This window comes from Dermacentor silvarum, chromosome 10 (genome assembly GCF_013339745.2).
Source record: "Dermacentor silvarum isolate Dsil-2018 chromosome 10, BIME_Dsil_1.4, whole genome shotgun sequence".
NCBI classification, from domain to species: domain Eukaryota; kingdom Metazoa; phylum Arthropoda; class Arachnida; order Ixodida; family Ixodidae; genus Dermacentor; species Dermacentor silvarum.
This window is the reverse complement of record NC_051163.1, coordinates 41530861-41596476: the sequence shown is the minus strand read 5'-3', so window position 1 is coordinate 41596476 and position 65616 is coordinate 41530861. Positions and strand designations below refer to the sequence as shown.

At 45.3% G+C, this 65616-nt stretch overlaps 1 protein-coding gene across 1 annotated transcript; it reads right to left on the bottom strand.

The window, feature by feature from the left end:
* Positions 1-8475: 8475 nt before the first annotated feature.
* LOC119466449 (glycine receptor subunit alpha-3) lies at positions 8476-30506 on the bottom strand. Its single transcript, XM_037726966.2, has 8 exons — positions 30404-30506; positions 27243-27322; positions 25109-25176; positions 20238-20464; positions 14748-14830; positions 12201-12335; positions 11118-11500; positions 8476-9260 (listed from the first exon to the last, which is right to left on the bottom strand). The coding sequence occupies exons 1-8, from the start codon at positions 30463-30465 to the stop codon at positions 9093-9095; spliced, it is 1206 nt and encodes a 401-aa protein (XP_037582894.1). The 5' UTR covers positions 30466-30506; the 3' UTR covers positions 8476-9092.
* Between the last annotated feature and the right edge of the window lie 35110 nt (positions 30507-65616).

Genomic DNA, 65616 nt, shown 5'->3' with positions numbered 1-65616 from the left:
TAATAGAAAGTGAGAACGCTGCTCCTTCGCAAAGTTCGCGATACGCGTCGGTACGTTTTAACATGGAAAGTTGCACTTACTATTACTAAAGGTAAACTTGTTAGTATTATCTGAGAATATGGAGCAGAATCCCTGCAAACGCTGACGCAGACGTTGAGTGCTGGGTCAGCGTTGATTGACAATATATGTTGACCAGGAAGCTTCAGCACTCGATAGCGCTGGAACGCTGAGTCATATAAAATGCACTATGGCGAAAGCGGCAGCGACGTTATAGCCGCCTGTGCCAGCAGCACATTGCGCGGGATGAAAGAGAGACGCTATAAATAGCGCCTGGTCCCAGGGACTCAAATGCCGAAGTGCCTCGTGCAAAAAGTTACGCAACACCATCCCTTCCTTTTGTTCGACTCGTCGGCTCCACGTGACCTTGCCAGCTTATGGAGCCAGAACACTACCCACGTCTTATTTCCCAGTCAATTCTGGGAATTTACTGCTGGCTATAACGCGGCATTTCTGGATGATTGCCTCACTTCTCGGAAGCGGACTATATAGGCAGGGTTCCTCACGCACACGCTCACGCTCACAACACTCGAAACTGAGCCAGGCACGCTGAAGATTATTGCACGAATTCACTCGTAATTCTGAGAAAGTTTGTACGCGAAGGAAAGCTTCAAGAAACTTGCAAAGCTGCAAATGACAAGAAGATTGGTTGAAAGCATCGGCGGCAGCGCGCCCGTCGAATCACTTTTTCTCACGTCTCGACCTAATTGCTTTTTATCAAAGATACTTAGAGTTCCCCTAAGCATTCTGTTTTAGGATCTATTTAGAAGAAAAAAAAAGAAGGAAAGCGAAAAAAATCAGGCTGCAGACAGGAGGGTGAAAGACGGGAGATCGGAGAAAGCTCTTCATTTTACTCTTTTTTATCCCAACGCACGTTTCTGAGATCGGGCGTCAGATAGCTGGCAGAGAAACTATTCAGCGCTATCACGTACTAATGGTCAGTATAAGGAAAGTTGTTTTGCTTTTGCATGATACCTCTGGATAAGTATAATTGAATTACTCTCAGTAGCGACTCATATAAATGAAAAAAGTGGTGTAACGTGTAGTTAGGCTGATGTGACGGTAGATTTGGTACCGTATTTTTTGTAAACGATGACTGCATGAGTGTGAAAGAAGACGTCTAGTGCTTCAGTGCATACAGGCGCAGGTCTTCTCAGAGCTAATCTCAACTTCTAAATTCGTTCCGCCCATTTTAACTTCACTATCCGACTAACACAACTTAAGAATGAAAATGGGAGCACAGTGTGCCTGTACATGAATTTCAAGATGCTCGAAGTCAGGCTGTCACTTAGTACTTCTCGACTAATTGCCGCGATTACTTGCTTTTACGTTAAGCGAAGTTTGTTACGCTTAACGCTCACGCCTTCGTTACGTTAGGCGAAGTTTTCTTTGTCTATTCCTTCAACTTTCCAGCGCAGCTGCTTCTCCTGCTGCTGTCACTCTCTTGGACACCGCGTTAGGAGGTGGCTGAGAGCACATGGTAACAGTGCGCGAGAAGAAGCGATTGCAAAAAAGCATGCCTCGTTTGGGGAGAGCGTGGTCAGAATGTCCTCTGAAGCTCCCGGGAAGTCACCACAGTGTCCACTCCTCGCAAAAGCGTTGCAGAAGCTGCAGCTCTTGTCTTTGTGCTCCCGCGCAACAGTGCGGAGAGCGAACAGAGAGGCAGATAAAGAAAAGAACCGGATGCCCTACCTATTCCGTCATTGACGTAGTCGCGAAACGAGTGAGCAACTTTACCACTGTGTTGGTTGTGACAGCTCGCCTACACAGCGTGGGAGAGAGGCAATGCCACGTCAGAGAGCATGCGTTGCTTCGGGTTTCTTCAATAAAGAAAAGGTTACTGCTACACGTGGCAACAGATGAGGAACAGGTGAGGACTAAGTGGTAAAAATGTAATTCAAGGTACGGCACCTGAAAAATAAACGTAGTGCAAATTTGTCCTGCAGCCAACGCAGGGCGTGCAGACGCAGAGCCGCAGAAAGCACCGCAGCGTCAATTAAAGACTACACTATACAAGCTGTTTCAGCGCACACTTTGAAAATTTATTTAAGGTTGCCTTTGGCAGATAGCCCAATTCTAGTGAATAAGCTGGTCTACTCGGAGAGGCGGACATTGCTTGCACAAAAACTTCAAATGCCTAATCGACTAGTCAACAAAAATTCACTAATTAAATTTTTAACTAGTTACCTGATGGCCCGTATTGCAATTTACAAATTGTAGCCGTGGAGTTCGCAAGGCGGATCCACTTTGAAATAATTCTCACGATGACACCAGTTTCGAGATATTGATTTCCGAACTTTCCGGAGAAATGCATTGGCGTTCTGGTTAATTTTGTGCTTCAATGCATAAAGCGACGCATTGTTAAGAAACTAGGGGTTTTGTTGCTTCTAGAGTGTCAAAATTAATGTGGAGTCCCCCACTACGCCATGCCTGATAATCCGATTATGGTTGTGGCACATAAAGTACCATATGCTAACCAAAGTTTCATGCTTCTGCCAGGATACGATGCGCCATGTCAAGCAACGACGGTGCTAACTAATCTTTTCGCAACCTATGAACAATGACTCACAGCAACGCCTCAAGCAAACGCGCCTCCCTGTGTGCTCTGTGTACTACGTGCAATAAACGCAAGTGGTGCACGCGAGGGGAACTTCGCCTCACCACTCTCGTATTACACCAAGCGCTCAATAACTTAAACATTCACCGTCAACATCACTGCCCATTACCACCAGCTAACGCTAGTTAACGTCCAATAACGCAAACACTACAGAGAGTTATGCTTTAGAAGATTCCCACAAGACGTGGGATCTGCATATTACATTTTTTTGTGCTTCCCTTGTCTTTCTTTGACTTAATTAATAGTTGCGACGTGTTGGCGCAATTGCGCCGGACAAGCGACCACGAGGGACCTTGGCACTGATGGAGTCCACAGAGGAGGAAGTGCGTGTGGTGGTGCACTGCGGCAAGGCGCGCGAGGAGGGCGAGCGACGATGTTCGATCGGAGGCAAATGAGACGCAATGGGTTCGGACACAAGCCTGGTACCTTCTCGGTCCTGCGGCTCACCATGGACGGCTACCGGTCCGCTAGGGTGCCCGTACCTGCTCCTTGAGGTCGGACCTACACTGGTGTGCGCGGGTGGTTACCTATAGTTCACTTGGTGCCAGCCTGCGTGTTGCAGTCCCAGCCCGGTCCTGCGGGCGAGCGTGGTCGGCTGCCTCGTCCGCCCAGCCGCCTTTTCCGGGGGCGTCAGACGGGACAAATTGACGACTTCGGGCGGCTATACTTGTTGCGCTGGGCCACCAGCTGAAACTCCTGGCGAGGCTCTGCAGGCGAGGGTGGCCGGTTTCACGTGACCACCGGCCATCGGACATCAAACCAACAGCGCTTCACTGCTGTCTTCGCGGTGACGGCGTGACAGCGCCACCTTCCGATTTTTCTTTTGCTGTTTGTGTTACCTAATGCGAAACACCAACCTGCTACTTCTAACTTTTCAAACGTCTCGGTACTTGGATTTTTGTATACGTCTTCTGGTAAAGAGGCAGCCTGTCCATTGACTGCTTTATGCTCCCATACAAGTCACCACCTAGAGAGCAGGAGCGATTCCTTCGAGCTCTAGAGGTTAATACATTCCCTACCCAACCAAAAATCACCTCACAGCCCCTACAGAATTCTCTCCGCAATGCCGCTTCTGCGCAGACCCCGGGTCTTTCAGGCACATAGTAAGGGGGGTTGTAGACAGGCACCACTAAATGGTCCGAACCCTTATCACACCAACGAGCTTTGGGAGAGAGCCTTGTCCAGCTGCGACCTCGAGGATCAGCAACGGCTGATTGCGAGGGCCCAAGACGCGACCTGAGCTCAAGGCATTCTGGAGTAAGCACGCCTCTCCAAAGCTTCATTTACGTAATAAAAATGTTTATTCTTTCTCTCTCTCTCCATTCTCTTAGATCATGTGCAATATTTGTCTAGAATGTAGACCATGTGCTGGGAATTTATATTCCCGCTGACAATTCAATAAATTGTCAGTAATTATAACAAAAAACAGAACTTCAAGTGAACAGGAGACAAAATTAGTTGAAGAGGCATTTATTAGCTCTTTTTACAAGGAAATGTTTTGTACTGAAAAAAAATAACGCAACAGACATATCTAAGATGAAAGTTTATGTTCATTGAAGGAATGCTAACTTCAGTCCTACATCAAGATTGTGCTTCTCATAAAAATAGAGATATTCTTATTGTGCGCTTGGTTCATATCATGAATGAATACCTCAGCAGCGCACAATCGTACACTCTGTTTCAATTGTCTAAGGTATTGCTGGTACCACTAAATACATATTTATGCGCAAAGCCATTTCTACGTAGTGCGTCGATTAATAGGAGATTTTAAAGTGAAGAAGCTGAAAGGAGTATGTCTGAGACTTAAGGCATGTTTAGATTGATGAGATTGAAGGGAGATAAGCCAAATTGTAACCTGCAGGGAAAAAGAATAAAGACAACTATGGTTCTCTGGATTATGGAGTATGCCATGGAAATCTACTTCGTCAAATTTTGATGCAAGAAATTTATATTAGAAGTTAAACCGGTATAGAAGGACAGTGCTGCCCGCTACGAGATACAGTATTGTTTTACGAAGGAATTGATGCTATTGAACTTAGTCGTGTTCATTTTCGTTTTGAGAATGGCACTAGATATGAACTTGTAGGTGAATTCCCCCTATCATATGATTAGGCATTAGTGAGCGTCGAAGCCACATAAATCCAGTTCCAAGGAAGACTACGGAGTAGCTGAGGCTAGGAAGAAAGAAAAGTGTTGTTCTATCTGCTTTATTTGAAATATTAACGAAATTCCAAAGATTCATTCGGCACGACGGTGAAAGGTGATTTACTATATCATCCTGTAAACTGACTGCATTATCAAGTAAACAGTGGCGTCAACTACTGAGAAATTCAGTGATAATTCTCGGGTATACTGTGCACAATCGAAAAATATTCAATGACCCATAACATACAAGGCACCCCGAAGTATCCGTACCTCCAATGTTTCCTGAAACACCGCTCCCTATACACAACCTCTCGATGCAAATTTTATGGTTGCGCATTAGGCAGTCTACAGATGAACATTCAACTTACAATCTTCACAGCCTTGTAGACAAGCAATGGCCTAACCGCGGTGTATACTGATCTAATTCGCATTTTGAAATAAAAACAGCCACATTGCTCACCCTTTAATGACAAACGTATTCATTTCTCGATCACTGGTTCCTTCCATACCGAAATGTATTTTATTTTCTGTCAGCACCAAGGAACCTACATTATAAAAAGTATTTTGAATTAGCTTGGCCGTGCGCCGTAAGCAAATGAATACTATACATGTATCCTCCTAAGCGCACCAGTGGCGATATGTGCCTTAACAAGTAGCCTCGGGAATACTGTTGCTTGAACTGTAATCCAGTGGCGTCAGAACAACACAGCAGTGAGGTTTGTGAACGTTAACCACCAATATTCGCACATTTGCTTCGTCACTTTTCTGCTGACTCACGGAGATGAAAATCAGTTTGAGGATCTTTCACCACAGGTTTTTCTCGCAAGAAGCACGCTAGAAATCTTGTTTCTTTCAACATAGGGCATACAATGTATGCACGGTATGTGTTTGTTGAAGAAAGAGCAACAGCCTCAGAGCAATTCCGAGTCATGCACCCCGCCAAGCAACTCACTTTTCAAAGCCACACTCTCAGTACGTACTTCAGACGACTCCTTTATCGCATCTATTTCTTCTCGACGCACAAAATAGTACCACAGCCTTGGACTACTAGTTCATTATCTTGCTGACACCCTCATAATTCCAAACACTGACGCATCGCACCTTTCGAGCCAGCCTCAACATTGCGTAAGCTTTGTGAGGCAATTTCGAGACGCACCAGTCCGTTACCTCGCAGCAAGCATGGTACGTTTCAGCTATCTTCAGCGTCGATAAGCTGACGTAACGGACCAGGCTCAGCTTCATCGGGCCCAATTAACTTTCACCTCTTACGAAGAGTCATCACTGCTGTACCAATGACAAGCTGAGCGCGAGTTGAACAACGCCTCATTCAACATAGGCGTCAGTGCCACTGTACGCAACGAACTGCGCACTAGGTCTCCACGCCAGGCAGGCTTGCTCGCTGTGGCGTCGGATGTGAGGTCACTGTCAAGGCGAGTGAGCACCGAAGAGAGTAACTGACTACCAAAATCACTGAGAAGCCGACATGGCTTCGTGCCTTTTACGGTGACTGCTTGTCTGCACATCACACCTTGTCACATCTGCTTATCTGCTATAGCTTACCGGTGACTGCTTATCTGGTTATCTGCTTTACTGCTTATCGCAGTGAACCGGATTGAAGTTTAGCCGTACGAGAACTTCTATATGTCCCCATCTTTTACGCTCGTAGTTATTCCCATACGGGAAAGCCTCATCAACATCGTTAGTTTAGTAATCATTTCGGACATTAAGAATAAAAGGTCAACGGGTTCTCAGAAGCGTCGACAAGCAAAAGCTACAACAGCGTGTGACGGAGTACATTTTCCTGCTTGAAAGAACGGGGCAAAGTTTCTACAGACTAACTACTCGTGAAATGTCTTAATGCGTCCCTGATATCTATACCATCCTTTTCATAAAAAACAATACAGAAACGAGATAGCAAGTTTCTGTCAGGGCTTCACGGTCGTCTTTGATGAAGGCCACCCAAAGGCCATCGCAAAGTACCTTTAAATATGTATGTCAACATACAGCCGCTTCCTAACCACATCTGCATATCCAGCGTATACATGCTTTCCCTACTTGTCAGTTTCTCGGCATCATCTCTATTTATTAGGACGACGAAACCCGAATTTTAGAGGGGCTGACTTCTGTATTGTGCCAGCCGGAGATGTGTGATGTGCGACACAAATGTTCTAGATGTCAGCTGAGCGTATGGAATAACGATGCACGCTGTTAGTCCTCAGCGTTTCCAAAGAAATGGAAAAGTGCCATGTTGACTAGCTTAAAAACCAAAAAAAAAGAGCAGTTTGAAAGCGCTCTGTCCCTAACTGTGCAGCAGTTGAAGAAAGAAATAACCATCAGGTAAAGCAGAAAAATATACAATTGATTGTACCATAAACTTTAAATATTCTGAATAGTGAATTCTCTTTTGACGAGTCTCAATTGCGAAACCTTTATACATTTGCTGCAGCATTGAGTACAACACTGAATGTGTGACGGTCAAGCGAAGCCGCCATGTTCCGTTGTCACCGTAAAGCCCAGACCACACGTACGCTTGCGTACGCGCGCAAGCTCGCGTCCTGCGCGCCCACGCATGCGCAGACAGGTGCGACACGGCTCGTACGCGTCGAAACGCGGCGCGATTTCGGTGATCAGCTCCTCTCTGATATTGCGCGCTTGGGCTGCCTCGCGTCGGCGCGCCTGGCTACGCAGCGACGGCGCGGTACATTCAACTCTCAGTTAAGCAGATTTATACCATGCAATAAAGTGCTTCTTCTTCACTTTTTGGGCTGATCTAACAGCTCCAAAAATATAACAATTACGTTTATAGATATCGAAGCATTTTGAAACACTGTCGATGGCAAAGTACGAAGTGGCGTCTGCCGAGGCGTCAACAAGTGAGGCCAGTGAGCGCGTATTTGTGGATGCAAACCGCTATTCCCCGCTAGGCACGGCAACCACAAGGCGCGTAGACGCGAGCTTGCGCGCGTCCGCAAGCGTACGTGTGGTCTGGGCTTAATGCAATAGAATGAGCGCGGACAACCTGGGTAATTATTTATACGGCAACACGAAAACATAGAGGTAGAAACAAGAGTGCCATAGATTGGTGCTCCTCTCGTGTAAACACAAATGTGGACAGAAATGTGTACAGAAATGTGGACCCAATGGCCCACAATATCTCAAGTAATGGAAAAATTCGTACCCCTGTCCGTAACAAACTGCAGCTGGAGGCCATTCCAAGTTGCATGGTGGACACTAATTGTGTGTGTGTTCTCATACTTACCCAACCAGCGTTTTAGTTGCGCTAGTTTTAAGTGAAACAACATCGCATTTGATTCTTTGCAATACGAGTAACATTCACACACTATTAACAGGTCAGCCAGAGCGCGCAGTTAACTATGCGTTAAAGGACGAAGGACGTGTTGACAACGCTGTACATTCACAAAAGCACCGGATTACGTAAGAGACGCAGCTCTAGACGAACACGAAGGACACAGAAAACTGAAATAAATTACAAGTGATCGTCATCTTCGATGAGTTTTGGCTCTGAGGAGTCATTTAATGATGAGCCAAGGATAGATGTGCTTAAGTTGCTCAAAAACGAGACATGTTTCTTAATGCGGTTACTGCTGGGGGGGGGGGGGGGGATGTTATTTTATGCTGCTTCGTGAGTCTGAGGCTCAAGTTGTTTTGCACTTACTCGACGTCTAACAACAAAACACATCGGTGTACAACGTAAGTGCAGCTTATACCATTCTAAAATGGTACCCCTGACATTGCTGTAGGCCGCCGAATAGTAAGGAATGAATCACCGAACGTACCGGCACATTTTCACATTGGTCTTCCCAGAGATGCAAGAAAATCTGGCTGTCGAAGAGCTTCTTTCCTGAGTAGCGATACAGAAGAAAGACATGTCTTCTCGTTCTCCGAAAACTCCCATCACCCAGTCGTCCACAAGCACCGGGAACAAAGTTTCTCAGTCCTGTAGGCACGCGTATTTAACACTCCCACATCAGCATAAGGCGATTACCGCGTTCACTTTGCTATATACAGTTCGCGGGAAAATATCAACAAGAGAATGGCGAAATACGCTCTGTTGCTGCTGCTGAAAACAGCTACTAACAAGCATGCAGATATCTCGCGGAAATTTCCTGCGAGTGGTTCTTCGGTATCATTCATTATTTCAGCGCGGGCCAACGGCACCGAGATCAGCTTGGGTATCGTTGATTGGTGTCAAGTGATGAATGCCATTGTGAAGTGGCGCGACCACGACAGGTGTGTCGCTGAAGTGCGCTCCTCAGGAGTCGATGTACAGGGACCAATAGACGCAGTTTAACAGGACGAACGATGTCGGGAACACGATGCGACTGATCTTGTCGACAAGCATCGCCCTCTGCCGGCACTCTCCGGCAATCGTTTCGGGCGGCTTGGGAACTTTGGTTCCGTTGGGTAGAGCGTTGTTCTCCTGCAAATGAGAATGCATTCAGTTATATTGTTTACTGACCGTCGCGGTGCGAGGCATTATTCTTGACATTCTAACTCGGGCATCACTAACGCACTCATTGAAATAGTGTTGCGGCCACATCAAGTGTAGCGTTTTGTCAAATTACGATTGGTTGGCTGTCTGACGGGCTTACTGGCGGACAGGATTTCATGTTTAAATGGTACAGTCGGGCTATGAGAAAAAAAAAAACAACAGGACAACATTGACATTAATTCATTACAGACCACGGGTTCCTTAACGTCTGCTGAAATATTATTAAAATTTTGTTGCATTGTGATGTGAGAAGTTCCCAGTAAAACTACTCAAGTTTTTGCAAACGTGCACGGAAAGCCGTTGAATATCGAAGAAAAAAAAATCACAAAGCAAGCCAACAAAATCTCCCCCTCCGTAATATCACGAAATTGACACAATGATGTACCAACAATAAAATTTCAAAAGTCTGTAGCAAAAAACTGAAAGAAGATTTCACAAGCCGGATTGAAGTGAAATGCGTACACTATTGCAAGACAAAGACAGCACAATAAGGGTGTGATTAAAGCACCGCGTAGCGGAATTAGGCAGGTCGATAACATAAAATCAATATAATACGGGTCTTACGCGGTGCATTTTAAATCATCGAGTTCAATTGAGATCGATCGCGAATGGAAGTGTTCGTGTGAAACCTCTATCAAAATTAAAGCCATAAAAGAACCAATGCCTTAAAAACAATTATACAAAAATGTTGCAGTTTCGCCCGAAAGGCGAAGCATCGATTGCGATAGCAAATTAGTAGAGAGTTATTCGGAGTAGGGATAGTGGTTTTATCGGCTGCATAAACTTGGACACATTCGCTTACTAACTGAATTAACAATCGTGGCGTCAGCGCGCACAAGCAAACATGAATAGATCACACTGAATGACCGCAGACAACGACTGTCAAAACGCTGGCAGCAAGCGCAGGTTCGCGCTGTCTATCGCTTCAACGGAAACTGAGCGGCGAATGCACAGCGCATACAAAGGTCAGAGCCGTGTGGAGATAAGAGACGGTGCGGGCGACCAGCACCGCCGGGCAAAGTGCAGAGGAGACGTTGTTGGCAGAGGAGTAGCTGCCCCTCCCTCCCTCCCGCGCTGTTTGCCCGCGTTCATGCTTTCGCGTGGGAGATTGGGTGGCAAGATACGCCTTTGGTGCTGGAGCACAGCACCGCCCCGCCTCCCTCCCTCCCACACCCCCACGGCCTTACCGCGCGACGGTCGCGTTTGCTTTCCGCCGTGCGTTCGCTCTCCCTGATAGCGCGCGGGGGAGCTCGCCCTCCTGATGGCGCGGGTCCCCCGCGCGCTTTCGCTCGTGCATACGGCGCGCGGCGACGATTTTATCGCCCTTGGAATCTATACGGAGCCTCACGGCGATGGCGACGCCGACGGCAGAAATCCGATTGAAGTGTCCATATAATTGCTATCGCAATAATAAAAGCCGGCGCACACTCGCCCCTCCAATGCTGCTACCTTGCCCTTCCATAAGACGATACTGCACAATAGTATCTCACCATGTCTCCATAAGTGCCTATCTTCAGTCAGAGTACAACAACGCTTACCCTACAAGACTAAGATAAACAAAAAGATAAAAGACGGAGACGCAGTCATCGAAAGTGGGCGAACAAGGGATCTCTTGCTCGAGCCAACGTTACGGCAAATAGACTCGTTCTCTTCAGGGCGCCAGCTGAAACACAGGTAACAAAAGCAGTTGCTTGCCCGACTAAGACAAGTTCTCTCCCTCAAACGTTGCGTTGGCTCTAGTCATCAGACAGTTGCGCTCTTTCAACCTCTGTTCATAACGCTCACCGGTATTCGCGGCGAAATGACGACGCTCCGGATGCTCCTGCGACGAGCCCCTTCGTCACCCTCCGTCTCGCCCATCAGGATGTTGACGAGCGCGTACTCCATGAGTGACGCAAACACGAACACTGTACAGGACGACATGAAGATGTCGATGGCCTTTATGTAGGACACCGGCGGAAGGGATTTCTGCGACTGGGCGTGCTGCGTGGACAGCGTGAGCAGGCTGGTGACGCACAGGGTGACCCTGGCCGGCACAGCCTCGGGCTTGATCCAGAAAGAGATCCAGGACATGATGACGATGAGGCAGGTCGGAATGTACGTGTGGAACATGTAGTAACCCAGCCGTCGCTTGAGCGTGAACACCAGCTGGATGCAGGTGAAGTTGCCTGCGAAAGGGGGAAGTACGAGGGGTACGACACAGTGCAAGCATTGTAAATTGAGATCAGTGTGGCGATCCCCTAACACCGCAGGGCAAATAACAAATTAATCAATAAATGCACAATGCAAAGTCCATTCTGGAACTTCATATCAACTAATCAGTACTAGCAATGACCTTTTGACAACAGTCATTGGCGAAAGGTAAAAATTATTTCTTTTGACGTCACTTGTCCCATTCTAACAGTGCCCCTTTGTTGTCTTGACTGCTTGAAATTTCATTGCTCTTAGTGAGATACTGTCGACAACATTTGTTAAAAAATCTTAGCGTTGCGATATACGATTTGATACACACAGATTTAATCATCCTGTATCAAAATATTGTGGTGTATGAACCAATAGAATCTGTTCTCTTCTCCTCGTGTGTGCGAAATCGCTAGAGTACTTCGCACGCGAAGACTGAGATGTTTGGAAGGCATAAAACAAAAACAAAAACCTCTAACTGTAAGCATCAGCAACCAAAAATGTCTGACCAAATAGTCAGGTTCTTCTTACTATTCGAGGATGAATCAATGCACTCACGTGCTATCAAGAAAATGCCACATGCGCTGTCGCTTCGAATTAGCGCGTTATCTACTGCAGGGTGTACGTCTTTGGACAACGCTCCAAACCTAAGTGGATTCGGGACGCTTGACGAGAATGAGAGCATACCGGTCGAGTACAGCTGCGTGCAGTCTCCCATTGTTGTTGAGACCAAGTTATGCTGGGGCAGCTCGATGGATTCGTCCACAACGAGGGGCACTTCGTCCTCCCACGCGAACACCAGGTCGTCTGTCGTGTACGAGACTGCGAAGCGTTGGTGAGCGAGCAAAAAAAAAACATAAGCCACAGAGTTTGAATCGGGCCGCGACATTAATCACTCCACTGTATTTAGCAGCTTCTTCTGTGCTCTCTTCCGTACATAAGGTTCGCTACTCTTAGAACAGCTGCCACGACACAAAACGTTACCGCTTTACCTTTACGAATGACGATACCCGCTGTCGCTGACGACGTATACGCAGAGATTACGATGCGCAGCTGGACGGAAGTGTTATCGGTTATATCAGAACGATGAGGCCGTATGTTGAAATATCATTTGTCAATAAAACAATTGCACAATTTTACCCTTGTATTTTAAAACATTTCCTTACTCGATAGTCTACCTCGACTCAGAAATGTAGATGGCAGCATCGCCTAGCGGCTGAAGTGATCCCTGCGCTTCACTGACACCCGCGCTGGGATTACTGGATGACTCTTCACATCTTTGCTCCTTACGCGCTCCAACAGTGCAGGATTGCTGACAAGAACTATACTTTTGGTTAACCTCCTTGCTTTTGTCAGCATTCTTTCTCTCCCTCCCTGGCAGAAAATGCTGTATCCAGGTGGTATCAGCATTTATACGGGTGCGCTGAAGTGAATGCCTACCCTTGCATCCATTTATAATATTAAATGGATGCAAGGATATGTGGGCGCCTCGTAATGGCGGTGGTTACTCCTCTGCTTCGACGTGTAATAGAAACAGAAACGCGCCGAAAGGACGAAAGCCGTAGGGATAGAGAAAACACTTAAGAACGCGAACAGTCCCGCGAATAGTTCACTCGTCATGAAAGTAGAGCCACAATTCACAATCCCAGTTCGCAAGCTAGAACGCAGGCCCAAAGCAGTCCCTGTGAAAGAAGGGAAGAAAAAAAAAAGGCCAAGAAAAAGGTAAACACGGAGACCACCACAATACGTGGTACACAGGAATATAAGAACGCCCAATAAACAATAAACATACAAGAACGCATCAATATAACTATGAGATCTGTGTTACCCCAGGTGTAGCAAACATAGATGCACCTGTATGAATAGGTGTCAATAAATTTCATAAAAAACGACATCTACCACATTATTTTAAACGTCTAATTTTCTGACTGTCATTTCTTCGATAAGATCTGTCTGTTGGTCCTGCACCCTACAGTTTTTTACTCCAACAGCAGTCTTCCACCAGGGATCTGCAGTTTTCTTGACAGCTTTTCGCGGCAGCCTGAGCGCTTGCCTAAAGTTTAAGAGAAAATGTTCTATATGGTCACCGGGTGCTTCGCAGGACCAAATTGTGCTACTAAACCAGCTTCTCTTTGTTGTAGGAATCACCCTTTTCGATGCGCACTGTCTTTTGGAATCGAGAGGCGGCGCTTTACTTTATTTAGTGATAGGGATAATGTGTAAGTTTCCTATGCAGCAACTCTATTAAGTGAAATCGAAGTGTAGTTTCGAGACTAGTGTCGATTGTGAATACGCGGGTTAGCTTCGCTTCACAGCCGGAACTGCTCGACCCTGGGCGCTTGAGCATTCCTCGTTTTAAGATTGCGCTCCCCAAGCTAGTTTAGTATACGTAATTGCCATGCACTTATAAGAAGGCCCACTGCCGAACTGCAAAAAGAAATCCATCTACGACAATTATTCGTGCAATTATGGAACGGCAATGACATTGTAGTAAACCAGGTATGCTCTGTCGCCATTTCACTGTAATACACCAATGCTCATATGCTAAATGCTCATTCATTTTGTCTGGTCTTACAGGGAGGCTAAACCTCTGCAACCATCCTCCTTATCCAACTAGAAGGGCTAATTCAGAAAGCTTCAGCTAATTAGAGCTTTGATGTCCGAGATACTTCCAGCGCTTCAGGGGAACAAGAAACACCGTTGATGAATAGACAAACGACCGGTCCTCTCTTCTTTTCTGTAGAAGAGTGCTAATTCCAGCTAGTTGGTTGAACATCGACTCACTAGACAAAGGCCGCAGGCAGCAGCACGACGAGAAGACTACTCCGCGGGCGCTTTTCTTTTCTTTGTTGGCCTACTGGGCTTCCTTTTGTTTCTCCCTGGAGCGCTAGAAATGTCTAGGATGGGAAAGGGCTAAGACGGCCGCTTATCAGACTGCCACCGTAAGCTCAGAACCCGCCTGTGTCATACCAACGCCACCACAAGTACGCAAAGCGTGAACAAGCGTACTTAATACTTATTAAACGTACACCGACTAGCCAAAAGAAACGTGTCAAGGGCATCCGGTATATGGCGCTGGCGTGCTGCAAAATGTTCCACTGTGGAAGCTGTAACAACGCTCAAATGCCTGTAGAAGAGCCGTTGACCATTCGGTGGCTGAGCAGCTCAGCATTTGTTGTCTCTTAGCCGCTTGGCCAAACCTTATCACGCTTTAAGCGGTCAACGCATACTTACTGCTCTCAATCTTCATCGAGCATATCTGGGTGTCGTGAGGGTAGGTCTCGAACTTCATTGCACATGACAGCAAAAGGGTCAACCTGCGCAAGTGCAAAGAGGTCTTTGTTGATAAGGAAACAGGCACGCGTGGTGTTTAGTCATTCAAAAATTAATAGGATGAGACGAAGTCAAATGAGTTCAGTTGTGAAATACTGAGATGTCACTGCGACATTACGCGAAGCGATTATGCCGTCGTGGAGGAACAAGTGGAGGAAAGCTCCTTAGATTTCCGAGATGGCAATGAACATTAGTAATACTCGCAGTGAAAAATCAGGGCTCGGATGCGCAAAGCTTTCGTTCGCAAGTGACATTTGCCATTGGCCGAACCGTCAGCATCAGAATTGGCTCAAATTAGGTCTCACGAAGAATTCTAACGTAAGGGTGTTTTTGTGAATACGGCCGCAAGAATATTTTCTTTAGCTGAGGAATATTTATATGTATTACGATTCACTAAGCGCCCTTATGAGCAATATAGAAAAGAGGGTCGAGGATGGGGAGGGGGAGGGGGGGCGTTGAGGGAAGGATGTTTTGTACTACAAGAACCGCGCATAGTGCTGATGCAGCAAATTTCACGGTTATATAAAAAACAAGCTATAACCAACACCGAACAAGTCACAGCAAGGTTATAATGCAACAAATTATTTCAAGTACTTAGGATATAGGGAGACAAAACACAGCACTCAAGAAAAATGCGTTGCAAACGAAGGATACAGTTACGATGAGTTAGGCACGCAGTTTAACTCGGTGAGCAGTTGTGGTCTGATATCTCAAGCAAAAATGACGGAGCTTCTGTTGGTATGTTGCATATGTATTATTATACTTCAAAACGTACGTAATATCAGGAAGATAACCAAAGGCTAAGCCAGGCGCTAGAACTGTTCGACGCCCAAGGAAGAGCCCAGAGTTTAAGAAGCCCGACGCAACAAGGCTAAGCACTGAAGAGTTGGTACATATCCAACTAAGAGAAAAAAGCAGCCAAAGAAACACATAGAAAAGAACCAAACGTTTCAAGTTAAATGACCTGCGAATATCTTAAAGGAACTGTTATTCTTCCAACGTCAACGTATAATAATGTAAGACCCTTACTGAGGTTTTGTTACCCCACAACGCGAGATAAAGCAATAGTTAAGCATTTAGCTCATTTGCCTCTTTCTGAAGTGTTGAGCTTCGACTGAAGTGTATTTTACCACACCGGTACATGCCTAAACTGTACATGAGTGACCAGAATAGTGGCGGAAAAGCTGAATTGCGGTAGGGAAGAAGTGTGATCTTAGACTATGAAAATGTATTGATGCATGATAGGACTACAAAACTGGTTTTGTTGAACCGATGGAGAAAAATGAGATTGTTAGCTGTGCTTTTTTAGATGCGAAGCAGCTTATGGCGGCGGCTCTGTCCGTCCCGCCCGCGTCCAGCACCCCCACAGCGCATGCGCGTCCTCTCCCCCTCTCTCTCCTCTCCTACGCTCCCCCTTTCTCTCCTCTAGGAATCCTCTACGGAGCTGCGCCCACGTGCCACACCCCCACAGCGCATGCGCGTCCCCTCCCCCTCTCTCTCCTCTCATACGCTCCCCCTTTCTCTCCTCTAGGAATCCGGAGCGGCGCGCACGACAGGTGGTGCGACAGATGCATACTCCGCTGGGAGCGCCACGGTAGTTCCGCGGTATAAAAATGAGCGAGCGCGCGCGGCCTCAGTAGAGAGGTTTAGCGGAACGGGCGTTGGGGCGTTTTACCGGAACCGTAAACGTGAGTGGCCTGTATGGTGCTACCACCTGGTGGCGGAGAAATGAAACAGACAAAATACAGCTAATATTACAGTAACCATGTGTATTATACTTCTCTGCTGGTGTAAATTTTCGGCGGCAACATGATTACGCCACTGTCGAGCATTTACACCAGCAGAAAAGTAGAATACACTTAGTTACTGCAATACTAGCTGTTTTTTGCTCTGTTTGATTTCTTTACCACCAGGTGGTAGCACCATAAAGGCCGCTCACGTTTACGGTTCCGGCAAAACGCCCCAACGCCCGGTCCGCTCCCGTTCATCCGATTACCGGACAAGCTAAACCTCCCTATTCTCTCTCCTGTTCAGCGCCGCGATGAGCGCTCGGGCCGCTGCCGCGAAAACATCTCCCTTTCAAGCTAACCATCTCTCCCCCTGCTTCGCATCCACACATGGTTCCCTTTAGCGGGAGATGGAGTAAATTTTTTTTATTACCTGTACCCACCACGCCTTAGTGACTTGACTTTGGAATGTTTTGCTTAGGAGAGTTTGCACAAACACGCTGCTAGAACAAAGCGGGCGCAAAGCGTCAGAACGCCCTAAAGGTTTTCATAATGTTTAGCGCCGCCCCGCTGGCCTAAGTAAATATTGACTCAGTGGTAGCGGTAGGTGCCCTTGTTAACAGTTTTCAGAAGCGTTCCAAACGTGCGCGCATTGTGGTTGCAAAATTTCACTGCCTGTGGAAATAGCCGTACGGTGTGGATCATTGTTGAAAGGCCTTTGCAACATAACGATTGCAATGTTCATTGCAATCGTTATGTGCTTTGTCGACACAGTGTGCTCTGTGGATTAGCAGGCGCAAAGATATCACAGGCAACGCAAAAGAACGCAGCTGAAGAGAAAATTTCATGAAACAATTGTAGGTATAAACATCCATTATATATGTCAGAAGCGTTTCTGCGCACCACTGGGAATGCTCTTGTTTACGGCATTCATTTGATGAATGCCGTAAAGTTTCCATTCGCGCACTCTAGAAAAAAAAAGCAACACCACAAATTGACGTTTATTGAACAGGAAAATAAATTCCGGACTTCTAAATAAATTCCGCCCGACTTCTAATCCATGCATATGAGCGTCTAAATCATAAGTCTATGCAGACACCTTGGGCGAGTATTTCTCAAGGAGCAATGGTAAACCACTCGAGTACCGTGCATAAGGTGCACATTAAAGAAACCTAGATGGTGAGTAGTTATCTGGAGTTTGCCACTACATGGACGTCAGGATCTAAACTATCAAATACCTAAGCTGCTAAACATCGTTCAACAACAACAAAAAAATTTTATGTACCCCATTTGAAAGAATGTATAAAAACATTTCTCTTACATTCTCCAATTCATTATAAATAAAATCCTATTGCACTAACAGTTTGTTATGCATTGTATATGTATGTTTCAATCTGCACTACAATGTGAAAGTACATACCAATAATTTTTTCAAGCATAGAATGTATATTCATAGAATAATTGTATAAATTTATCTTGTTTATTTGTGTTTTCTACACTGTACTCACTCGTTTTTTTTGGGCTGTATTTGCTTTGAATATGTTTGCCGAAAGCACTTAGGAGCAAGAGCCTCTCTCAGGCCACATGGCCTTTAGCTCTTGTTCCCCTTTCTGTAACAGAGAAAGAAATCAACTTCAACCACGTGCCTCATAAACAGATTGTGATTTTGGCAAGTAAAACCCCTGAACGTTTTGTTTTTCTGGCTTCCTGAAAGTAGCTTTATAATGTGCTGTTGCGAGTGAAACGTTGAATGTTACCGCGGCCATCGGAATATTCAAATTATACAAACACTTACGGTAAATAAATAACGTCCATGTGAGCTTTAAACCAGCCCGGTTCATAACTGCTCTCTCACGTGCCAAATGCCAAAATAACAAAGATGTATGTATGGATAACGAAAATAGAATGCAAAAGCTGCGGCTGTATCTTTCATTTTTTGTCAGCTGTGATGAAACGCGAGGCTTCTCCTGCCACCCGTGATGTGAACGCTCGAAGCACCATACACATAACACGCACTGAAGCTATGTAGTTCGAAAAGTTTGTAAAAAAAGAACAAAAGAAAACTACAAGAATTGCGAGACCTTGTATACTTTCAACTAGCGTGCTCAGGCATGTAAGTGCACTTGTGCGGCAAACCGGTGGCACTGCTAATTCTTGACGTGAAAACAGGACACTACTTCTCCCGCGTAGGCGTCCAGAGGCATTTCAAGAGCCACGCGGAATGCGACCGAGCAATAGAATACACATGAAATATACGTATTCTGGCTCGTATAACATCAACGCGCCCTGCGCTTTCTCCGTCATGACAGCAGTGTACGGCTGTCGCAGCGTCGCTGCACACTTATCAACCGGGTGAATTCCTCAGCCAGCGAAAGCGTATAGGAGGACGAGCGCACTCGCTTTCTGGAATGCAGGTCGCGTTCCCCCCTGAGTTTCGCAACAGTGTTCTCACTATAGTGCACCGGAAGCGAGCCGTAGAATGCAGTCCGCCATCCGCGGCCCTCGTGGAAGCAGCTATCGCGGACGGCTAAGCCAGCTAATGTCTCGCGGCTAATGCATTACGCGCGCAGGACGGGGACTTTCTGACAATGCGCCATCTCTCAGCGTCCAGACAATGTTCCCGGAGTGGGCGTCCGTTTTTTCGTCTTTTGTACAATCTGTCTCTGCGGCAGAAAGCATGGCGTGGCTTTACGGTGCCAAAAGAGAAGCTAAAGTAAAGAATTCTTGTTAGTGTCGGACAGAGCGCTTGCTTCAATCGATGTAGGTAGAGAACACAAAAAGAAAAGAACTGCATCCTTTCGATTGCTCATTTCTGCAAGTGGCTCAGTGGGATGGTCGCTGAAAGGACACAAAAAAGAAAATCGCACTTTGAAAGGCGAAGCATCGATCGTCATGGTAAATTAGCGGAAAGCTATACGAAGTAAGGGCAGTACTTCTATTGGCCATACAAACTTGTAAACATAGGCATACCAACTAGATTAACAAGCATGGTGTCACGCGCGCACAAGCGTACATGAACACATCTCACTCGAAGTCCGCGGAAATTCGCTGTCAAAACACTGTACTGAGTATATGTACGGCACCAGCAGCGAGCGAATGGACCTTGCTCCCGCCGCTCGCATCAACGCTAACTAAGCCGGAACTAAGCCGCGGAAACACAGAGCACGGCGGACTGTGTCCCCGTCGCCGCGCTTCCTTCCCGCTTTCCTCCCTTGCGTGCGCGAGATTGAGTCGCGAACGCCGGCTCACCCTCGCACGCCTTCACTCGCACATTGAGCATACGGCGCACGACGACGATTTTATCGCCCTTTGACTTTATACGCGAGCTCACGGCGACGCCGACGGCAGAAATGCGCCTGGTATGTCCATATAATTGCCCTCGCAATAAAATTACAGTCGCAGACGGAAAGACGTTGTAAGTTTCTCCTTCTGAGTGTTTTTTATGTGCTTGAGAACGCCGTTCGAAATTTTTACTGCTTGTGTAAAAGCGTTCGTGCGGCTATGCAAGCCCCGAGAAAAGCTTTATGTTCGACGACTGCATAGATACATCGGTGACAATCTTATCAATAGCATAATGGGGCTCCACCCAGCACCATCGTTGCGGCATTATCATGGTGGCGTGTTTTCCATCGTCGCCATAACGACAAAGTATGTGCGTACTCACTTGACCATGTACAGGATGCGCCTGTCCGCGTAGAGCCATATGTAGTGGTTGGGGATGGTCATCTCTTGAAACGTGACGCCCTTGGCGTTCTTGAAGAACGTGTCGGGCCTCCACATTCGCTGCAACCAGCTGACGGGCAGAAGGCGGTACTTGGCCGTCATGTTCCGTGGCAGCCGAAGCCGGTGGTCCCGCCACGTCTGCGACATGAAGATGTCCGCCACGTACGTCTGCGTGGTAAACGGGGAAATGAGGAGGGATTTCTTTGCTTGGCCTAACAAACAATTCAACCAGTGTGGCAACCAGGCTGCCAAGTTGCATTTTCAGCACGTATGCCGGGATGTACGCGACTCGCCCTAAAAGAATTATAGACTTTTCTTTGTTTCGTCGCCCTGGCACAACGATGCACGCAGTAAAGCATCATGAATAAATGCCCTTTCTTAATTTATTAATCACTTTTTTGAACTTCCACGTACAAAAATTAAGTCGCTTTTTTTTGCCGGTAAGGCGAAACATTGGTAGCGAGAGCAAAGTATTAGACAAGCACAGGAAGTAAGATTTATCGGCCCTGTAAATTGCAGTGAATATTCATTTACTAAACAAATTAACAACCACGGCGTTGCGCACGCACAGGCTGACACGAACAGAGTTCTCTTGCTGTCCCATCGCTGGCGTGATCAATAGGGCTAGCTGGCAGCTAGGAGCGAACGCTTCGGGCTGCATCTCGCTTCAAACCGTCTCGGAAACTACTCCCTTCTACCGCTATTACGTGACCTCCAACACTAGGCACGCGACAGCACATCTCACACCTAAACCTTGCACCTGCAGCAGATTCTCTGCAAGTTAGGCTGCGCCGGGACACGCTCAACCGCGCCACGGACAGTAGCGAGCTACCCCCTCCTCCCCTTGCCCTTATATATTGCCAACACTATGATATATATAGATATACGAAATACCTAGCGGTTACGACGACGATTCGCCTGGCGGGGCCCTGTCATTGCTATCGCAATAAAACTACATGGCAGGCAGCTAGGCAGCAATATGCAGCGCTGCTGGTGTTTGAGTTCTCCGACCGAGGATCACAAGCTCATCTATTAATCCATTCCCTGTGTCTGTTCCCGCTAAACTGTGAACAGTGCAAGAGTTCCCGAGCTACATCAGGAATACTCGCCGAATGTAGTTTTGCACCGCCTTGCTTTCTTTTCGCAGCGAAGCGGATTAAATGCACCGATAGGCCTAACAACGAAGGGATCACCATCGCTGTGTCAACACGCCTGTTCAAAGTCCTATCTTGTGCCCTTCAGTCAGGAATTATAATTGCCTGCCTGACAATTGTCCGAAAGCCACCCAATTTATTCCAAAGCGCGCGGCCGACTCCCCCCAAAGTAAAGTCTATAGGCAGTGAGATGACGCCTCGTACATTTTGTATTCAGTACTCAGAATCGCGGAGTAATTAAATATTGATTTGGTGCACAGTTGTTCATGTCGTGTTCTCTTCTAATAAAGTTAACTGAGTGAGCAACCCAACGCACATAAGCATTTTAATTATTGCTCGCAAGCACTAGAGGGACGAAACCCCATTCTTTCGCCATCACTTCCACGACCACTTCCTCGCCCGTCAGAGACATTAGAGAGTAATAGTTGAGCGGCTCAGCGGGCCAGCGGGCCCAGCGATGGAGCGGAGGGGACAGCGGAGCGCAAGATGAAAAGAAGAGTAATAGCTGAGCGACGCCCCGCTCGTTTCAGCGGATAGTACTGCTGCGCCATCTGTTGAACAAGGTTGAAGTTACTCTCGATCAAGCAGAGACTTAGAGCTGCGTTACCTGCCGAATAAAATTGAAGTTACTGCGAAAAGAATATTATTTGAAATATTAAAAAAAGAAAAGAAAAATATTAAACAAAGAAAAGAAATATTATGCGAAAAGAACGTTCGCGTTCGCTGCCGCTTCTTGAAAACGCTCGCACGCTCGTCCGCTGCGCACGCTCCGCTGAAGAGACGAAATGAGCGGGCGAGCGGCGCGCTCCGTGAACACGCTGGATGTCCCAGCGGGCCGCGCATGCGCAGTTGGCGTCTCCACTCGTTCGCTGGGCCCGCTGGCCCGCTGAGCCGCTCAACTATTACTCTCTATTGTACTATCGGTTAAACTGAGCGTAGCATTCACGAACAATTATCGGTATCGCATAGGGCGTACGCTGAAACCTTCTGTGATAACTGTGGCAGGTTCAAGACAGTGAAGCACATATTATTTGAAAAAGCCGCGGACTGTGACGATAGGTAATGTTCTGAGCACCAAATGAACATGATGTGTCAGGCTACCCTAATGTTACTAGCATCATAGGCCCAATGTCCGCCCCTTCAAAACCGCGATGAGCCTTGGGTTTAAAATTCCAATTATTATCAGAGAGTGGCTTTCTCGGAAAGGTTTAAAGAAGCATCAACATATGATAAAGATAACAGTAAATTCACCCGTCCTGTCAGCTGTTTATATCAATATCAACTTACACCAATCATTGCACGTTTACTTTTAACGCAACAGAGTTAAGGGCCCCGTGTCGCAGAAAATCCGGCGTCGGCAACCGGCGTCGGCGTGTGATGTCGGCGGGTGGCGGTGAAAATCATCTCCAACGACGCAGCTAGGCCCTCCGAATATATTTAGGTACATGTATATGCCACGCCTTCTTATATGACATGCGGTATACGCGGGTTATATTGCCGCACCATTCTATCAATAATGTTGCTCATACCTTGTGTTGCATTCTTGGCAAAGCTATTCCTCGGAATTTTGAGAATGACAATCCACAAACAAATGTCACGAAACAAAACACCCACAGCACATGCCTTTTATGTTAAATCTTCTCGGACTGAAATATTACATGTACGAAACAAAAACAGAAACCTGAAAATTATGCAATTTTTTTGGCGCGACTGTGCAATGTATCTGGGATCGCCCCACGCAAGAGGCCGTGTTTCTACCAGAAAGCTCGCCTTCGTGCATAGCGTTCGCCGCCAGTGTTTCCCGGTAACCATTACGGTTACTTAAGCTGTAGTGGTCGGAAGCGTGAGAAGCAGTCGGGGATCTTTGAATGCTATCGCGTTCCACTCTTAAAAGCGAAGCTTAAGCGTCCTCGAAATTTTCATCCCCCCCCCCCCCCCCCCTGGCCCTTCACAATTCTAGACTCCTTTATTGCGATAGCGGTTATATTAACAATCCAAGCCCATTGCTACCGTTGTCGTGGTCATTGACGTCGCTGTGTGGTTCCGTATAAAGTGCAAACACGGTAACATCGTCGCCGCGCACCGTACTCTGTATGTGCGAGTGAAAGCTGGCGAGGATCAGCCCACGATGGCAGCTCTATCTCGCGCGCGCGAGGGAGAAAGACGGTGCGGAAGCGCGCTTCTTCCGTCGCGCGTGAGGCATGGGGGGGGGGGGGGGAGCGAGGGAAGTCTGGGGGGGGGGGAGGGTACGTCTTACACCGGCGGTGGCTGCTTATGGCAAGGCCGCGCGGGCGCCATATCTTGACAGCGATCTGCAAGGTGGAAAAAGTGCATGCCCGCGCAGACCTCATCTTCAAATTATCTGCGACGCGGACGAAGTGCAGCTAGTGCCGGTAGCTTCGCATGCCCTGTGCTTTCGACGTGTAGTTCGCGTTGAAGCGAGAGATAGCACGGAGGTCAATTCGCTCGCTGCTGCTTCCGCGCCTCCTCACTCCAGCGCTTTGACAGGGAGTTTCCGCGGTCATCGAGAAAAATGTGCTCATGCTTACCGGCGCATATGCGTGACACCATGCTCGCTAATTCAGTTAGTAAGCGAATGTTTACACGTTTATACGACGTATAAAACGATTATCTTTAGTTCGTATAGTTGTCTACTAATTTGATATCACGATCGATGTTTCGCGTTCCGGGCGAAACTGCGACATTCTTTTTTCTCTTCCTCCTCCCTATGCAGAGTAGCATGTCAGCGGTTGTGTACACAGCTGCAAAAGTGTTCGCGTTCTCATAAATAGCTTCTCTCTCTCTCTCGCCATCGCTAACAGAACGCAGCACGTCGAACATTCCGTCAAATAGAGGAGCAACTTCACCGAAGTGGTCGTGCATAGCAATACTCAGTACGCTGAGAAGAAATGGAATCACTTTGTGCATATGCAGAGGGTTTAATTTAGCCACCGCGCAATGACAGAAGAGTTTCTTTTCTTGTTTATCTAGTTGCCGTGACGGGGCATAAATTGAAAAAAATGATTTGCGTACGTAAATGTCCACAGCATGAATGAAGGCGTTCATGCTGTGGACATCAGCAAACAGCATTCTCTCAAAGACTGAGATGTTTGAGCCCGCAATTTGCAAAGGGTTTCTTGTCATCTTATTTTAAATTTCCATGCTGGCAGGCAAGTGTCAAATATATGGTGGGGCAGCCATCCAGGTCTGGAACAGGCAGATTGTCCGTTTTCACCTCAATGTACTGGGGCAAAACATTGGGTACCTATATAAACGCTCGAAAAAAAATTGTTGCTTCATTTTTTATCAAGGCCTTATCCCAGAGCCACCATTTCAGCAAAGCGATTAGTCTTCATCAGGGCTACAACAACTATTTTCCGTGGCTGTGCTCATATAGCTTACTTTTCCCCAGATGCAAGGAACAAGTGTGCGAACAAATAAGGCCTGAAGTAAGCAAGGCCTGAAGCCAACGTTCCCAGTTAGGCTTCTCACGCTCGGGGAGATAGTGTGCTATGTAAACGCTTCCAAAAGCAAAGCACTTGTCAAACTGACGACCGTCTTCTTGCCAATACGTGGCTCCAGGTTGATGTTTCCCTTCTTTCAATGTCCATCAGATCGTATTCATCATCTTGTGACCCCTTAGTAACAACTTACTCACCATTGATCCTTCGTCGATAGAATCCAAGCTGAGCACCGTGACGTGGAAGCTGACTACGGTAGGTTTCCCTGTACACGGGAGAGACAGAGTCATGTCAAGAACGGTAATGAGGAAAACGCAAAACATACTTAAAAATTGCCGTGGACAGATTTGGCCAAAACAAGATCGAGTAATCGAGTATGTGTCAAGCGGTCTACGCAATGGAAATCAAAGCAAAGCCAAGCAGTCCAGTCATGCAAATGTGGGCATCTGTTCTTTTTCTGCCAACCTCATTTCATTTGTACGATAATTCAGAACTAAAGTGATCGGTATTTGCTAAGCACTAACAAAATCGTACTCATTATAGAGTGAGGCTGTGAGACTGGTGGACTTGGGACCATAACACCCATTTCGTTCGGCATTCCCAAAACACTGGAATGGAGGACAACGACCAGAGCATTTTAGATGTGAATATGAGAAGTTGTCCATTGATTCATCCGTTTTGGGCGTGGCAGGCTTGTTCTCTTTAACTTCGCAATACCTTGCACTTCTTGTTCTCTGTAACCTATTGCGGAAGTAACTGGTTCGCCGTCATCCCGGTGAGAATTTTCATCATCAATTCTCTTTTGTCACAAAAAAAAGTCGCACTCGCGTTGAGGGACACACTGCTCTGGTGTCTACAAATTTTTTTATTGTAGCAGGCAAACTTTCGTCTTGCACACATAAATGTTATTGTGTTAGAATTTACCCTTGTCCCAAGAAAGTTAAGCCAGTTCCAAGGATTAAAAACGAACAAGACAGATAGTAAGTGAAAAAAGATGCAGAGGTTTATAGGGGAGGAGATTAAACTCCTAGTTTGGGATAAAAATGTTTCGTACATTCCGAGGACATGGCTATTATTCTTGTTAAAATTAACATTCGATTGTTCACCAAGCACAATTCAAGCAAAAATGATAAAGAACATTTGCAAAGAAATCTGGGGCGCGATCTTGTACGCGTCCCAAAATAGAACGGAGGCGGTCCGTTCCATCGAGCCGCACAGGATTGGTCAATTTGAACCGTGAGCCGCACACGATTGGTCAATTTGAACCGTGACGATCAAATTGACCAATCGTGTGCGGCTCGATAGAACGGACCGCCTCCGTTCCATTTTGGAACGCGTACAAGATCGCGGCCCTGATGGTTAAGAATGCTTCTCACTGCGACCTTGTTTGTATTAAAGCAGCAGCGGTCGTAGTTCCAAGCTAGTGTGCAGACTAATTACATAGTCAGAAGATACTGAGAAAGATTTTTATGAAGAAAGAATTATTGTATTCCGCTACTCTGCGAATACGTGTTTTCGGAGCTTATGGGCTGTATCTGTATACAACGAGAAACTAAATGCTGTGCCATGCAAGCAATGAAGTGCTTTGCATTCAATGTTATGCAAACAGCTACATGCTATGACAACAATTCACAATTACAGATGCTAGAGTGACGAAGCAAGCAACCGACTTTCATTATGAGCTCTTCTGGTTGCTTCAAGTGCCTCAGTCACGCCCTCAGCCACTCCTAACCTAACCTAACCTAACACCCCGTGAACACAACGGCGCGAAACAGCCACCCGTATATGAAGCTGTCAAGAACACCGCTCCAAGATGCATGCGCCAATCCTTCGGAACGAGTGCAATACCGGGCCGACACGCGGACACTTTTGTTGCCGAATTACGAAGCAAGCAAATGTTTTATGGTGTTGGTTGATTTGTACAAATTGTTTTGCGATGCTTTAGAATGAGGTTTGACTGTTTAAAATTTCTTTCTGTGCACATTTGGAGCTGGAAGATCGTTTCCTTCTTAAGCTGCATAGGGCACTCCTATTCACAACATTAGCGCTACATGGGCCAATTCCAGAGTTGGTTGAATTTGTGTTACATGCCGATAACACTGTGATGCTGCCACAAACGTCGCCTGCAAAGGCTCCACCAATAATGAAAGGCTAAGAGTTCACCTTCTTATCTTTTTACCCGATACGCAGTTGTCATCAAACAGAACTGTGTGTTGCTTTTGGAAAAAGAAGTGAGGGACTGGCGAGGAACGTTGTCTTTCCTAATTTTTATTTGAGAATTACTACGCGAATATTAAAAAAAGGGGCAAATATAACAGTACTAAGCCTCACCGTTTTCTTTTGGAGGATCAAGGCTGTCGTACTCGGCAGGATTCTCTGGCAGAATGGACTCGAAGTCTAAAGGTTCTTGCCTGCAGCGAAGCAAGTGGTGGTTATGGCAGGTGGATAATTTCGTTAGTTGAAAAAAAAAAAAACGCCACTGCAACTAGCACACGATGCACTCCACCGTTGCATTGTGACACTTCTTAAATATGACGAGAGCATGTCAGTTCGCCATATAATACATGATTTTAAAATGTTGGCCCACTGTATCAAAATGCAAAATTTCCGCTTTTTCGGAACATAAAATAAGAAGTGTGGTACGATTCATGCGCAGAAAGCTTTTGCTTGCTTCAATATTTTTTTTTAGTTCAAAAGCGCTCTGAGACGTATTGCTACAGGGCTAAAGAATTTACCGCGAAAGCCAAAGCAGACAAAGGGTTCACAGAAGAATGAATGCATCAATCCATCAACGATGGGAGAATATAGGAAGCCTAAACCAACCTGAGGTCAGTGTTTTCACAAGCGGGCCCTGACTAAGATATTTCCCTTTATCCGAAGGGTTCATCCAAACTGGCCCTTCCCTCTTTTATCCCTACCGCTGCAAGAAGTTCGCAAAGGTAGTGTTCGTTTGCAAAGGCTAGAGCCGGAAAAATGGCGTTGGTAAAGCAAAGAAAGCTGAGACATGGGCAGACGAATTATTCTGCGCTCAATGAGTTCAGGGAATTGAATTTAACCTTCCCACAACAGCTGGTATGGCTAGAAGTGAGTCTTTCTGTATAGCTTCCAAGTCGATGAAGCAGATCAAAGCTTCCTCATGGAACTGTCCACCTCTACTACGCATTTCTTTGTTGCGTCAAGCATTTTATTCTGATACGCTTTCTTAACCTTACTTAAACAAGGTAACAAGACAACCCTACGTCATGTTAACCCCGTCGTTATCAGTTTTATTGCGATAGCAATTATATGGACACTCCAAAGCAGATTTCTGCCGTCGCCGTCGCCGTTGCCGTGAGGTTCCGTATGACGTCAATGGAGATAAAATTGTCGCCGCGCGCCGCCGAACGCTGTATGTGCGAGTGAAAGGGCGCGAGGGACGCGCTCTTGCACGGGGAGTGGAGCCACGGCGGAAAACAAACGCGCGTTCTGCGCCGTGCTTCCTTAAGGGCTGCAGAAGTAGGCGTCTTTCCGCGCGCCGAACGCTGTATGTGCGATGAAAGGGCGCGAGGGGCGCGTCTTTCACGGGGAGTGAACGCACGGCGGAGAACAAACGCGCGTTCTGCGCCGTGCTCGCTTAAGGGCTGCAGAAGTAGGCGTCTCTTTTCTCCTTTACAATCATCATATATGTAGAGCAAACGCGCCTTCTTCGGACGCGCGAGAGGCCGTGGGGAGGGGGAGGGAAGGGAGGCGACGTTTAGCTGCGGCACCAAGTGCCTATTTATATCAGAGGCTCCAGCAACAGTCACCAACGCCGCACGCATTTTGAGCTAACGCGGGCAAAACGCCGATGGCGTCGACAACAGTTCTGCGTGTTGTTGCTACCAAAGCCGCTCACCTTACTTCGTATGACATTGCTGTGTTGCTATCGCATTCATTGCTTCGCCCTTAGGGCGAAACTGTGACATTTTCCTCCTTTACAATCACCATATATGTAGAGCCAACGCGCCTTCTTCCGACGCGCTAAAGGCGGTGGGGGGGGGGGGGGGGGAGGGAAGGGAGGCGACGTTTAGCTGCGGCACCAAGTGCCTATTTATATCAGAGGCTCCGGCACCAGTCAGCAACGCCGCACGCATTTTGTGCGAACGCGGGCAAAACGCCGACGGCGTCGACATTAGTTCTGCGTGTTGCGGGGGCTGCTGCATGTCCAAGTTTATACAGCTGATAAAGCTACTATCATTTACTCCGTATAGCTCTCTACAAATTTGCTATCGCAATTGATGCTTCGTCTTTCAGGTGAAACTGCGACCACTTTTTTTAATCCCAGTTCTTATGGTTATATAAAATACAAAAGTGTATTGTTTCTAACTGCACTGAAAAATCATAATGGCGAGGCAAATATGGTTGACTATGGCCTAGTTTCTCGCCCAAGTAACAGCAAAACACTGTGTCCCACTTACTGGCGTATTATATTTTGTTTTATTGTTTTGTAACAATGTGTTTGTTTTCTTTCAGCAGTCAACGCAGATCTTCATATGCGTTGGTTCAGCGATTAGTGACAAGTGGAATATTTATGTCGCAGCAGCCAATTTCACTGTTATGCTCAAAACACAGGATCACAAACCATAACGGATTCGGAGTAAGGGGCTGCTTTAGGTTTATTGACAAGAAACAAGCTATAATGACTATATAAACATAATTTGTTCACTGTTCACTCAACAAAAAAAATGTCGCAGTTTCACCCGAAAGGCGAAGCATCAATTGCGATAGCAACTTAGTAGAGAGCTATACGGAGTAAGGATAGTAGCTTTATCAGCTGTATAAATTTGGACATGCAGCAGCACCAGCAACGAGCAGAACTGTTGTCGACGCCGTCGCCGTTTTGCCCGCGTTCGCACCGAACGCGCGCGGCGTTGGTGACTGTTGCCGGAGCCTCTGGGAGCGGCTCGCAGGTTTTCGACGAGATCAGAACGGGAAACTCGTCGAGCAGCGTCGGAAGTCTTTGCCACCTTCTCGCATCGCAACGTTTTTATATAAATACGCATTTGGTGCCGCTGCTAAACGTCGCCTCCCCTCCCTTCCTCCCTCCCGTCCCCCCACGGCCTTTCGCGCGGCGGAAGAAGTCGCGTTTGCTCTCTATATATGGTGATTGTGACGGAGGAAAGAGACGCCTAATTCTGCAGCCCTTCAGGGAGCACGGCGCAGAACGCGTGTTTGTTCTCCGCCGTGCGTTCGCTCCCCGTGAAATTGCGCGTCCCTCGCGCCCTTTCACTCGCACATACAGTGTCCGGCGCGCGGCGACTTCATCGCCGTTGACGTCATACGTAACCTCACGGCGACGGCGACGGCAGAAATCCTGTTTGAGTGTCCATATAATTGCTATCGCAATAAAACTAAAGCATCATAAAGCGATACTCATTGCTATGAAATCCTTATTCTGCCACAACGCGAAATATGCACTCAGTTCTTAACAAAGAAGCACGTAACATAGAAAAAAACAAAGAAGTGGCACCTACCTGGTTAGTTCCACGCTGAGGCAGAGCATACATTGGAGCAGGGCTGCACGCATGCATCTCATAGCGACGCTAACCGCTGACCGGTTCCATTGGCTCCACGAATGCGGCGCCCTGTGAACACAGGGTGTGAAATATAAAAGTAATCGTTTAACCAGTGCACTGTTAACTAATTTTCACACCTGAAAGTTCTTTCTTTCTATAACTCACAGGCTTACATTATTTACTGGCGTTAGGGTTTAGCTATAGATCAATTTGAAGCCTTAATAACAGGTAATGGTGTAAATTGGCTTACGGCGTGATTATCATTGGATCAAACGAAATAATTTTTTCCACTTTTGAAACAGATAGGATCGTTGCAAAGCCTACGGTACCTCCCAAATAACGATGCAGTAAATAAAAAATAAATTCTGGCGTTATACTTTTGGAAACCCCGATCCGATTATGAGGCACGCCGTAGTGGGACACTCAGGGTTCATTTTGAGCATATTTAGGTCTTTAACGTTCACTTGAATTTGAGTGGGCGAACGTAATTTCATTTCGCCCTCATCGAGATGTGACCGACGCGGTCGGTATTGAGCCCGCGACCTCGAGCTCGGCAGCGCAACGTAATAGCCACTAAATGTGTCAAAGTTGAAAATTTCATTCCAAGATACTTCAGACTCTCTTGAAAAAAAAAAAATAAAAAAGGTGGAGGAACATCTTTTTTTGCACTTCATAGGGAACCTCTGAATTACAAATTAAATTTCTACATAGCGAACAGTCAATAATATCGCATTTCCTTAAAAGAAAAAAAAATATGTATGTCACTGGCACAAACCTCACGTGTAAAATATTTGTTTGCTGTAGGCATAACGAGGAACAAAAAAGAAATACTACCCCTTCACCGTTCTTGTGGAATGCGTCACGTCAAACAACCCGTAAAACATAATAATAGTGTCTTTAGTAAGGTTGTCATGTGAAGCAGCACTCAGAATTCTGTAGTTAACTGGAGTCACATTTGGTAAGCAGTGGGATCAAGGGTCCCGCTGTACCGCGACTGAAAGGATAATTAATATTACATGGCTTGATAACACATATACAATTAAAAAAAAAGAAACAGAAAGCAAGGGTCAGGCTGCAAAGGCCTGTGCCTACGTTTCAAGGAGACGATGCTATTAGTGTCGTACTAAGAGAATTACTAGAGAGTGATATCTTGTCCGTAAGTGTATTGCCCTTTGCGGAACGCCGGGTTACCCATTAGGTAAATGGTAGCGACAAATTCTGGTAGCCACACCTCGTGACAAAGAGGTTAACCCGAGAAAACAGAAAGCTCAAACTGCCAGTGACTTACTCTATTCTACCTAATTTTCAGCTTAAAGCTTTGGTAAAGACATAATGGTTACCATGCCGTCCTTTTATTATTTTCCTTCGGTGAGAACTTTCGCGCAACATAAAATCATTTGAAACGCATTGTAGTTGCACAGGGTCTAAGATGTCCCTACCAGAGTTGCTACTACCATACATGGTTTCGTAAATCGGTATTCCGTTATGAGTAATAAGCTTACGGATCGTGTATCTCGCTACACTAGGCGCCCACTGTTGATGAGATTACCACCGATCGCATTCGCTGGGATCCCATAAAATCAAGTTGGCTGCTATCAGCTTAAATTGAAATGGAAACGACTACCATGCCATGCTGCGTTTGCATGCTTGCCTCTGTTTTGAACGATGATCGAGTGCAGGCTACGATATAAATACATTTGAGGCTACGCTACGTCTAGAACCATGGATCCATTACCTATTGCAGGCCATTGCAATAACGCGTATCAGGTGGCCCCGATGTGTAGTTTCCTGTTCGTGTTTGAACTTGTGGTGACCATACACGGTTAAACATATGCTGTTGCCTGGGTTTCCGCAAAATGAGGAAACAATGCTGTGCCGCTTACGCTTGGGTGTTGCGTTCACCAATGCTTACACGTGTTTGATTGGAATGGCTGATAGCGCCGAGTGTAATGCCTGTGGTGTCGATGAGACTATAGAACACCTACTATGCTACTACCCATCTTTTCAAAACGAAAGACATGACCTCTGCAACGTTCTCAATAGGCTAGATAGAAGACCGTTCACCTTGAGCAAGATTTTGGGACCATTGCCTCGAATATCACAGCTGCAAAAGGCCACAAAAGCGCTCCTGCAATTTTTGAAAACTACAGGACTGAGTGACCGTCTATGATCCGGACTGATTGATCATCAGTGATAGAACAAAGATCTATTGCTACGTCGGCGATATCAACAGCGGACTTTCTATTCTTCCCTTAATCTCTCTCTCCCCTTTTTCCCTTCCCCCAGTGTAGGGTAGCCAACCGGGCTCTGTCCTGGTTAACCTCCCTGCCTTTCATTAAATAATTTTTCTCTCTCTCTAAAGGAAACTCCTGTTGGGTCTTCAAACCAGTTTCGTCGTAATTTGTAACGCAAAGCTATCGCTGTGACAGAAACATCTGTTGTATATTGCGACAGAAATTTCCGTAGAAGACGTGCCGTCCGATCGACTCAACAAAGCCGATTCCGCTATAGCAGCACAGTTCCTTCTCTCGTAAACAACATATCTTGTTGCTACGGCAAGAGCTGTCCAGTCGCGTCAACACATAACTTCGTTCCTGCTGCTAGACGACAGGCAATAAAGAAAACTCGTGTCCAAAAAACAAGACAACCTAAAATACAGTTGACAAGGGTTTATTTACACGTACTACAAAGCCATGCACATGTGAGAGACGAGTAATCGATGTGCAGAACGCAAACAAGCTATATGGGTGTGCCGTTGTCAAAAAGAAAGTTGCGTATGCAGAGGGTGTATCTCAGAATCTCCATGCAAATTTTCCACAACAGAAGTGATATTTGTAGAGTGGCCGTATTTTCGGCATGACTGATTAAAAGAAGTTTATTACCACAAAAAACATTCTTGAAAATACATATGCACTTGGCTTCAAGTACAAGAAAACATTCAAATTCTAATGACAATGGCACATATAATAACAGGGTGTATTATGAAAGAAAAAAAAAAAAAAACAGAATACACCAGGGTGACATACACGTCTGGCAGGTGATCTGACCTGCCAGAAATTAGGGTGTTAGTACGGTAACAGCTGCGCACTTATGCGCCCATTACTAAGCTTTATAAATCGTGTCGATCATTTTTGCAGGAACTGGTCTTGCAAACACAGGTATGAACAGGCGTGCGTACGCACGCCTGTTCATACATGTGTTTGCGTAGACGGCGTAGCAACGGGTACACAGCTCGCTTTGGCTGCCCCTGCAGTGCCGCCGATCCTCGTTGGCGCCACAACACAAATGCACCTATGCACCACGAAATAATATGGAAGAGAATTCGCGGTTTTGTTCTTGACTCTATACGCACATGGAACATTCGCGACAGCATGAACCAAAAAGCTTTTGACTCTGGACAATCGAACAAGGCATGCCGTAATGTTTCCTTTTGTCTGCACTGAGGGCAGCGGTTAATGGGAGTTATTCCCACGCTGCCGTGCGGTTCCGCGTAGGCAAAACGCGCCAACCTCGCCTCCAGCCGAAGTCGCGCACCCAACTACGATCATTGCGTTTTATACGCAGATGACACAACAATATGTTCATCTGATAAATCTATTACTGCTCTTACTTCAAAGTTAAATATTGCATTGAGTAACATTATGAAATGGTGTAGTAACAATTACTTAGTTCTTAATCCTCTAAAACCTAAATATATGTTGTTTAAAAGCGCTCAGAGGTCCTTAAACTTTATTCCTGAACTAAAGCTTGGAATTCTTTCAATTCCCGCTTGCACCGATGTTACTTTTCTTGGCATACATCTTGACTCTAACCTTACATTTCGCTGTCACTTCCAACATCTCCAGCAGAAGACTGCGTTTGGTATCCGCGAATTAATCAAAGCTCGTCCTTTTTTCTCTCGTGAGGCTCTGCTAGCGTTGTATTTTGCTTTCATTCATAGTCACTATAATTACGGTATTGTCTCATGGGGCAACACGTACGCTTGTCACTTATCATTAATTTAACACATCCAAAATCAGTCAATACACATTATCACTTTAGTACTAAGCAATCCAATGTCTCTGTGTTACTTCGCTTGTACAGTATCTTGCCTGTTAATAATTTGTTCCGACATGGGCATGGGAACCATCTCGGTTCTTTCAAACAGCTTCGACACTCTCTCTACCCGATGCTCGTAAGTGCAGTTTTGAGGGCACTGTAATTAATAAAAAGTTTCTTAGCCATGCTAAGAACGTTGTTGACTAACACATGTCCTCGCCCTCTCTTATTGTCACCCACTAGCCTTCTAATTGCTTGGTTTCTTTGTATTGGGAAGTTTGTTCCACTTTATTCCCCAATACGTGCTTACAGCAGCGCGCTTCAGATCAAGCCGTGTGGCGGTTAATGCTTTATAAACACGCAGCCGGCTGTACATAGAACTGTTCTTGTTTACAAAGCCAATAATATTGATTATGGAGAAGAGGCTGAATATACGCTTGCAGTGGGATGGGGTTTGTGCTATGTCCACGCGGCCACAAAAAATTACGGACCATGAAATCTAAGAAAAAGCTGTGTATCTCCGCAACCTCACAACACAGCCTGCTATTTGCATTTCGGGCCTCGACTAGAATATGCTAACAGCATTGTAGTATGCAGTTTTACAGGGTACTGCTGCATGCTGCTCGGGAATTGAACGTTTTTCGAGATCCCATGGTCCGTAAGCTTTTTGTGGCCGGGTGTACATAGGCTGTGTAATGAAGTGCGTATGCTAAAATCGATACTGCTGCACGTTCCGTACCACACACTGTTCATACTGCTTTTGGTATACGATTGTATATTGCTCTCCTTGTTAATCAAGTTAAAGATCAAGGGACAGGCGGACGAAACTACGTACAACATTTTTCAGAAAAAATAAAAGAAGTCTCCATTTCATCGAGAATGCAAATCATTAATAGCGATAGAAAAGTATTGGAGGCTTACAACGAAGTAAGGCTGCACGTTATACGGGCAGTATAAATTTCAGTAATCATTCCCTTACTAATTAAAGCAGCGTAGTGTCGCACGCACAATCACACACATGAACGCAGTTCCCTCGGTGACCACGAGCACTTGTGGTCACAAAGCTGGCGTGATGGGGAACGCCGCCAGCTGGGAGCGAGCGTGCTTGTCCAAAAGCGATCGGTCCGCACTGCGGCTCCCTTAGCCACCCTAATTGTTCTACACAAATTAACACCACGACCCTCTCGTCGAGTTTGCGTGAGGCTCTGCGGAGCTCCGCCCTCGACGACCAAACCTGGGCGACCCAGCACGCCCGTGAGGCGGAGGCGAGGCAAGCCCTCGACGTCCCCTCATGGGAGGCTTAGGCCCGGCCATCATAAAGTGCAGGTTCCACAATAAAAGTTTATTCCTCCTCCTCCTCCTCCTACACTTATGCTGATCTCGTTACCTACAACACTGGGCGTGTGGGAAGACAGCGCGCATCGTGCCTTTACAGATTTTTGAGCTTGCACTATATATTAATAACAACGAAGAAATAGCTCGCGCAACGAGAATAATAAAAAAAAAAAACAAAGTGCGGTGATAGAGAGCACGTGGCACGACAGCTCTTCGTCTTCCCGCTGGAGTAAATGGTAAGACGCGCTGCTCTAGGCTCTTCGGGCGTATTGTCCTTTACCGTACTTGAAGCCTGGTGGACCGGATCGACAACGAGGTCTTCGTTGACTTTACATGCACCTCACATACTCGCCGTTCGACTTGGGACCCGCAGCGGCGTTGCGCTGTGATCACGTGACCGCAGATATGGCGGTTTTTATTACGGCTACGACGACAAGGCACGGAGTGCCTGAGAGCTTCCAATGCGGCAAGAAAGTGATTCAATAGAACCAGAAGGCGCGCTCTCTTTCAACTAACCGAGGATAACGTTTCTCGCGAGAGTGGTCTAGAGCGTTCCGAAATGACCAGCCAAAGATGCCATAGAAAACACGTATAGGAACACACCACGGTGAAACATAGATTACACAGTTCTAGCCATCATTGGTCGTAGATTCGCGCCTTGTAGACATTTTTTTCTGGTGCCTGAACAACAATGTCCGAAACGCCTACCGTTTCCGCATCGGCATGATGGACGGTGCGCAGTGCGACTATTTTGATTTCTACGACAGTATAGCACAAATCCTCGTCTAATTCCGATCGTTTGACGTTGAAAGAAAGACACTGCGTGATGCTTCTTGCAGACTGGACGAGAGACCGTTCACAAATAAAAACCAATTGGGACGCTGGACTCGGCCGTCATCTGCAGAGACAATCGCGGGTGCTCAGCAGCACTTTTGTAATTATGACTGAGCTATGTGACTTCCTTTGAATGCACAGATAATGTTGTTCTGTACACGCACATCACTTCCTGATTGCTTTTTCGCATACCTGTCTCTTTTTTTCCCCCTCCCGCTTCCTACTGTATGGTTGCAAACCCGGTGAAACCCTATCAACATCCCAGTCTTCCCTTCGCATTCTTTCACTCTCTCTGGAAGATTGCTGCACTGCAGATTCCATGAGCAAACTTCAGGACGCGTCTTCTGCAGTTCCTTCCCTCTCAGATCTCGACAAGCTTCCAGCTCACCACCCTCGCACGTTTGCATCTTGCCAGCGTACTGACTCCGACTGCCACTACATTATGTAACTTCGCGGATCATCTCGTTCATCTCACTCGGCTCCGTGGGCAGCTGAAGAACTTCAAGATCGAAAATTCGATGCTATACCGATACCGGTGTTTCATCTCGAAGGACACCATTGGGTACCTGTCGTTCCCCGATCCGACCCTAATACGGGAGACTTTTCACGATGATCCTACTGCCGGTCAGTTTGGCTTCAATTATACCTATGAGCGCCTCCACAGCCGCTTCTGTAGGCCTCGATTTGCAACCGGTCATAGCGAAATGGTTTGGCTTCGTGCTCGCTCTGGCAGCACCGCAAACGACCTACCTCACCTCCGGCTGGGATGCTCCAACGTGTATCGTGTCTTGAAGCTCCTTTTGCAGTCATTGGTATCGACCTGCACGGACCGCTACCCATACGAGGTGGCTGTAACCAATGGAGAGTCACAACCATGAACCACTTGACACGGTACGCTGAAACAGCCGCGCTACCTTCAGGATCAGCAGCGCAGGTTGCGGCCTCTTCCTTGAAAGCCATATTTTTAGGCCACGGCGCCCCACGTGTCTTTTTGAGTGACTGTAGTAAGACCTTTCTGTCAAAACTTCTCGACAATGTCCTCTATGTGTCCAACACCAAACATAAGACGACTTCCACCTGCCACCCTCAAGTCGCATCATAGAGCGCTTTCATCACACAATGGCCGACACGATATCAGTGTATAACACGGTACAAAAAAGGAAGGTGATCCGACGGCGGCGCGAGTCGCGGCCACTTAGTGTGACTCTACGCACGCCGCTGCCGCAAGGGGCAGCACCTGTTGTGGGGGCCACTTTTTCGCTAGCTTTGCTGGCGCTTTTATGGGCACGCGCGGCAAAAGCGCCTTATTTCGATGAATATATGTCGTTCGCCTGCTTAAAACGACTCTACTTGGTTGGAGGAACGTCCCTTTATATTTCTGCCGACATGCCGATTGACTCCGACGCGGCGAGCAGCGGTAAGCGCAGCTGCGCCGTCTGCTCGAGCAGACGACGCATCTCTCTCGTGTTCGAAATGACGGTATTTTGACTGTAAGTGGCATGAAACCTTCTACCTGCTCAGGATTTGGCGTCTAAATAACAAAAAATTGCATATCTTTGGGTATGGGTGTTTAAATGCTGACGGAGGTAGTAAATTATCCGCTCTTGTGCCGCTTCTCCAAGGCCTCCTGAACACGTGCTGCCCCTAGCGGCGGCGCTCACTTCCGGTCGCACGAAGTGGCCGCTCTCTCGCCCCAGCGCGGGCGCGCGGTCGGAACACCTATCTTCTTACACCGTGGTGTATAACAACCCTGGCCCACCAATTTTAATGCCATTCTGCCTTTCGTGACTTTCGCATACAACACTGCCCTGCGATGTGCTACGGGGTACACTAAAGCATAGTGGTAACGGCTTTCTCGCGGTATCAAGATTTCTCCCAGATAAAAAAAAACTAAAAAACTGCTGGATTTCTACGAGCCAAAACCACGATTTGATTATGAGGCACAACGCAGTTGGGGAGTCCTGATTAAATCTGACCACCTGAGCGCTTTTGCACATCGCTTCCGATAGAAATACGACCGCCGTGACTGTGATTGAACCAGTGACCTCGAGCTCAGCAGCTCAACGTCGTAGCCGCGCAACTACCGCGCCCGCTGCTTAACGCAGGCGCCTGCACTTTGCAAGAAGAGGCAAAAGGAATGTCTCTTTCACGAATTAGGACACTCAGAAGTCCATTATATGGATGCTATAAACTGCGGCAAAGTCATTCTCCTGTACGCAAGGCTTGTAACAACAGCAGATAAAAGAGAATTTCACTCTTCGCTGAGAACCAGATTGGAATGTATGCGCCACTTGAGTGGTGGTTTCTCTTGGCGCACGTGGCGATAATACACATATATAGATGCTGGCAAAGTATAGAGCTCTATCTCCAGATAACTCCAAAAGCACCTTAGTGGGGCACAATCCGTTCATCTTGTGCACTTACGCACCCCCAATGGCATCTAAGTGGGGCTCAATTCGGCCATCTTGCGTATAATTGCATTAACTTTTCGTACTCGTTTAGTTGTCAGGTTTTCTTTTCGCGTTGGCAAGCACGGCTACCATCTCGCTGGACTGTCAGAGGTCTTTCTTCCAGATGTTTTTCTCTGCGCTTGCTATTATCATCGATTCATTCGAAGCACCGGTGAAACTAGAACGTGAAGAGAGAAAAAAAAGGAGTGCGAAAATTTAGCAGTGATGCCGGCGCTCGACGTAACCTCCAGATGCTTCATTACTCGTCTATAACAAAGAGCGCCGCCACATAAGCATGTAGTCGGACCGAGAGACGGAGAAAATTTAGACACCTATCAGTCAAACACCGTCAATAGGCGCAGTGACATTTTTTATTTACTTTCTTGCGCAAGCAAAGAATGCTTTACGGGAAACCAAGCATCCGTATTGAATTTTAGAAGTCGCCGCCGCACGGCCGCTGTAATAAAGTTGGATGTAATCACTCATGAAGTAACTAGATTCTATCATTGCGCAGTAAAATACCACCGATCGATCACTAAGTATATTACCTTTGAGGCGTCTTTGAAGTGTTCTGCTTCAGTCTGCACGTATAACGAAAACGAATTACGGGCCCTCTATGCCATGCACGAGATGTACACGGCACTGAAGTCTCTATTCTGTATACGTCGAATTAAATTCGCAAAATTTAATTTGCCCGCTGATGGTTTCCGCGATGGAAACTGGAGACGCAACAGAGAAAGATATTCTACCTTACTTAAGAGCAGTTTCTCATTGGCCGGCCGCATTCCCTAGTAACATTTCTGACATCAGGATTGGCTGGTAAGTGTTCTTAGGGACAGTTTTAGCGTAAAGAACGTTTTGGTAATATTGGTCCTGACCTTTAGTCAGCTATAGTAGCTATAGTATAATGCTTGATTTCACTACGAGTCTTAAACATTTCAGTGCCGTATAGTAATTTGGTATTGCCGAAACTTTCCAATCTGGTAGTTAAGAATAGGAGAAGATGACATCCACGTCTCGCACACGTGTCATCATCATTAGGAAAGTGTTCCAATTAAAGGAAGATGATTAGGGCAGCCATGGCATCGGTCTCGGTTCTTTACGTTTCCTTCCAGAACCCAGGACAGCGACTACGGTTGGGACTGTGGCTGAGACTGAGACTAAGACTGCTAGTCCATGAATTGGCATGGCTGCAGGCTCGTCTGGAGGTTCGCGAGGCGGGAGCATCTTTCCGTTCACTTCGGCTCCGTTCATACCTTGCCCTTCAGTGTGACGGCCCCAGGTTCGCACGGCTGGGTTGTCTACAGAGATTCGCGAGACGCGTCGTGTAAGCCCAGCCCTAGCAGCAATCAATGACATGTCCAGCTATCCACGAAACTTTCACTTCGGCGATAACTTTGAGGCTCGCAAGGGCAGGAAGACGAATTTAAGCCCCAACGCCCGTCCTGTAGGACTAGCCCTCGAAGTGACTAGGACATTAAATTTGCGAATGTCCTACCACAGTAACGACGACGACTTCCAGGGTTGCAACTGCGGAACGAAGAGGTTCGTGACATGTACCCGTCGAGGAGTGATCATGGAATGTACCAGTGCTATGCCTACAGACATGCAATGGCATCCACCGCAAAAAGACATTGATGACTGCAAAGGTCTCTGCAGAGTGCTTGATTCTAGTTTTACCCACGACGTGACCGCTAAAGGAACCGAAAATCAAGATATGAAGATTCCACAGAGCGCACGCAGAATATTACGTGTAGAGATTTAAAGCTTGATTATGGAGACTGATAAGTTGCTATCATCACCCTCCTCCAATGTATGCGCACTCAACAACATTCACTCAGCTTTACAGTCAAAATAGGCGGCTCTTATGAACATCGACAAACTGATATGGTAGGCGACGTAGACGGATGTAATAACTTCAAGCCGAAGATTTGTTATGCAAAAGCTGGGTTGGAAATGTGGATGAAAGAAACGCGATGCAATGCATCAGTTGTTTCTAGGAGTCCCTCAATGTGCGTTAATAGTTATGAAACGCCGGGCGAACGTTACTGAATTGAGAAGCAATAGCACTCCTACGGAAATCACGTCGGCTCCGTCAAATGAGGCGAAGTAAGCGCTCGGAATTAGAAGGGACCTGGTTGGAATGTTGAGCAATGAGGCCGCCCGTTACGTTCCACAACGAACTGCTCATCAGAGATCCCATAAAGGTTCTTCTCGTCTCAGTAGGTAGCACCCATTAGTTTGTTTTCTACAGCGTCGTCTTCAGTAATATCGAGGATCTCCTTGTCCAGCTGGTTGAGCTCAGCTTCCTTGCATTTCGAAAACTTAACGTACCTGTTGACTTAGCACGCCTCGGAATCGGGGTTCGCCAGCCGTTCTGTCACGAGTGTAAAGATTCCGAGAGGCGCTGGCTATGATACTTCCACGCACTTTCCGAAGATGCTCGGTCGGAGTCATCGTGGTCGTGGAAGGGCGATTACCGAGCTTCACGACACCAAAAATAAATAAACGATGACCCGTGTATTTACCTTCCAAACACGTCTTAACTCGGCAAGGGCTAGCCAATACTGGTCCTTCCTCATTCTGTTTTGAGCATCCCTCAAAAACGTGCTTCCTTTACTTATTTTCAACAATGGTTTTGACATAAGTCTATAATACCAAATATAAATCTAAATTACAGCAATGCAGTGTAATGCTGTATTGTAATATGACATGATAATACACTCTTAAGAATGTTCGGTATAATTACTACTTCTTATAACACCATTTGTTACCTTGGTATAACTGCAGTTGGTAATGGTATTACCGAATAAACTGGTATTACTGGGTATCAGCTAGCAATTCGAAACGCAGTTAGCACCAACGGATACAAAGTTTCTAGCGTATAACGCATGTATCAAACCAGCTCTAGTGTATTTGCTGGTTGAGATCCACCAAGTGCATTTGTTTCGAGGTAATATAATGGTGTAGAAATAAGTAGTAACTACAACGACCTTTTTTAAAGAGTGTATAATGGAATGTACAAGGCATGCCACATGCTATAAGTGTTATAGAGCATAAACATTTCTCGTGTGAAATTTGTACATAGGTTATGCCTTTTTCTAAATACACATGCGTAATATACGTAACACATTCGACGCAGAAGGGACTTCTGATTGTCTCCGTTTTTTTTTTGCACGGCAAACAATGAATATATAGTAGTGTGCAGAAAGGTATGATATTACGGTTTCCTGTTACAAATTCATCACCGATGTTTCTAAGCTATTAGTTACCGTTTTTTATTTCGGTACTGTCAAGCCGGGTGTGCGATTTTGCAGCCAAAGGGACAGAGAACGACTACATTTTTTTTATTGACTGCCATGAAGTGCCATTGACCACTTTATTCATTTCATGGTGCTTTCTTATTCATGCCTACATTTCCGAGCTTGTGGGCCAGTAGATGTGTGCGCGTTCTTTTTTTTTTTCACCTCCTTGTCTCATATCTGGTGATATATTAAACCTGCAGCAGCACGCCTAGCGTTTCGCTTGGCTAACCTCAACGCTTGTTAAGATTTATCTCACGTCTGCACGCACATTTTCGCATACTGATTGGTGGATACGATTTCCTCAGGAGACGTTCTTGAAATACGCAAGCTTTGTGCATGTTGGGGCTGGGGGGGGGGGGGGGGGGGGCTATGTTGTGTGAATAGCGTAACATGGCAGTGCGTGTTCAAGAGACTATTCCATTGGGCTAGCGGTCTGGCATACGGCAGTGCCAACTTTCTGAACCGTTTATCTTGGAGGAGATAAAATGCAAGATATCATTTTTTTATTCACTACTGTAGTTTTGTTAGTAATAGTTATGTTACAACCAGAAGCTTAAGGTCGGGGCTGAACAGGGCGTCAAACAATGGCACTCTAGCTTTAACTATACCATGAAATGGTTTCCACGTTGTTTTTCTATGCCCAGCTAAATTTAGCTAGAATGAATATGGAAATTTGCGCAAAACAGGAGCGGTGGTGCTGTGCTTCGTGAATGTGCCGGTAAAGTTAAGTCCCTTAAAGTTGCGGCTCATTTTGTAGTTCTCGTCGTAAGAATACTTGGAGTTGGGGCGTTTGTCTTGAGATATATGTATCGGGCATTCTGAAGTCAATCAACGTTTTCGTAAGAAAGATGAATTGGGCCTCAATGACATGACATTTGTAAAATATTTGTGACCAATGGAAGCAAACCAGTCATTACAGTGTCTAGTGTAAATGCCTTGGGCGTGCTATGAACTGCCGTGGTATAGCTCAGCGACTATGGTGATCTGCTGCTGAACAAGAGGTCGCTGGTTCGAATCCCGGCCCCAGCAGCCGCATTCAGATGAAGAGGAGCGCAAGTGCACAAAGATTTAGGTGCACGTTAATGAAGTTCAAGTTGTGGAAACTATTTCGAATCTTTACACTACATCGTTTCTCATGTAGCCCGGCCGGGTGTTGGTTTGGAACATGAAAACCCTGGTGGTTTGATTCGGGCTTATAGTGGGCAATCAATACTTTTGACCATAAATGTAACACTTTGAGCAGCACTTCCCTGAAAACAGTCCGTCTCTTTTTCTCAAACCTTTTACTTTGGCGTGTTCGTGTGAACGGATGTACGGCGAAATGCGTGGAAATCTACACTAAGAATATCTATATAGGAAATATCTGCTGAATATATGACTTTATCGGCTGCACGTGGGTTAAATGTTTTGCAGGGACATTATAATTCAGCGATGACCTTCCACTCGATTCTACGCGGCTGATGCACTGTTCATGGTCGGCTGATCCCGTTGATCATGTGAGCGGAGTGTCGCTCCGACCACTGACGAAGTGCGGAAAGGAAAGGGTATCAGAAAAGGCCTCGCTACTAAATGGGGGCACAGATTTGTAATCGGGTAAGCCCAGAACAATCAATATAATCCGCCATCATATAATCCCACCCCCCCCCCCTTTTTTTGTTTTATCTTGAAACGTCATTGTCGACGGCAAGAAAAGGTTGAATACAAAATACGAACGAAAAGCACAATCTTGTTAAGAAAAAACAAAACAGAACACAAGATGCATTGTGCTAATCTTTCGTAATAGAGGTCGCTTTTGTCCATGGAGATCTTTGATACCGTCTTCTTGGGCATCATGATCAGCTGGCATACAATCTTGATAATTGCTCTGGCTTTTAATAAGAACGCCGAGGAACCGCAGTGAGACACGAACAACGTGTTTTTCTGGGCTCACAATACGTGATATCTGCGCTGCGTCAGATTGCATTACTGAAGTAAAAGGACTCGCTTATCCGGACACGCGCGTTCCAACCAGTGCACTCGCTCGCGTTTCATCCAAGTTTGCAGCGGAGAAAGCTCGGCAGCGCCCGCAGTGCCAGTACGCGTTAGAGATAAAACCACGGACGCCCAACTTTCCCGCGTGTCTGCGAAGCGTCGAAAACGATTAAAAAAAAAGGCGTCGCTAATACGACGCACACGAAAAACTTGATGACCGGAAGAGATTTTCGGCGACGCCTTATTCTCCATCAAATAGCGCGCCCACTTTAGCGGGACATGTTCAGAGATTAAGGAAAGAGTTCGTTAAATCGAATTAGACTTTCTTTCGGGTCGACTTGACTTTATATACTGTGCATGTTTTCTTGCGAAAGGTAATGAAAATTAACATACAAGTTGGAACTGGCTTTAAAAGCCGCACGATCGCACTTTTTTTGCCGGCGTTCGCACATACAAAATGGCGCGAACAAAAAAAAAAATACTGGCGAGGCAACATCCTGTTAAATGTGTTTGCTTACGCAGGACGGAAGTTTGCGATTTAAAACGCAAATTGCCTCGGCACGACACGCGGTTTCTTTCTAATATGGGGCCTACGACAGAAAGCATTACGTTTATATGCGAAGCGCGAAATGGCTGCAAGACGAACTGTAGAAAAGAACCGAGATTACAATAGAAACAACTAGGCGCGCATACGCGTGACGCGTTTGTATTTTGTATGGCCTTGGGCGCCTTCCATGCAAATCCTTCATTCGCTGCCAAGATGCGTAGTGAATGAAGCTACGTACCTAATGAGTACGATGGGCCGTGCAATTCGAATGATAATCGCGGCACAAAGGACGCTCTTTAGTGACATTGCGAGAATACGCCTCTGTCGTCATGCAGTGCACGCACCAGCGCAATAAGGAAATTAAGCCCGCACCACGCTTCGCAGTTTAACAAAATGCGTCAGTGTCCAGCACCACATTGGCTCGTTTAGAATGTGGCAAAAGTGACGAGAAACACTCGTATGTAGATACTCTCCTTTCCGGCTAAGAAATTACACTTTACTGTAATAGCTGAACGAGAGAAAAAAAAAAACGAGAGAAAAATGAGCGGACGCGAGATTGGATCTGGCAAATCAGGACGGCGTAATCGTTAAGTTTATGGCGGGCTGTAAATGCTGCAGCGGTGGTTAAAGAACAACGTCGTATTACAGCAATGGAACCCAAATTTCTTTCCGTTACCGGCTTAGCCACAAGAATCCTGAAATATGAATGAATCTTGTTAGGACTGATTCTGTTACTGCTGCTGTTAGGAGAAGGTTGTCTTGGTTTGGAAGATTCGTGAGGCTAAAATTGCGGTTCAAGATGGGCACGGACGGTCTGCTTGTAAGTAATTTTCTCTCGTATTCTTGATTTATTCGGGGAATGTGCAGTCGTGCTTTATACATGTGTACATGGTAAAAGAAATGCACTACCTACACTAATCTACAATAGCACTTCAAAGAACCGCTTCTTTAATAACATGCGTGCGGTTTGAGCGCGCACACATAGCAGTTTCACTTGTAGATTTCTCGCCTCCTAAACTTAACCCCAGTGGTGGTATACTGTGATTTGCAGAGAAACAGACAGGTTAATGCCTAACAAGCGGCAAATGGTTGAATGTCATCATTTCTGGCCAAGTACCTTCTTCACATGAACATAACATCACGCGATTTAACGTCTGAGGAGGTACAAAAGCTCGCAGTGCGTCCATTTTGTATTATAATTTCACAGGAAGCAATGATGAACTTCAGCTTTGGCGAATGCCATGATCATTTTGAGTGTCGGAGTCGCTTAGTTTGTCACGGACAACCTTCATTTTTTTTGTCTTTCTTGCACCTTCTAAAGTTTCATCTATACTTTCAAGAATCGTTATGAAGATAATCATCCAACGGGGCACAGATGGCTCAATGACCAATTCGCATTCGGTACACGTTTGCTGAGGTTTAACATTCTAGCGAGAACCTCGCCAGGGGCAAAAATTGCTTTGGAGAAGTCGACATTTGGAGAGTATACAGTTTCAATCGTTCTCTCATTTCGTGCCTATAGGGCTAGCTCTGACTTTCCCTATTCAAATAAGCTTAAAGCGCTAGCATATTATCACTGGATAACTCCTACCCCGTTCGAATAAGATTTGTTGTACTTACGCAAGAAAGTTTAGTTCTACCGACTACAGGAACATAATTTTGATTTAAAATCGGTGGCTCTTTTGCAAAAAGTTGCCGTAAATATAGGTAGAAAGAAATGGAGCCCTATGTTTGCAAATTTATGACTCAGCACTAGTGAAGGATAGCACAGACCTGAAAACTATCTGTTAAAGCGTCTGAAACGTACAGCTTTGATATAGAGGTTTACAGCTTCAGTCAAAATGCAAGTGTTTGTGGCGTTCTTGCACAGGTTCTACTAAAAGTTAGTGGTGTAGTACAGAGTGGCTTCGACTATATCATTTGTGTTCACTTGAAAAGAACCAATAGGTGTATTTTTTAGAAAATTGTGATGTTGTTTTTATTTTCTGAGTGACGTAGTTGGAAACTTGCTACTTGATTTTGTTGAAATATTGAAATTCTGGGATTAAAAAAAAACTATTTGCGATCTAAATCAGCGCTCTACTTCGTAAAAAAAGGTAGCTTTTCACTTTCTTTCGCTTTTGGTGCAACAAACTCATCACATTCAGTGCCGCGGATGCCGAGCATAGTGAATTCTTGGTTCTCATGGATTTAGATAGAATCTTCTGAGATAAAGGGCTCGTATTCGTAAGAGCCACTAACGCTAGAACCGTTCGTAAGAGAAAATGCCAGCCAGTCTTGATGCAGTACATATTAATAATGAAAGCAGCCAGCTAATAGCAAGGAGCGCCTATGAACAAACAGCTTTGTGAATTAGCCTCCTTTTAAAAAATGAAAATTGGTAGTCACTTAAGGAAGGCGCCAGGGACTGCTGAACGCGAACCTTACTGACTAATGCTAAGTGGGTGCAATTTCAAACATAATCGAAATTAGAGGGCTCTCAAGCTTTGCTTTCAAGATTGGAACGCGATAGCATTGAAAGATCGCCGACTGATTCTCACGCTTCTTCGCAACTGTAGCTCATATAACCATAATGTTTACCGGAAAATGCTGGCGGCGAACGATATGCACGTAGACAAGCTTTCTGATAGAAACGCAACCTCTTGCATGGGCTGATCCCGGAGTTAGTGTACAGCCGCAATAATAAAATTGCATCATTTTGAGGTTTCTGTTATTGTTTCGCACTTTAATACTTGATTCTGTGAAGATTTCACATAAAAGGCATGCGCTGTCGGTGTTTTGTTTCATGACATTTGTTTGTGGGCTGTGATTTTCCAAATTCCGAGGAATAAGTTTGTCAAGAATGTAAGAAAAGGTATGAGCAACTTTAGTGCAGAATGCTGTGGCAATATAACCCACATAACCCGCATATACCGCATGCAGGCGTGGCATATAGCGTTAAGGGCCCCGTGTCGCAGCAAATACAGCGTCGGCAACCGACGTCGGCGTGCGATGTCGGCGAGTGGTGGAGGAAATCATCCCCAACCACTCCGACCGCGCAGGCCCTCCACGTGGTGCAAGCTTTTTGTGAACCAAAATTGAATTTCTCACAGTGAAATCCGCCAGAAAAATGTTAAAGTACGACTTTACCATTCGGCGTCGGATTCGCTGTCGGATTGTTTGCCAATCGGCGTCGGATTGTAATTTGTGAATGCACCAGAAAACCTAATTATGCTACGAGGAAACTCAAACACAAACCCCTTTTTCATCATTTCTACCAGACCTACAGCCGCGCGTTCCGGTACTTTACTTGCGAAAATGATATCCAGATGGCGCTCGCATCCTCGGCAGGTCAAACTGGGACTTCGCCTGTTAATTCATTTTGGACACGCGTGCGCATCGGGGCGATAGCAAAGAATAAATAAAATAATAAAAAAATGTGCTGGGGCCTTCACATTTAAATATGACTACTTATCTTGCCCCTGTAAAAGCGTCTTTCCAGCAAAGCATTTTTGTTTAAAAGTGAAGCCGACTTTAAGGGGATAGGTGTAAGCTTGGTCTTTGTAATCTGGCTTTCCCACGTTCAGTGTTGCAGTGAATGATGCCTACTTGACGTATGCGAACGATGCGATGCGAACGGGTCCCGTAACGCTATCGTATTCTACTCTTAAAGACGAAGCTTAAGCGTCCTCCATTTTTTTCTTACTTCTTTTACCCCGCACTTCCAGAAAAAATGCTACGGGGAAAAAGAAGAAATATATTTACAGTGTATTTACAAGAACTGCAGCGACTGACAAGATCATAGTTAACTCGCGAAGTTCAGAGCGTCGTCTTCTTCGAAGTCATCTTAAAACGTCTTCTTCATCGGTCTGTCACAATATATAAAAATATAATTTTTCTATTACGGAGAACGCCGCCGACGCCGACACCGGAGTTTCTGCCACACGGGGCCCTTAACGCGAAAGCCTCAAGGTTTATCGCGACAAAAAAAAAAAATTATATTTTAGCGCATCGAAAAGAAATGATATGGTTGGTGTGAGAACGCGCCACGTCTGCGCTGTTCACATTAGACGGTGGATCGACAGATAATATCCGAAAGAGGAGACACGCCATTGAAGCGCCCAAGACAGGCATGGCAAGTGACTTTGCGCTGAATATGTAGATATATTAGCGAGACAGTCAAGGTATTGCCGTGTTGCGATTATTATCTTCATAGCAATAAGCGGCGCTGGCGCGTAACATTGCCCAGTCTTCTGTGTTTGAAACGACGAAGGTCAGGGTGCACTCGTGTTGACACACGTGGCATTTTCTCGACGCTTTATTGTCTGCTGGTTTCGCACGTTCCGAACTATATTTGTTCACTTGGTTCATGATTTTCACACACACACACGCACAGTACGCTTGCATTTGCTTGCCTAATTTTTGAGTGCATGTGCTTGGAATCGCCTTCCATTTCAATAGTCCTTTGCTTTTTCTTATGATGTTTTACTGGCATGTAATAAGGAAGGAGAGAAATGTTGCGTGATAGCTCAGTAGTTAGCGCGCTCGATTCCCAACTCCCAGATGCACGTTAGTTCACTGGCACGGGCTCAAATTCCAGTGCACTGTAAAATATTATAAGTAATAATATAAGTAATACATTACTTTACATTATATGTAAAGTAATATAACTAACACCCTGACAAAAAGGTTCTTAGTTATAGACACATTTACGCCCCTTTTCCCTTTTAAGGGTGTAAATTATTTTACAGTGCGGAGGTGCTTTCGTTTCGTTTCCCTTCTTTGATTGCGCATACCCATTGCGGGGGATTGGGCAAAATTCGGATGGTATTGGGAAATTGCAGCTAATACTAAAATTAGTAAAAAAATTAAGGAAGACATTATTGAAAAATAACGGATCAAGAACTTCACAAAACAGCCCTCAAACAACTAATATTTTATCCACGGCTGCTATAGAGCAGTTTTCTTTTTTCTTCACGCTGCAGAAATGGCAAAGCTGTGGTGGACGAGGTGGCCTGTTCACGACAAAATTGTCGTTGTGTGTCGTCAATGACGAAAACAGTCGACGTCAGCGTAACAATATGGAAGGACGAATGGGACAGACAGACGAGATGGACGGTGAAGGCAAACCCAATTTCGATCGCTTCTGTCGCGCTAAAGCAAACAGGCCAAACATCAGCAACGAAGGCAAGTCACTGCAAGATGTCGTCCCTAATGTATTTCGAACACATGTCGGTACTTTTTTTTGCAGGTACAGGCTTTTGGCACTGAGAGCTGGATCTCTCAAGCGTTTAAAACGATGTGGCTTGAACCTGCCAGAAGGCTCCTACTTCACTGGAACTATTCTTTCGGTTTGCATTGGTACTGTCAGATACCAAATAGTATGTTGTGTCGTGATAGGCATTCAAATGTGCTTTAAGCACGCTGCGGCTGGCCTAATGTATAGTGGTGTACCATGAGATTAGAAATGATAACATCTTACAGCGACATGCCAATAAGCTATCACGTGGCAGCGTATTCCAATTACCAATCGCGTAGAAACTTAAACTGTGAAACAAAGATAAAATAAGCAAAAATGACGGTCTATCCACCCTAGTTTTTCCTCAAGACACACTTTTCGCCTCAGCCTCGCCCCCCCCCCCCTCCCTCCTTTTCTACCCCCGCTTGACTTCCTACGAAAAAGCTTTCGTCACACTAATCACTATGCGCCCGTAAGTGTGACGTGATTTTGCAATCATTACCACGGGTCAATGGTGCGTTTTAGGTTTGGTCACTTACGGGATTCAGCTGTGCTTTCAATGCCTCCGGCACCGTGCAGGGACAATCGAAACCCACAGCCTAACCGTCGGCAATGGAAAATTGAGTATTAATGCCTCGGTTCGCTTTCCTCTGTCAATGCAAATACGGGTGCTCGTATCGTGCGACTATAATTGCGTCGCAACTGCTAGAATTCAATAAAGTGCATTGCGCAAATTACCTGAGCTCGTTTTATGAAAGTATGTCGAAGACCTCAATGCTCATCTCTATAACGGTCCCCGTTCACTTCAATGTAACTTGCTAGTTCGCAGTCTCAGCTAATGAGTGAGCCTCCGCTGGCATTGTCTCAAATGTCCACCGAACCTATTGGGTTCCGCCGTCATTTCTTTAATTACGCTCTGCAAGTATACTGCGGAGAAAACACAGCCTATACGATACGAAACACAGCCTAGAGAAATACGGATCTCTGTCGGTCTGTCTGTTATGTAGGGGCAAGAGTAATTCACTACCATGTGGATCACAATTGCTCACATTCAATTGCCCTGCAGAGTTTGTTCAGCTGTGGACAGAGGTTTGTTCAACGAAGGTAATACTAATTAGGCGCCCTAATGTACAATAATAATTATATATATATATATATATATATATATATATATATATATATAAAGGTGGAGGAAGCATGATGAAAGAGTAAAATTTGGCCTGGTCCGCTTCTGAGAAACCCGCATGGGTTTCCATTGTAGCTTTGTGATAGATTCGGGTGCATGGCAATTTTTTCATTCTCATTATATATTGTGTGGGGAGTTTTTAATGGGCCAAACGTACTTAGAAGGATGAGAAGCACAACTTTGCCGTTATCGTCGGTTTATTTGCCCAACAGTTGCGTTGCCGCCAACCGTGACTACAGCGATGTTGTGCTTCTAATATATATATATATATATATATATATATATATATATATATATATATATGTGTTGGCTTGAATGAGACTGAATTTGACGGATGATCGCTATTGCAGTAATAGTTCTTCAACCTCGAGACACTCATGCTTGACGGCCTAAGCAATGCTGCCAAACAAAGTAGCATTGTGATGCTGCCAGCGGCGAAGGAACCCCATCCATCTTGAGCCCAATGTAGAGGCACTCAATTTATTGAGGCAAGCGTGCACAAGCTTTTTCGTGCGACGCCGAGCTTAGTAAGTAGGGACGACGCCCTAGTTTGGGCTGCAGCCAGGGGAAACTACTTTCGGTTCGCTGTCAAGCTGCTTCTCGCTTCATCTAATTATGCGTGGCGCGCCGTCCATCATCTTGGTCGCTTTCATGCGGTTAATGAATCGCTAAGAGAGCGTTGCGTTAAACAGCGTTGAAGACGTGAACAGCCCGACATATTATGCTTCCAGTATGTACATATTTTTCTGGTGCTGTGTGTGTGGCATTGGGCATCTAAATAAGGTCTTCAAATACATAAAATATTTATACATTCGAAACGCTGAATACGTCTTATCATTACACCGGTCTTCTAAGGTATATTAGCATGAGCCAAGTGTGTTAGATGATGATTGGCAGCTCTTAACGGAGCTACCTTGGGCATATAGCTGGCCAAAGAGCGCCTTGACTTACACTGATGGTCTTGCACGGTTTGCGACAGTTTGCATTAAAAAGTTTGAATATGTTACAATGAAAAGCACTAAAACAAAAAATAAGGGGCTGATTGGCCGAGGTAATCATATAATATTTCATAAATGTGTGACACAGAAAGATAGATTGGCTATATGAAAACTCATGACAGGTGGTGCTGATGATTCACAAAAAGTGATTAGGTACGCTTAGGCGCTCGTATGTAGTCCTAAACACTTCAGCGTCGTCCAATGTGCCGTTCAAGAAAATTCACATAGCAAGCGCAGATCTACTATCGACAGCATCTTCATGTACGATGGGTTCTCTTAATTTGCTCTTTTTGACAGTATTGATTTGGCGTTAGGAATATTTCTTTCGACGCTTGTTGTATTCGAAAGCACTACAAGCGAATTTAGTCAGTATAATTACCGCACGTGAATCATTTCTCGGAGTGCGCAATCGGGGGCATGAGAGAACTCATTGAAAAATCGCAGATTGATAAAGTAGTCTGCTGCTGCATGCTTTTCTTTATTATGATGCTGAAGAAGCCGGAAAATGTTCGAAAGATATATTTTCATTGCAAAAAAAGTGGCACCTGTAGGTTATTTTCAAATCACAAAAAAAAACACGTTTTTGACATCGCGCACAGCTGGAAATTGACTGCTTTCACATTGAACCTGAGGCAGAGACTATTTAACATATTAAAATGGGGGTGTTGGTCTTCGAGCAGGCATGGACGTGACGTTGCAGAAGGCTATCCGAAAGGCAGGTCGGGTTACTGGCGAACGCGAGCTAGAGCGTCAACAACAACCACACTCATCGTCGTCTTCTTTTCCCAGACATCGAAGCGCGGTCATTCGCCTTCAGTACAATATATTTACATATGAAACCATACATGAATGTATATATTTGAACATGTGAAACTGAAAGACTCTAACTGAACCTACCTTAGGTAATTATTTTCGGCGCCCCCTAAATCTGAATCTAGAGCTAGTCTGGGCAGTGAAGTCGGTGCCTTATTCAAACTTGTACTTCTTACAGTTTGTCGTCGCTCTGTTCGGGGAAGTTAAGTTCGGTATGCATATATCTCACCAGGAACTAGTTCATTTGGCGGATCCGCACCACTATATCAGTGCGCCTTCGTTTTGTCCTGCGCAGTTCCATGGAGTCAGCTAGACCCCGTTATAGGCTGCTCACATTCGCAAATTGCTTCCTTGAGAGTCGAGGCAATAGCAAATGCGCCCAATGTACGCGGAGCCTTCGCCACAACTAGGTGAATAGATGCGCATAATATCCACGGCAATAGATGAAACGCATCTCAGAAGACTGCACGCATGGATGGGGATTCTCCGCCAGTGGGCCTGACAAAATCGATACGTCGGGTCACATTTGACTTTTCCTTTTCCTATGCGCGGCGTGCAATAAGAACACGCCGTGCCGTCGAATCGGCTAGATGCCTTAGAGATGCACGCAAAGGCAAGAATCTGAGCGTCTTGCTGAGCACATTCTTGAATACGAGCACTAACCTGTACTGGTAACGTCTATTGCAGAAAGCCGCCAGGTTGTGGCCCAGAAGGGTGAACTTGTTTTTTAGCGAAAAGTCGCTGAATAGTGATTACAATCTTGATGATCATAATTTCCCGAGTTTTCCTTTTTTATACTTTATTTGCTCTTAGATGTCATTTTTAAAAGAAAAAAGGAAAAACAACCGCGATTTTTCGCAACTGTATCAGACCGCAAGACGACGGTGCTCTGCCCTGAAATGCACTTCTTGTGCACCTACATGACTCACTAATAATCTATTTGCTATGCCTACAGCAGTAACGCCCAATGGAGGCGCACGCAACAGCATTTTTATGTGGGCGGGATGGTTCATCTTCGATCGTTATGCTTGAAACTGTGAGAAAATTTCTCCGGACATTTTCTACTCGTTCTCATTTTTTCCCCGCCGATTTTTGAGCTGTTTCAACCAGAAATATTGGGGCCCGAATTCAAAAAGCCTATAGTACGTATATTGTTTGGCACTTTCTCTTACAAACAATTTTAGCGTAGAGAGAGAGAGAGAGAGACGAAAGGCAGGGAGGTTAACCAGAAGAGACTTTCCGGTTTGCTACCCTACACTGCGGTGGGGGATATAGGAGTTGCGAAATAGTTTATTGTGAATATGGACCCGGTGGCGGACATATAACCCTTAGCACATAATAGAGGCGAAGCATTGAACCTGACCAAGTTCCTTCAATACTTTCACCACGGCTATTTGCATAACTAAAATAGTGGCTGAGGTTGAAGTGGCAAAGTTGTCGTTAAGGTAGTTAAAAACTCGCTAAATTTAGCCACTTTCTCACTGAGTTACCAACACCGGCACAAACGGCGTTAACGAATGCATGCTACATGGGACGTTCAAGAGAAAAAAAGTGTATCACAAAAGAACGAACGCTTCTATTACGCGTCTGCGGCAGAAATCGATGCGCAGACTCGCGCAAATTCCTATTCTTATTCATGAGAGTTACTACAAAAAATTATATAAAGTATAAAGAAAGAAAGAACCAAACAAAGACAGAAAGTAGAAACCTACCACCTCGTTAGAACCATGTGCCCGCCAAAACAGCGTCCTCTTGCCACGTGAGCCCGCTATCACTCGCGGCTCTGTCACAATCGCTTTAGGAACATGTCAGTCCTGACCCGGGGTTTAACACCTGTCAACTCCTAATTCATGTTGTTCGGCTTGCCGCCCGATCTGCTTCGTCGCTTGTGTGCAATGACTTTTCCTTTTACTTCATTTTTTCTTTTTCTTTTTTTACACAGTCTTGCTGCACAAACTCATCAGTCTATGCGGCACCTTCCTGCTTTTTTGTTAGACTTTAACTCACGGTGAGCAGTTGATATGCAAAAAAAAAAAAACAAAAAAAAACATTGGGTTTATGCAATGGACATGGCCCCTGAGACCTCTGTAAGATGTTAGAGATCTGTGGGTGTTTCGATTTAGAGGAAGAGTTCGTTGACACATTTCGCGCGTGTTTTATCGGCACACCGTCCCCTACTGCCCATGTCGTACACGACTGCGGTCAAATTGTGCTATAAAAGGTGTTTTATTTTGGGACATCAACGAAATTTGAAAAAAAAAATAATTGCCTTGGTAGCTATACCACAATTCTAGTCATTGAGGTAGATTTTCCGAAAAGGCGGACATTACTACCACAAGAAATAAAAATGCGGCAATCAGCAAAACAATAAAATTTCTCTAATATTATGCTTTTAATTACGGCACATATCGGTATTTACGAATTCTATGGGGTGAGCTTTTAAGGGCAACTCACTTGAACAAATTATGAGAATGGCACCGCTTTGGAGATACGTGCCGTCGAACATGCTGTAAGAATGCACTGTTTCTTTTTAATACACTTTTTTTAACGAAGTGCTTTTTTGAGCATGCGAATGTTTATTAGCCACGTGCCTGCTCTTCCAAGACCACGGGTTACGCGACGCCCATCGGGCTAAACAAATGATTTTCCACATTCGCCCGCCATGGTTCTGAATGGCGCTGGCTAACACTCCTAGGGCTAGATCAAGAAAACATAAATACCCAAGTTAGTGGACGAGTTGATGGCCGTCGCGGTAGCACAACTGGTAGTAGAGTGTACTAGAATATGGTCGAGTGGGACGAGCGGCTGGGGCGGCGCATGCTTTGCAGTGAGGCGCCCGACGTGGAAAAATACTGTGGCGGCGCTGCGATCGAACTGGATTGGGCCGCATCAAGGTCGCGCCGTTGGAAACTGCTGGCGATACTGCTCGGCAGGGTCAATCGCACTACTTCGCGCGCTGGTATTTGCGTTCAGACCTCTCGAATGGTGTTCATAATCGAATATGACACGTATATATGTCTTAAGAACAAATGCCTTTCTTTCTCTTCATTTTATTTTTTAATGCCGCTCGGTGATTGCCCGTACATTGCGGCCGCAGTGTCGGCTTTCATTCTACTATGTTAGTGTACGGTTCCCTTTGGAGAACAAATATTTTTCTCGTTCTTCAAGCAGCATGTATCTCTCGTGTGTATTGTTCCGCATATAGTTTTTTCATCAGTAGGTCTTGCGGAACGCAAACGGAGAAACATATATAACATTCCTGCTTGCCGCTTCAAACAAGTAAAGCATATCTGCCCCATCCGGCACCTTGTACTCAGATTTCGTTCTTCTTTTGGGGTTTTTTACGTGCCAAAACCAGTTCTGATTATAAGGCACGCCGTAGTGCAGGGCTCCGGATTAATTTTGACCACCTGGGGTTCATTAACGTCCACTACAACGCAAGCACACGGGCTTCTTGCATTTCGCCTCCACCGAAATGCGGCCGCCGCGGCCGGGATTCGATTCCGCGACCTCGTCCTCAGCAGCGCAACGCCTTAGCTAACTGAGCCCCCGCGGTGGGTACTCAGATTTACGGGAAGCATCGTTATTGAAAAAAAAAAACTGCAGCGCAACATTGTATTCAAGTTTCCGCCTTACTCGCGTAACAGAAAGCGGAGTAATGGGTAGGGGGTCATTTATCGCGGTCGGTGTCATTCTGGTGTCATTCTGGAAATTCATTTCAAGTGGATGCGTTTTGCAACCTCACCGGCTACAATTCGTAAATTGCAATATGTGTCGTAAAGTAATTAACTAAGAAGTTCATTAATCAATTTTGTTAATAAGTTGAATAGGTGTTTCGATTCTCGTGCTACTAATGTCCGCCTCTTCGAATAACCCAGCTCATCAATGAGAATTGTGCTAACTGCCACAGGAGATTTTAAACCTTAATTTCGAACACCCGGTATAGTGGATATACGGCGTTGCGTTGCTAAACTGGAGCTCGCGGGTTCAGTCCGTTGCGGAATTCGATGGGAACAAATGGAAAACACTCGTGTACTTCTATTTAGGTGCACGTTAAAAAGCCTCAGGTGGGGAAATCTAAACCGGGTGCCTCATACTCATATCGTGGTTTTGCCACGTAAAACCCACAAATTTGTTTGAACTAAAAAAAAAAAAGACAGGTGGCTGCGTTCTTCGTGTTTTTGCTAGGAGTGTAAACAAAATAAATTATTCTCGAGTCTGATTTCCGAGAAAAAACATGTTACGCTTATCCTATATTTCATGCATAAATGTAATGCCATTCCCAAATGTCTGTCCGCTCAACTAAGCAGCTTGTATATTATAAACGGCTGCTTTCAGTTATTCGACGCACTATCATAACGACAATAATGAAGCAATTAGAGAAACGGCATACCTCACATACACGTACAGATATCTGTAGATAGATCTGCTGCGTTCGTTCAAGAAGATAAGTGTGGTACCACATGGGGCACCCAGTTTTAATGGGTTGCAAAGATGGTGAGACTGACAAAAAAAATTTTTTTCCTTCCCTTAATCAAGTTAGCAGATTTACTGGCTGCCCCAAAACGGGGCATTTATATTGAATGACAGCTTATTACACTTATTATCAGGGCTTATTAGCAGCTTATTAGCCGGACTATTAACACCCCTGCGTTAATTTTCTCAGGAACTGCGCCTCTGCGCAACAGCCACAACTCTCCGGCAGCACAATCATTCGGAATAACAGTCCGAACTTGCATCGGTCACTCACCTTTGAGACTTCAATGGTGCTGTTATACATTACATTCGTACGGAAACGACTGTTCGGCGTCGTACAGCATATCAATAACTCTCTCTCACACACAGATTATATATATATATATATATATATATATATATATATATAGTTTTAATTGCCTGCTATGAATATTATTTCTGCGAATGAAAGTTTTATGTGCAGTATTCACTAATACGTGTGTTTCGTATGCAAACGTGCACGGTCGGGAGTTCTCACTGTACCATTTGTACCATTCTCAATGTACCCTTTGATTTAATTACGTAGAAATACATCGGTCATTCTTCGCGCCACGCAGCTAATAAACCTGGTTTATTTCACTTTAATATTGTTTTCTTCGATCATTGTTCCTAATCAATATCCACCGACAAGAAGCGCGCGTAAAATGACACGCTATCAATAATAAAATTTTCGTACGTAGCTTCATGTTGCAGAGATGCCAGTTGCTTTTAGAAGACAGTGTTAAAAACAATGGTTCACTTGACTGAAACTACCTTTGGTACCCGCCGTCAAGAATCATGAGCGCACCAAAGGAACTAAAACATAAAAACAAATGTACTACACAGACGTTCTGCGAGAAAAACTGGGCGCCGCCAGCGTCCGCGTAGCGAACGCGCGCTCGCTAGCAGACGACGCGCTTGACAACGACAACAAAACTGAAGACGACGCGTTGTATAATCCATGCCTCAAATATATATGTTTGGCAAGATAGTGTAAACATAAATTTGCAGTTGAAATAAAGCACTATTTTAAGAGCGTACTATGCGCAATCGGCCTCGGCGCCCGCAGCGAAAGTGCGTTGAATATGCCGCGGAGCGCGTCTCCGCCCCAATCCAGTTCGCTCGCAGCGCCCTCGCAAAATTTTTCCACACGCGGCGCCTCAGCGGGAGAGCGCCGTTCGGCCCACTCGACCATTATCTAGTACACTCTACTGGTAGTGCAACGCACGCGTAATGCGTAGGTTGCGGGTTCGGCTCCCGCCGGCGACAAGTTATCTTTTCGTCCACTCTCATTCCCCTTTTCTTCAATATTTTCTGCATTCCGATTTCAACTACACCTAATTTCCCCGATGTTGTCCTTGTCTTCATTGTCCGTTGTCTTTATGTGGTTATGATTAACAAAATCGAGCCCCTCGGTTTCCCTTCTTTCGGTGAAAGACTTATCTATTTCGTTGCACATTTTGGCAATGAATCTCTCGGAATTGGTTCACGTGGAATTCATTTCACGTGATTACGGCTTACGAACTCACCGGCTATAGCTTTTTAAATTGCAACGTGCACCGTAAGATAACTAGTTAAAAGCTTCAGTAGTCATATCGTGATGCATTAGATCTTTTGTGCAATACGAGCAAGGGCGATGCCGTACAAGTATGCTTCCCTTCATTATATTCAACCTGTAAAGTCATGCGATGTTTATCTTTATTCCCGAAAGAAAGCTTGAAAAAAAGTTCATTGAGGACCCTAACCTTGAAAGTGTAATAGTGGAGTTGAAGATCAATATGCAGAAAACAAAGGTAAGGTTCAATAGCCTGGCAAGTGAACAAGAATTCACGATCACCAGTCAGCCTCTAGAGTCTGTAAAGGAGTACGTTTATCTAGGTAAATTACTCACGGAGGACCCTGATCATGAAAAGGAAATTTACAGAAGAATAAAATTGGTTGGAGTGCATACAGCCGGCGTTGCCAAATACTGACTTGGAGCTTACCACTGTCGTTGAAACAAAGTGTACAAGCATTGCATTCTACCACTGCTAACATATGGGGCAGAAACTTGGAGGTTAACAAACAAGCTCAAGAACAAGTTAAGGAACACACAAAGAGCAATGAAACGAAAAATGTTAGGCATAACGTTAAGAGACAGGGAGAGAGAGAGAATTAACTTTATTAAAGGTCCTGAAGGGGCCTGGGCACCCTTTCCGGGGGCCGGCCCGGTGGCTCCGCCCATGTGGGGACTGGTAGTCGGAGCTCGCCAGCCACCTGTTTGGCCTTCTGGATGGCCTGGTGTTGAAGGGCCCTGTCGGGGCTCCTGAGGTAGTTGATTCAGTCATCCTTGGTGGCAGGAGACCCGAAGCTAGCGTTTAGCGCGGTACACTGCCACAGCATGTGATTGAGGTCGAACTTGGGATTTTGGCATTTAGGGCATTCTGGCCTTACATCTGGTAGGTATTTGCTGCATATATAGGGGTTGGGGTAGCTGTGCGTTTGCAGCAGTCTAAGCGTTAATCGTTGTGCTTTATTTAGTGTTGGGTGAGGTGAGGGGGAATTCCTTTCTAGATAACTTATAGTGCGAGAATTTCTCTTGATAGGAGCGGAGTGGCTCCCGGTGCGTGTTGGGGCTCCCGGCCGGTGAGCCGGCCCGCGTCCCCGCGCGGCGCGTAAGATCACTCGCGAGGTTATGAGCCAGCTCAGACAGGAAGAGAGCGGTGTGGATCAGAGCTAACGGGGATAGCCGGTATTCTAGTTGACATTAAGCGGAAACAGTAGAGGTGGGCCGGCCATGTAATGCGTACGGTCGGTAACCGGTGGACTATTAGAGTTAAAGAATGGGTGCCAAGAGAAGGGAAGCCCAGTCGAGGACGATAGAAAACTACGTGGGGTGATGAAGTTAGCAAATTTGCAGGCCCAAGCTGGAATCAGCTGGCGCAAGACAAGGGTAATTAGAGATCACAGGGACAGGTATTTGTCCTGCAGTGGACATAAATATAGGCCGATGACGGTGAAGATCCACCGAGATACCGACCGACCCAGCAGCAGACGGCATGTAGCCGGCGGAGAGCAAACAGCAGCAGCAGCAGCCACGCCAGACAGTGTGGGCAAAGGAAAGCATTCGGTTAAAAGCACCAGATATATATATATATATATATATATATATATATATAATATCTACCTGCGAAGCGCAGTTGGCCGCAATGTCGCAACTACGCTTTTCGATATTTTTGTCTTCGTGATACAATTACAAAACCATGTTTTCTATTTTTTTACAACACTTGCCTGCTCATGCTATGATTCGGCTGGTCCGAAAGTATGTGCTAAATCTCTGAGTGGAATTCACTACTTCTTACTGCAGATCTCGCTGAAGAGATATTTTGTGTTACTATACCCGTCTTTTTTTGTTAATAAAGTATTGAGTTGTTGGTGTTCGTGTACTGTGTCTATTTACTATACAGTGAAGTAATGAAAGGTATGGATACTGATTGGCCGGCTACTCGAAAACCTTAAGCGGTTACGTAGCTTTAGCTCCGGCCCAACTCCGATGCTGCCTATTCAAATACATGTAAAACGCAGAAACGCTTTTCTGAGATAACCACTGGGCGAATTTAATGAAATTTGTTGCATTTGAGAGAGAAAGCTAAATTCTAGTGACTATTGGAAGCGCAATTTTGACTTAGCCTCTGAATATTTTTAATGGAATTTTCAAAAATTGGTAAGTTGTAAAAAAAAAAGATGCACGTAGTTTACAAATTCATAGCCCTGTATATAGATAGAACAGAGATCGCAGTTCTGAAAACTGAATCCATTAGGGCATCCAAAGCGGACAAATTTAAATATTTCAATATATATCTTCTGTGAATTTGTTTCATCGTTTACAAGGGTTTCGCAAAAGTTCTACTCACAAATTAGTAGTCTATTTGAGAGTCGTGTATAATATATCAATCTCGCGCCCTTTAGGTGCAATTTACAGAATTGTCATATCATATTTCATTGCAGAGTTACAAAGTCGTAAACTTGATAGCTTCGTTTGCAGAAAAGTTGCGAGCTTTGTAAAGTTTTATTATAACCTTGACAATGTAAGTCCACAATTCGCAACCAACAACCACTATATTTTTTTCTTTTAAATGCAACAAACCTCATGAAATTTGTGCGGTGATTGGCGATAAAAACGATTTCTTCGTTCCAATTTATTAGGTAGGAGGCCCCTTGCTAAAGCTTCTTCATAATGGCGAGAAAACGAGAAATCAAAGAAAAATAAGTAAGCGGGAAACGCAATACCTTAACACTACCAAAAACAACTGTGTGGACTAGAAAGATTACATTTTCCTGATTACATTTTGCTGGTCCGCACGGACGCAGCCGACGCCGCCGTCCTCTCTGGCGTCCCTCCCAACCTCCACACTAATTCATCTACTCCAAGAATCATGTAGGCAAGACGAGCGGAATTGAATTCCGCACATGTGCACGGACCTTTCAAAGTCAATATCGAAGTTTCCGCGTTTCCCACGCCGTAATTTTCTCTGACAGAAGCGCCGCCGTGCTGTAGGGGTGGCGTCGAACGGACTGGAACTCGGCTCACGAAGAACTTTGCATCGAAGAACTATTCGCTGAATTGATCATGTCTCGACCACCGGCCCGCAGTAGATCACCATTAGGAAGCGATCAGGCGATGGCTAACGATGTGTAATTGCTCCGCACAGACAATTTTATTACTCTTTTATATGCCCGCATATGCCTATGGTTATTTGTTTATTTCTTGTTTTTGCAGCAGGTTTGCCTGTATACTGTCTATAACGAACAGCGTTATTCAGCCTATTTACGGCGTTACCCCGAAGAGGCGAAGAGGAGAACACAATCCTCACCAAATTTCCACATTTTGACCAACATGGATGTTGGTCAAAATGTGGAAATTGTGGAAAAGGGGCATTGACTTGATGTTTCAGATCGGCGTCTGTAAAGAAATTGCTCGTACCCTGGTCTTGCCCTGATAACCAAATAGTGGCTCCAAAAGCGATGCCCGTTTTTCTTGTAGATATTGGCCTCCTTAGTTATGTGTGAACAGGGCAAACTGAATTTTTATTTCGAGATAACGCTATACTGGGTTTCTGGTGTCACTAATATTTATTGTGCTTGGGCGTGCTGTTCTTTTTTCATCTCAATTAAATGTATTCTATCATTATAAACGCCCATAATATTCATAGAGCACCGTATTTTGCTCGCACTGTCCTTGTAATCATTTGTTTTACCCCGCACTATCCCGCAATGGAACGAGTTTCCGAATATGGTTCTGATTGATGGCCTTTGCTTTGGAAGTGCTTTATTTAAATATTTTCTCTATATTGATGTTGCGTATATGGGCGTGCCAATATTTTTATTGGTTTCTTGGGTTATCCCTGGTGTTGATATTGCTTTTATTTTCCTTTTATTGTCTTAACACAGCTTTGGATTATATTTTGCAATATGTTATTTCGTGTTTGGTGTACGTCCACATGCTTGGTCCTCGGACTGCAGTATGACCTAAATAAATGACAAATGAATGTATAATATGACTTTCCGTGAACGGTTTTTGCGCGTTCTTGTGAACTGACTATTTCAACTTGAAAAGGCACTACGCAGAATTATTACAGGTCATATACCGACTCTGCATTACGTATGCGTGATTTGTCTGGGTTTGAATAGCTTTGCCACTTTGTGCAAATTTTTTATTGTGCTTGTACGGTGTATGCAGGATAGGAGGCTGTGAAAGCTTCGGAATATTACGTTTTTTTGTTTTATTGTTCCTCGTTTAGTGTTTCTTTCGTTTTGTTTTTAGCTAGGATTTTGTAATAACGGCCCTTTTAGTAGCCAAACATTTCACAGTGTAGTAGTTAATAATGAACAACAATATTACAGCCGGAAAATCTCAAGGCGAGAAAGCTACGCGTAAATGAAACTATTCCCTTCTTCACTTTCTGTCTGCTCACTTGGGCTTACACGTTTAAATTGTGACATTCAAGCCGACAAGCTGTAGAATCATATCCGTGTAACAAAATGTTTTTCAAATAGCACCACTTATCACCTATATGTTCTTAAACTGTGCTTCTAAATACGTTCATGTTCATGCTCAGAGTTTACGAAAGCCTCCCCGTAGCAGTTTGGAGAAATGCGCCTCCAAAATCTGCTACAGAAATGCGCCGGTGTCGCAGTTAGTCTCGTCTTCAAAGTCTCAATTATTCGGTTGAGGCCACACAAGAACAATAATGCAAGCGTCGGAACCGATGAACAGGCCACCCTTGACTTGCCCAAGTGCAAAAAAAAAAAAAAACCCACAAAATAACAAAGCCGAGAGATTTAGCTATAATGTTCCGACTAAGTACTCTCTAAGGAACCTAACTCGAAGAACCAAGAACGACTAATGACTCAGAATTCATGGGGATCGTAGGACTCCCAGAAGCCACCTATTAACGTTGCATTTTGAACAGGTTGAGAGAAATTGCCGTAAATGTTGCACGCGCTTTTTTGTAGGCGTTGTACAAAGGGCCGGCGACGCGCTAAAAAGGCTTGCGCTTCCCGCTATGGGTCTACGAACGCTAACACGTTTGTATGCTTCCGCAACATGACTTAAGATTGCGTCCGAGTAAGTTTGCTGTTTTTGGTATTTCCACTCTCGTAAAGTGTCGCTGACGTGTTGTAAAAGGCAACTGTCGATTGGCAGCGCGCTTTCTTTTGTGCTTCAACGCTCATGTACAGGTGTAATTTTTTCTCAGCTCATGTATAACGTAAGTCTGAAAATCCTACTATTGGAATATATAATGCAGTAAAAAAGTTTCGATTATTCGGGTTAACCATTTGATCAAAAATCCTATTATTTCAATATTTATTGCAGTAAAGAGTTTCAATTAATTGAGTTAATTATTTTGATCGATGCCCAGCATGCTATAGTTAGGCCTTTTTCGTACTTCTCGCGTACACCTTTCATCCCTATTCTTCCCTGACAAGCATAATTCACCGCCTTCGTCCTAGCGGCTTCGCTGCGTCGACGTGTAAACTGGACCATCGCATTTTGTCATGGCTGTGAACCGCGTAGGCCGATAAACATAAACATTGCAAGAGGTATGCGTTGTTGTGCCTGGCGGATGTAAACGCTAAGGACATGCAAAGACGTTAGCATGTAGACGGCTCCGAGAATCGTGGAGCCCATCTGGTGAAATACCATGTACGGTTGTGTATAAAACCCTTTTCTGATCTCACTGGACGTCTCCTTCTCCTGACACCTGGCACGGCACCATACGTGGAACCTTCTTGCCGCTCGGACTTCGCAACAACGTTGCCCAGTGAAAAAAAATACACTGGATGCATGAATTTATTTGCATATAGCACTTTGTTAACCACGTCACCAAAGCTCCGCTTTACATGGCGTTCAACATGTACATGGATTTCAGTAACTTTTCTTCCTAACTTCTGTGGTCTATTAATGCTGTACATTAACAGACCACAGAAGAGATTGAATAAATTTTTCCTATTACCGGTAAAATAATTCATTTCTATCAGTTATCATTATAGTGGCATACGGTCTGACGTAAGATAGGCCTCGCATTGAAAACTGATGCTATATAATTTGGACAAAAGGCCAGAAGGGCAAATTCCCATCGAGGTGGCGTGTTTGCAGAGAAGTACACGATTATTCGCGATCGCGCAGGAGTTAGGGCATTAAGAGCAAACAGGAGAATACACCTACATGTAAGAATTCAGAAGAAAATAAAGTAATGCACTTGTCTATTAAGAGGGCTGGCCACATAGTACTTGTTCAAGACACTCAGTGAGCCTCGCTGAGTATGTACTTCAGAGCCTACCGAGTTACATAAAATATATCTCTATTCCAGACTTTAAATGTCTTTTTGTGTGTCTTCGTACATATTTTTTTCCGTATTAATCCTCACCCGTATTGGCCACTAAGCCAGAAAGCGAAGAGGCATTGCATATCCGTCTCCCATGTGACCAGGGTGAGGGAA

Coding starts and splice junctions, on each gene's coding strand:
- LOC119466449 (XM_037726966.2), bottom strand. CDS start 30,465: ATGAGATGCATGCGTGCAGCCCTGCTCCAATGTATGCTCTGCCTCAGC. Junction 20,465..25,108: donor CTATCGACGAAGGATCAATG/GTGAGTAAGTTG, acceptor TTTACCACGCAG/ACGTACGTGGCGGACATCTT. Junction 14,831..20,237: donor CGCATCCTGTACATGGTCAA/GTGAGTACGCAC, acceptor GCACTTGCGCAG/GTTGACCCTTTTGCTGTCAT.